At 55.6% G+C, this 69,987-nt stretch overlaps 4 protein-coding genes across 6 annotated transcripts in view; 1 reads left to right on the top strand and 3 right to left on the bottom strand.

The window, feature by feature from the left end:
- LOC119106975 (uncharacterized) overlaps positions 1-3,375 on the bottom strand; it is a 5,371-nt gene extending 1,996 nt beyond the window's left edge. The window contains exons 1-2 of the mRNA XM_037230354.1: positions 3,036-3,375; positions 1,161-1,279 (exon numbers count right to left, since the gene is read on the bottom strand). Of these exons, the coding sequence (XP_037086249.1) occupies positions 1,161-1,279; positions 3,036-3,335 (419 nt within the window). The 5' untranslated portion in view covers positions 3,336-3,375. The remainder of the gene's footprint in view (positions 1-1,160; positions 1,280-3,035) is intronic.
- A 6,222-nt stretch (positions 3,376-9,597) lies between these two features.
- On the bottom strand, positions 9,598-20,763 carry LOC119091957 (zinc finger protein 853). 2 transcript variants are annotated; one of them, XM_037214901.1, is made up of 12 exons: positions 20,731-20,763; positions 18,062-18,224; positions 17,471-17,675; positions 16,572-16,710; positions 15,629-15,854; positions 14,486-14,606; positions 12,892-12,985; positions 12,493-12,619; positions 12,073-12,219; positions 11,257-11,341; positions 10,647-10,762; positions 9,598-9,797 (listed from the first exon to the last, which is right to left on the bottom strand). In XM_037214901.1, the coding sequence occupies exons 2-12, from the start codon at positions 18,164-18,166 to the stop codon at positions 9,624-9,626; spliced, it is 1,539 nt and encodes a 512-aa protein (XP_037070796.1). In that variant the 5' UTR covers positions 18,167-18,224; positions 20,731-20,763; the 3' UTR covers positions 9,598-9,623. The 2 variants fall into 2 exon arrangements, with proteins under 2 accessions (XP_037070796.1, XP_037070788.1); XM_037214893.1 differs by lacking the exon at positions 20,731-20,763 and adding an exon at positions 20,689-20,713.
- Positions 20,764-22,576: 1,813 nt separating this feature from the next.
- On the bottom strand, positions 22,577-34,575 carry LOC119106880 (bone morphogenetic protein receptor type-1B). Its single transcript, XM_037230253.1, has 11 exons — positions 34,571-34,575; positions 33,927-34,104; positions 33,179-33,315; positions 31,031-31,123; positions 30,197-30,323; positions 29,714-29,906; positions 28,710-28,871; positions 26,913-27,063; positions 26,407-26,565; positions 24,712-24,865; positions 22,577-24,160 (listed from the first exon to the last, which is right to left on the bottom strand). The coding sequence occupies exons 1-11, from the start codon at positions 34,573-34,575 to the stop codon at positions 24,017-24,019; spliced, it is 1,503 nt and encodes a 500-aa protein (XP_037086148.1). The 3' UTR covers positions 22,577-24,016.
- A 1,765-nt stretch (positions 34,576-36,340) lies between these two features.
- LOC119094287 (persulfide dioxygenase ETHE1 homolog, mitochondrial) lies at positions 36,341-44,659 on the top strand. 2 transcript variants are annotated; one of them, XM_037217363.1, is made up of 8 exons: positions 36,341-36,388; positions 38,157-38,232; positions 39,517-39,661; positions 40,557-40,742; positions 41,834-41,922; positions 42,159-42,252; positions 43,177-43,373; positions 44,629-44,659. In XM_037217363.1, exons 2-7 carry the CDS (start codon positions 38,206-38,208, stop codon positions 43,371-43,373), a joined length of 738 nt encoding a protein of 245 aa, XP_037073258.1. In that variant the 5' UTR covers positions 36,341-36,388; positions 38,157-38,205; the 3' UTR covers positions 44,629-44,659. The 2 variants fall into 2 exon arrangements, with proteins under 2 accessions (XP_037073258.1, XP_037073265.1); XM_037217370.1 differs by lacking the exon at positions 44,629-44,659 and adding an exon at positions 44,609-44,626.
- The last annotated feature ends 25,328 nt before the right edge of the window (positions 44,660-69,987 follow it).

Below are 69,987 nucleotides of genomic sequence, written 5' to 3'. Positions count from 1 at the left end.
GATGATGCATTCATTGGTCATGTTTTGAAAAAAAAAATTTGCTTCAGGTCGTATCAGGTCACTTGGCCACAGCGCCGATTTTTTAGCGCTTGCAGAACATTTTTGCGCCGCATACCAGTTGTTCGCATTCCAAAGCCAGTAAAGGACATCTTTGAGCACGAAATGGGTAAATAATGGCGGCCTGTCGCCATGCAGGTTACTTTTGACGTGGTAGTGGCCCTTGCAATTTTAACCGATATTAATCACACGTGAATAATGTATTTGACCCTTGCTTAGGTTCACGCCTTCTTGCTCTGATTCCGATTTTCAACACGTTTTATGCCTATTTGGTTGGAAAAGTGTTATGCTATATAACTGAAAGTTTTGGTTGTTACTCAATGTGCCAGCACATTAGGGATGGCCTTACTTGCCGGGTCAGCAGTTGAGGTTACCGAAGTTAACGGGCATAGTTGAATCCTTAGACACCAGGCCATTCATCGGTGATTGCTTCCCGGCTCAAACTTAATTTGAGATTAAATGGTGAGAACGGTGTATGCACCTCCATTCCCCCTCCAGTGTTGCGAATCAAAATAACCCCCCTCCCCGGCTCTCGAAATACGGTTTAATAAGCAGCAATCGCAGTTATTGTCCTTGCGAACAGCGGCAATATCGGGCTTGTAAACTCCGGTGAAATGACACATTTGATCTACACGTATAACATGTGTGACGTATAACGCATGTGATGGACAATGTACGTGGTGTTTGACGTGCGTGGCATATGACGTATGTGACGTATGACATATGTGACATTTGGCTGTATAACGTATGCCGGTGTGATGCATGACTGTGTGACGTATGATGACGTATGACATATATCACGCAGGGCTTATGTGACATATGGCGTGGGTGGCGTCTGCCATGTGGAACGTATGGCGTGTGTGACGCATGTCATATGGCATATGTGGCATGGCGTGTGGCATGTGTGACATATGACATGTATGACGTATGGCATGTGTGACATATGACATGTATGGCGTATGACGTATATGATGTATGACGTATGACGTGTATGCCGTATGGCACGTATAACTTATGACGTACGGCGTGCGTGACGAATGATGGGTGTGACGTATGGCACATGACGCGTGCCAGCCTGAGCTGGGATCGGGGCGGTGGCGTACCACTGTTTGGAGACCCAGACGTCGGGCGCGGCCGCCAGTCCTCCCGTCTTCCTGACATTGATCGGCGGCTGGAACAACGCCAGGAGCGTGTCCTGGTCCTGCGTCAGGGCCCTCGCCTCCTGCCGATATCAGAGCCATGCGTGACGTCAGAGCCAGCCGTGACGTCAGACGTGATCATGCGTGACGTCAGAGACGCGGGTGTGACGGGGAGGCCAGTCACAAGCGACGGCGGCTAGATGTGACGTCACTCAGAGGTGATGTCAGATACAGGCGATGGGCGAACGAGTGGAGCAAGGTCGGCCATTGGTGGGAAGTGACGTCATGACCACCGATGACCCCGGGAAAGGCGAGTGTGGCACGGGTCAGTCATTTGGCGAGAGGTGACGTCATGGCCACCGTTGACACAGCAGAGGCACCTTAAACGCTCGTGGGACGGGGGGGTCATCAAAGCACGTCATCAGGTTGTCAGAGGCTGCTTTTAAATCACTGAGAGCATGGTGGTAGACTTGCTCTGCCTGAGTGGCCAACATGCCTACACATTATGTGAGACAAGGAAGAGTTTTCCTATCACGGGTGACGGCTGCTGTACGTTTTTTCGAGCTCACGTCGCGGTCAGGTCGACCACATTTCGCGTCCAGAGGCCTGATAACGCAGCTGGTGATAGAGACGCTCGGCAACGTGCCAGATCAGCCAAGGTTTCCTAGGCGCCAGGGGTGCTTTCTCCGTGAGCAAGCACCGCGCCGCTTTTTAGCGTTTTGTCGGGAGCCACCAATGGTGAAAAAGGAAAAATGCGGGACTTAATGGAAATCATCCCCCCCCCCCTAGTCGGCTGCGCCCGTGGTAGAGCCGGCAGAAGCTGTCGTGGGAAAGAGCCGTTGTCGATGCCCAGCATTAGCTCATATGTCATAGTCGGATATGCGTCACGGGACCCCAGATACCAGATCGCGTCTTGCCCAAGCAACGGCAATGCAAACTAGACAAAAAGCCTATAGATAGGCCGATGAGGCTAGATAACGCCATCAAACGGTTTACCAAAAGAGAGACGTGCGAGACATCAGGCACTGACGTGTTACTTACGTCTTGGGGCCACCGACGGCTTGAATTTCGACTACGTTGCCTGCTATTGACCTGCTCCGTTGTGCAGCTTGAGCAAAAACACCGCGACTACGTCTCGTTACACAAGCCTTCGCTCTTTGTCGCACTGGACATTAAGCAACACATTGAGCCACACCTGCATAATGAATGGGTTACGGTTGGAGTTATAGTCACGTATATGTGGATGCACAACTTCACAGATGGAGAAGGGTGAAAAAGTCGCCGTGGTAAAGCGGACGGGGCCAGTACATTGCGAAGATAAAACTAACATGTCAAAAATATGTCAGCTTTGATGAAGGCTGTTGTGACTGCTACCGCGCCTGTCCTTTTAACCGCGATAGTCCGGTTATGTGTAGGTGAATTGTGGGAAAAAACCGGAGTGGTAGCAAACACAGACCAATGGCCATCGGGAGGCAGAAGAATAAAGTGAGCCTATGGGTTCGCTATCATAACCCAAAGTGCATCTTGTTGTTTTCCAGGCCAGTTACGTTAACGCCAGTGCCGCGCCAGCAAAGCACTCACTGGGGCGCCGATAGCATAGTGGTTAAGTTGCGCGTCTGGGAAACCAGGGGTATTGCGTTCGGTTCTCCGCGGTGCATGCCTGCACTGCCAGGGTGAGTGACAGGCGACGCCACACAACCTCAGCAGCTGAGTGCGTCACAAAGCCCAAATATGAAGACGCCGACGAAGCCCTCACTGCCACCACCACTCCAGACCTAACCAGCACCCTGGATGCGGCCAAAGGCTCGCTCCAGCTCGAGGCACAGCGCCCCCACTCGCCTTGTCAGAGAATATCTCGCGCTCCTTGTAGATGTAGGAGCCGGCGCCCATCGGAGCCAGCACGTTGCGCCCGCGCTGCTGGTGCAGCTGACCGCGCAGCTTCTCCACGTGCACGTCGCCGCTCTTGGTGATGAAGCCGAAGCACGAGGCCTTCGTGTTGAGGTACTTGTACTTCATGAAGGTGTTGTCCTCGCAGAACTGACCCTTCAGGTCGGAGTACGGGCAGAAGCACTCGCAGCTCACCGGGTCCTCCGGTCGGTTGTTCAGGTCGATCAGCGGGCTTGACGCGATGAAGCCCATGTTCTTGCAGACGCCGTCCTTCTTGAAGCACTTGGCATTGGAGCCGCAAGGTGAAGAAGAGCCGCATGCGGTAGAGGTCGTTGCCCGTCAGCTGCAGGCGGAAGTCGCTGCCGTACTTGGAGCGGTCCAGCCGCACCTGCTCGTAGATCTCCTTGGTGACAGTCACCGGACGCGGATCGAGCGGGTTCGAGTACTGGAACGTCTCCGGCACCAGCACCGAGCCGTAGTCGAAGATGCCCGTGCTGAAGGTGGCCGTCTTCATCTGGTACACCTCCTCCGAGGTCTTGCGGCAGTGGTCGAGGTCCTCGAGCAGCACGGGGTACTCGTCGCGCCACTGGTCGCTCTCGAAGTAGCGCTCCGAGAGGCCGATCTCGACGTTTTCGAAGTTGACGGTGACGTGCTCGTTGCGGTCCGGCTCCTGGATCGGGCTGCGCGCGCCCAGCGACCGCGCCACGAACGCGTGGATTTTGCCCGGACCGCAGCTCCGGAGGTCGTCCATCGAGATGACGTTCATCTTGTACTCCTCGTTGTAGATCATCGCGCAACCAAACTGGTCGGTGATGCATGTTGATCCCTTGAAGTTTATGCCGTTGGTTCCTTTGGTCAGACTTGGGTCGTCGGGAGGACATTTGATGGGCTTGTCCAGTGCCAGATCCTTCATGTTGTAACATGGAACGTGCAAAAACCACTCATCGATTACTTGCTGAAATAAATACTTCTTGTAAACTGCAAGATTTACATCAACATAGTATCTATACACAAATGATTTCACACCATCATCGTACATTGGACAAATGTCTGGAATAGTAAGATCCATGTAAGGTTTTATATCGGCATATGGTATTTGGGAACCATACGTCTTGCCCTTTTTCACCGCCGCCCACATTTCATTGAAGTCCTTTAAGCTGTTTGGTAGATCCTCGGGTGCCCCATCGGTTGGATAAAACACGCACAAAATGAAAACCGCGGCCACCAACGTAGTTTCTACACGGGGGCTTTTCTTCCTCATGATCTCTACGTCAATTTACTTCCTTTACATAATGCAACACACTAAAATAAAAAGTTTCGCCTGACTTATGAACTGAACGAAGTGCACAGGAATGAAGGTACACAAATTTTACAATGCCTGCTCGTTTTCTTTCGTTGGCACTTGATAATGATATGGTAGGCACTTTCACCACGGCGTTAAAAAGTCAGTGCCAAAAGCCTCATTCCTCGTAGCAAAATCAGGAGAATGGAAAGATAGATGTGTTGATTTTTCGGTAGCATGCCTGACCGAAACAATTACCAGTAATTATATTATACCAGTTTTGGGAAAGGCGTGTTGCCGAAGCATCCACGCATCCATCTCTTCATTCTCCTGGTTTTTCTACGAGGAATCAGGCTATTACTACTGTCGCATCCTTGCACAATGTTCCTCGCAAATGCACTCAAGAGCTTATGTGTTGAAAAATCGGTAATTGCGCTTTGCAGAGATGGGGAACGAGGCATGAATGGCATACATATAAGCGAATATTATCAAGTTGAGTACGTAGCGTAGACCATGCGAACCAATATTTTGCGGCATGTTCGTCGCGAATTCTTGGAAAATAATTGCCTTCAAGTGAATGGTCCACATTTTATGATATTCAGGCAAGCATCAGATATGATGAAATAAGCTTACCTGTGACTATTGCTATACTTTAAGTGGAAAAGATTGCTCTAGACAACATTTTTCTTTTCAGTAACTATCCTCCTCAACACATTATTGTTTTATTGCTTCGTGGAACGTATGTATGACTTTTAAGGTGTTACCGAACTGGCCGTGCGAAATTGCCACCCTAGCAGGCATTCACTTGAAGTACTTCAATCTCCCGAAAGGTGGCCGTAGCGGTACTGGGTGTGTTTGCTGAACCAAATATCGTAATGCGCTCGTGTTTGGCCCTTTTTGGTGGTATTCTTGTATATTCATCCGTGAGCTTAAGGTGTTACTTGTGTTCACACACTCGGTTATGGCGCTATTCTCAAGTTATTCGATTACAAGTCTATCCTTGTATTAACTTGCACCTGTGTTCAACCTCTGGCATTTTGTAGCACAAAACGTGAAGAAATCTGCACAACCCGCATAACACTGGTTGAGAGTTAATTGACATCCGCTATATCTGCATATCGTACTCACAAACGCCAGATATGAACGACTCGACGATGGTCTTGCATTGATCTTGGTCGTGACATGGTTAATGGGGTGGCAAGATCTGAATAGCGTTATTATCGCGACGCAGATGCCTGGGTGATCTCGAAATAGTCTCCCCGAGATATTCTGCAAGAAAATAGTATGTGGGCGTGAAGTTCAGAAGTAAGAGGGTTTTAGGTCTTAAGACAGACAGGGCTATGAACTGCTCCAAATGATCTTCAAGATGGCTGCTTCAATTCAAAACCCCACACGAATGCAGAACTCTCCTTTTAAGATGTTTGTGATTAGGGCAACGAAAATACGAATATGTGAAACATCACATAAGAAGACATTACTTTAAAACAACAAATATATGTAGACGACAAACTACGCAACAGCTGCATGCTGCACTGCGTTCTTCGATAGTTAAATTTACATAAATTCAGCTTCGTAAAACTGACGTTATTCGCAACCCTTGACGCAGCTATGTGTTGCTTGCAAACGTAGCGGGCAGACAGTAAACATTCGATGACACAAAAGGGGTACGAAGGTAGCGCCGTCTCCCTCTTTCTTCCTTACCCTTTGAGGAGTCGGGGGGGGGGGGGGGGCGCTCGAGGCGCTTAAAGAACGTCCAAACTTACGGACAGTTTTTTTTCTCTCGAGAATTTGGAATGCAGCAATACTGAACAAGTAAGATCTAAGGCTTCTGGATCCATACCCCCAGATCTGGCCCCCAGGACCCCTGGACCCCTGGATAGGCTAGGAAATAATTGCTGATCTGGAATTTGGCGCCTGAGCAAAAACCGAGTGGGCTGAAAACGCCGAAAACCGGTCCTGGAGTCCATGACAAACCCGGGGCTCCCCGCTAGGATCGTGGAATCCGTCTGACAAAATTATCATTGCCACTTACTCCATTGTGCGAAAATCTGGCTATGTGCCAGGTGCCTGGCATGGCTTATGACATGACATGACATGACATGACTCTTTTTGGCATGTTGAGAGGCTCTGGAACGATTGTAAAAGGCATGTATTAGACTCAAAGCTGCGCGTTTTTCATGTGTACGGCTAGCACAGTTTTAGATCGACCAATGCGTGTTTAAAATACCCTTTGTGCATGCGTGTTTACATGCGTGTTTAAAATACACATAGCCATATACTTTGCGTACGCGCTTCCGTCTTTCGTCATACAGGCTCAAACAAGATTTTGTGCCAAAAGTTTTGGTTACTTATGACGTCAATAACACCAGCGTTGTGTTCTAAAGCATGTCAACGAGGCTCAAAAAAGTACCCTCTGCCTCATGAAAACGGAGCTTCAGCTCTCTACGGCTTTGTTCTCAGTCTCATTCTTGGTTTGTACAGAGCTGTTTCTGAAGCGGCTCGCTCCGCTTTTCAGACGGGCTTGTCAATGTCGGAGCAGATATAACCCGAAATTATGGGCTGACATTCTAAGCCGTTTGTTTCAAACGACGACCGGTGCTTTAAAACGCTGAGCGCACTCGTGCCGTTAAAAAGCTCCGTATTTCTTCTGTGAAAATCGAGTTACAGTGTGGCACATGCACAACATATCGTGTGTAACATAACATAGTATATATAACATACTATAGCATGTAACATAACATAAGTATAGAATCGCAACAACAACAAAAAAAACGCAGACGAAAATGACTGAGTGGTCGCAATGTTTCACAATTGGATCGACTGTCAGCAGGAATCATCACTGAAATCAGCCTTTCCGTCATGCACGTTTTTATAGAAATGAGCATCTTCACCGCATGGTGCGGTGATAAATCCCTGTCAGATAACCACATGCGGTGTCTGCTCTCTCGCTAAAACGCATATAATAATCGATAAATCGGGGGGTCAGGCTAACGGGGGTCAGGCCAAGGGGTTCAGGTCACAGGATTCAGGTCACGGGGATCAGGTCACGGGGTTCAGGTCACGGGGCCAGATTACTGGGGCCAGGTCGTGGGGGTCAGGTCATGGGGTTCAAGTCACAGGGTTCAGGTCACGGGGGTCAGGTCACGAGGTTCAGGTCACAGGGATCAGGTCACAGGGATCAGGTCACGGGGTTCAGGTCACGGGGCCAGATCACTGGGGCCAGGTCACGGGGGTCAGGTCACGGGGATCAGGTCATGGGGTCAGGTCATGGAGTCCAGTTCACGCGGCCAGGTCACCGGGGTCAGGTCATTGGGTCAGGTTATGGGGGTCAGTTCATTGGGTCAGGTCACGGTAGCCAGGTCGCGGAGGTCAAGTTATGGGGTCATGTCAAGGATATCGGGTCACGGTGGTCAGGTCACGGGGTCAGGCCACGGGGTCATGTCATGGGTGTCAAGTCACAAGGGCCAGATAAGTTCAATACGGTCAGTGTTGCCAGCGTCTAGTTATTTTGCTTTGTGACACTTCACTGGATGCTGCTACCATTTGCGCTCGCTGTCCTCCAGAAGCGTGCATGAGTACAACTTCACACAGCGCCGTAGCATGCTTCCCAATGGCGTGCATCCAAGCGAAACCCAGACAACTTCAGCCGGCCGTGCCCGCGACCATCGTCACCGCGTGGCCACCGGCCCGCTGCAGCTGCCCACGTCGACGCTCAGCGGACTCGCTCACCGGCGGCAGCGCCTCATACCCCGCTGCGTGACATCAGCATGTCAGCACGCGATGTGGTGGGCGGGAGGGCGGGAGCGGCGGGAGTGGCGGAACGGCCCTGCCGCCCGGCGTTATGTGCTGAGTACAGACGACTTCTAGTCCCCGCTTCCCTCCCTGCGTTTGCGGTTGAGGGGCTTTGCATAGCTGTGGTGGACGTAGCCTCTGTGTGTTCTTGCAGCAGGCTAAAACGTTTCCACGTACGAGAAATATCGATTGCCGGTGCACCCGTCGCAAGGGGTCCACCTAGTCCGGTCCACCCCAACCGCCTTGTCGGGGGGGGGGGGGGGGGGGTCAATGTCCGGTCCTACACACCCATCTTGTCCCGGGTTGTCATTGCCTGGTCCTTCCCGGCCACCCTGTCCGGGGTGGTCATTGTCTGGCCCTCCCCACTCACCTTGTCGGGGCGGTCATTGTCTGGTCATTCCCCGCCTTGCCGGCAGCGCTTGCGTTCGGCCAGCACATTCATCTGCCACTGTGCCACGAGATTCCGCAGCCCTGTCCGCGCGTCCTCCGCGCTGGAGCGCTCCTCACGCAGCGGACCTCCGTGAAGCGCGAGGCACAGCTCTGGCTGGGCAGGACTGGCCGGCCTCACACCACACCAGCAGCGGACCTCCGTGAAGAGCGAGGCACGGCTCTGGCTGGGCAGGACTGGCCGGCCTCATATCACCACACCAGTCAGGGTAGCAGCGCTTTATTTCCGGACAACGGGTGCAAAACAGAGATCAAGTCACGGACGAGTGGGGCAAAAACGTCACGCCTCGGTGACTCCCCTCACTGGGCGCTGCCGGCGCGTTCCGACCGTGTCCCGTGCGTCAGCGTCACGCCTGGCCAGCCCCGTCCCCGGCGCCGGCCACGCCCCGCGCCCTCCAGTCGTGCCCAGCCGGAGCCGGAGCCAGAGCCAAAGCCGGAGCCGGAGCCGGAACCGGAACTGGCCGTCAGCCGGAGCTGGCCGCCGGCCGGAGCCAGAGCCGGAGCCGGAGCCGGAGCTGGCCGCCAGCCGATGCCCCTCTGGAGGCCGGGGACCCGCAGGGCGCAAGACTGCGGCACTCAGCCCCCGCGGCTCCCCGCACCCACGTGGCATCCTGCGTAGAGTCTCACCTAGCCAGCGTGAGGGCAGTGATGACGCTAATGACATCGATATTCATGATCATGATAATGATGTAACAGATGAAAATTTCACGTGACCAGGGCGATGGCGATGATGGACGTGGTAATCATAATAGCGAAGGAGCTGACGACCCTTCCCAAGCGGGGCGAGGGCGATGATAATAATCGTCATCACAATAATAAAGCAGGACATCCCAACTCAATAGCACGGCACCTCAACCACGCCGCTACACAACGCCCACACACAGAACACCCCGCCGACGGCGGCGAAGCCAAGCCTCCTCCTCCACAGACGGCTCCAGCCGGCCGTCACCAACCACCGCCCGCCGCCGCCCACCACTCCTGGAGCGCCGGGCCCGCTGGCCGCCCCGCCGCGCGCCCCGTCACTTGGCTCTGGCGGCCGGCGCCAGGCCGTGCACAGTCCTGTTGTGCACCTTCAGCGCGCTGGTGGTGAGGAAGCCGCGGTCGCACGGCCCGCACCGGTGCGGCCGCTTGTCCGTGTGCACCCACTCGTGCGTGCGCAGGTTACTCTTGTCCCGGAACTGCTTGCCGCACACCTGGGGTCAGGTCACGGGGGTCAGGTCAAGGGGGTCAGGTCACGGGGGTCAGGTCACGGGGGTCAGGTCACGGGGGTCAGGTCACGGGGGTCAGGTCACGGGGTCAGGCCATGGGGGTCAGGTCACGGGGGTCAGGTCAACTGGGTAGGGTCACGGGGTTCGGACGCGGGGATCAGGTCACGGGATCAGGTCACGAGGTCAGGTCACGGAGTCAGGTCACGGGGTCAAGTCACGGTGGTCAGGCCACAGGGGTAAGGAAATGAGGCTCAGGGAACGGGGATCCGGTCGAGGGGATTAGCACGGGGGCGCGAACCACACCTTGCGTCGCCCGGGAGTGCCAAGGCGGCCAGGTCATCACAGGTCGCGGGGCGCTGCCAGGAGACAGTCGGGGCCGTTGGGTTGTCAGTGACGTCATATGAGGTCATCCAGTGACGGCCCCCACAATCAGGTAGTCAGGTGAGGTCATGTAAGGTCAGATGGGTCCGGCGGGGTCAGGCGGGGTGAGATGGGAGTCAGATGAGGTTAGGTGGGGTCACATGAGGTCAGGTGGTCAGGTGTGGCCTTAAACATGGCAAACACAGCACATGTTGACACAGACTCTCCTGACCAGTTCAGACGAATCAGAGGCTGTTGGCAGTACAGGCGCCAGAACCTGCGCACCTCACCACAACAACAGATCTGGACATACCCGACACCCCCTTTTGTCAGTGACGCCTGTACGACACCTTGCATGTGGCATCTGTACGCAAGTCGAACGATGGCACTGGCCGGGAAGCCGTGCCGATCGAGCCAGCCCCAGCTCAGCACCAGCACCAGCACCAGCACCAGCCGCTCGGGGGGCACTCTCACCCCGCACATGAAGGGCTTCTCGTCCGTGTGTGTGCGCATGTGGCCCTTGAACACGGAGCTCGACACGAACCTCTTGCCGCACACGTTACACACGAACGGCTTGTCGTCGTTGTGGCCTGCGGGCGAACGGCGTCAGTGACGGCCGGGGCGGAGCGCTGCAGCACGGAACGGCAGGCCCGGGTTCGATTCCCACCCGCGGCACGTTTCGTCGCTCAACGCACGGGGGGATGGGGGGGGGAGGGGCTTGACGTTGGTGTCTGCGTGCTGAGACCCTTTTGACACTTTTCGTCCTGATTGTTTGCCAATCCTTCCCCTTGCCCTCTCCCATACAGACGTCTCTGCTTTCGGACATCCTTTGTATCTCTCCTCCTTCCCACCAGAACGCTCACCGCCTCAGCCCGCCACCCTCCCCTGCTACCATGATCCCAACCCACTCCCCTGCCTCCGCTCTCCTTCCCCGTCCTCTCGCCTCCGTTCTCCTTCCCCACTCTCTCGCCTCCGTTCTCCCCCCTCCGTTCTTCCCCCATTCCCCCGCCCCATTGCCCTCCCCCCACTCCCCCGCCTCCGTTCCCCCCCCCCCGCCCCCGCCTCCGCTGCCGCGGCTACTCACGCCGCAGGTGGCTGGTCAGGTGGGAGGACCAGCGAAACGTCTGGCCGCAGATGTGACAGTTCAGCGGCCGCTCGCCCGTGTGAGTCTGCCGGACACATCCTGGGTCAGACCTCGGGTCAGACCTCGGGTTAGACCTCGGGTCAGACCTCAGACCTCGGATCCCGCCTGCCCGCGCATCGACGGCCGCGCCGTCCGCGGCCATCTGTCAGTCAGTCGTCAGCCGCGGCCCGATGGCAGCCAGCAGCGGGCATCAAAGTCAATGTGCGGGCAAACAGAACCGTGACGTCATTCCTGACCCTCGCCGAGGCACCGCTCAACGGGCGCGGGGCCTAATCTCAGCGTCCAAGCGGTTCTTCCTGTCACACAACCGTCACAAGCCTACTAACCGCGCATTATGAATAGTGCCGGGGAAACCCCGAGGACGCCACGCAACGGTCGCCCAGCGGAGCGCAGAGATGCCTTCTTCGCCGCGGAGGATCTCAGGCGCCGCGCTCAAGAACCGCGCGGGGAGCCCCAGTGAGAACTCGGGGAGAACCCGAGGAGAAACCGCGCAGCACCCCGATAAAACCTAGGGAGAATCCTGGGAGAACACCGATGAAAACCAGAGGAGAACCCGCGGAGAACCCGAAAACTAGCGAAGAACTCCGCGGAGAACCCGATGACGGGCCCGTCGAAAAACCGCGGACAACCCCGATGAGGACCCGGGAGACTCCGAGGAGAACCCGACGAGAACCCAAGGAGAATCGAAGCAAAATCCCGCGGAGAACCCGCTAAGAGCCCCGAAGACCTCGATCGCCCAGTGCGACCCTAACGCACCTGCAGATGCTTGGTCAGGTGTCCCTGCCAGGCGAACGTCTTGCCGCAGATGTGGCACGCGTGGCTGTGGTCGTACACGTACTTGACCTTGCTGCGCGCCGGGTCCCGGGGGTCCGGCACTACCACCTTGACGCGGGCCTTGGAGCCCTGGGGGCGGCGGCCGGCGCGCGGCGTCAGGGGCGGGGGAGGCGGCGCAGGAGAGCGCTGGCTGGTGTGCACATGATGGCGATGATAACACGTGATGATACGAGGCTGGGATATCCGAGGATACCCGATCTATGCACCCAGGCTGGCGCGAGACACAGACTAGCGGACAAGCGACAACATTTTTAGTGTTTTCCATTTCCCACCCAGTCTGGCCCTTTTCACACGTCACCGACCACCATCACTGGCGTGCTTTTTTCCCCCGTCACCACTGACCGTTTTCTTTTTGCGGGCGGCCGACTCGGCTTTTGACGTGGCCAACGCCACGTAGAGGTCATCGGTCGGGTCATCAGGGTCAGCCAGGTCACCGGTGATGACGCTGGGCGACGGCGACGACGCCCGACTGCCAACAACGACCAAGGTCATGTCAGGTCACGGGGGTCGCGCCGGCCAGTTCGGGTCGCGCCCGTCCGCGAGCCCACACACGGACGGTTGGTGACACAAGGCCAGGGCATAAGGTCATCTGACAGCGCACAAGGACATCTGACAGCGTCCAAGGTCATATGACAGCGCGCAAGGTCAGGCGTTTCGCATCAGACCAGATTGGTACCAATCCTCGACCCCACCGCCACGGGGCCTCAGCCGGTTCGCCCAACCCCGTCCCGCCCCGCTCACCTGCCGCCGCGTTCCTCCGGCCACTCCTCCGTGACGTCACAGTCAGCTGACGGCGGCTCGGGCGGAGCGGCGGTCGACTTGGCCTCCTCCTCTTCTGCAACAGGGCGGCAGTGAGCGGCGACCATGTGGCCGCGGTCAGTCCGAGCCATGTACACATGCGTTCGTGAGCGGGTCCACGGCAGGTCCACAGCAGGTCCACAGCCGCTGTGGTGGAGAGGCGACCCCGCACAGGTCCGTCTCAGAAGGTCGCATGGTCCACAGCGGGTCCACAGCAGGTCCACAGCGGGTCCACAGCGGGTCCACAGCGGGTCCACAGCCGCTGTGGTGGAGCGGCGACCCCACACAGGTCCGTCTCAGAAGGTCGCGTGGTCCACAGCAGGTCCACAGCAGATCCACAGCGGGTCCACAGCCGCTGTGGTGGAGCGGCGACCCCACACAGGTCCGTCTCAGGTCACATGCTCCAGCGCCAGTGCGGGGATCAGACCACGAGGATCTACGCGATGAGACGGGCTTTCTTCAGCACGAAGGTAAAAAGTCCAACCAAACGTTACAATTTTACCAAAAAGTGATGGGGCATGCGGATGAGGCCTGCAATAATTGCGAAGGCCTGCGTGCGCAAGGAAAATGGTCGTTTGACCCGACACAGACACGGGTAACATGGCTGATCATTTGGGCATTTGGGCACTGCATGACAAGGCAACCAAACCCATTGAAAGTCGTCTAGAGCACCGTCTAGAGCGGAAAACAACACCGTCCCGGTGTCCCAGCGACGCAAGGCTTACGTCATCGCCAATGGGTTTTGCGTGGGCCTACGCAAACCTCTCTCCGGCTCTCCACATGGGCTGGGCTGGATGAAGGGGAGCCGCCTGTGCGACAAAGGTGGCCTTCGGAGGCGGCATCTCAAGGAACGCAGGACAGGATGGATGCGGGCTCATCTGAAACCAGGATGGATGACGGTACTGACGGCCTCCAGGAGTTGTGCCTTTGTTCTCATATGGCAAGCTGGACACAGCCAAACAGTGCATTTCCCATCGTTTGCTGCTCCGGCTCTCCGGGTCGGTGGCCGCTAGTGTGGCCTGAGCGCTGCGCCGACCGCCATGGCCAGCGGACGTGCCGTGCCGTGCTGTACTGTGCCGTGCTGTACCGTGCCGTGCTGTACCGTGCCGTGCCGTGCCGTGTCAGGTCGTGCCACGCCGTGTCATGACGTACCGTGCCGTGTCCTGACGTGCCATGCCGTGTCATGCCGTGTCATGACGTGCCACGCCGTGTTATGACCTATCGTGCCGTGCCGTGCTGTACCCTGACGTGACATGCCGTGTCATGGCGTACCGTGCCGTGCCGTGCCCTGATGTGCCATGCCGTGTCATGACGTACCGTACCGTGCCGTGCCATGCCGTGTCATGACGTACTGTACCGTGCCCTGACGTGCCATGCCGTGTCATGACGTACCGTGCCGTGTCATGACGTGCCATGTCGTGTCATGACCTACCGTGCCGTGCCGCGCCCTGACGTGACATGTCGTGTCGTGTCATGACGTGCCGTGCCGTGCCGTGCCCTGATGTGCCATGCCGTACCGTGCTGTGCCGTGACTGACCTGGAGTGTGTGGCAGCGGCACGGGCCGCCAGCCGGCGTACTCGACCTTGCGCCCCAGCACGGTCCGCGTGAAACGCTGCCGCACCTGGCGGGTCAGCTGCTCGGACCGCTCCTGAAGCTCCTGGGCAGACATCGAGAACAGGGTCAGACACTGAGGAGGAGCACGGGGTAAGCTGCCTGGACCGCTCCTGCAGCTCCTGACTAAACATCGAGAACATGGTAAGACACTGAGGAAGGGCACGGAATCAGCTGCACGGACCGCTCCTGCAGCTCCTAAACAGACATTGAGAGCAGGGTCAGACACTGAGGAGGGGCACAGGGTCAGCTGCTCGTACCGCTTCTAGCGCCAGATGCACGCTATTGAACGCTGCTCTGCCTCCAGACTCCTGCTGTTGAACGCTACTCTGCTGCTGTCCGAGAGGCAAACACGCCGAGCGTCGCGACGGGAGGGTCGAAAGGCTTCCTACGCAGCGGCGGTTGGCTGCTGGTCCGGTGTTTCAATATTCAACCACTTAGGCGACGGGGATGTCAATATTTGTACATGCTATGATCTCCCCTTCCTCCGGCTTGGGATTCACTGCCTGTTGCTCCCCTCCCCATGCTCAAAATCGGCTACTCAGCATCGAACCGGGCGGCGGGGTCAGAGGGCAACGGACTAGCACCAACAACATGCGTGCAAAAGCCACCACAGAACCTGAATTCTGGCACCATGGTTTTCTGATTACACCCCGAACACCGTGCTGGATGAATTTAGGACCCCTGTGCCGATCCGTCTCATTCCAAGCACCGCTGACCCGCTCAGAGACCGGAGCTGACACCGGCGGCTCACCAGAGACCGGAGCTCACCGGCGGCCGGGCGGCCACGACAATCTGAACACGGACGCCGGCGTCGCGCCGCCACGCCGCGCCCGCGCGCCCGCTTCGAGCCTCCCTTCCCACGACTGACGTCGGCCGCCGACCCCGGCCTTCGCCGGCCGCTGCGACCAACCGACCGACCGACCGACCGACCGACCTTCCGATCGACCTTCCGATCGACCAACCGACCTTCCGATCGACCGACCGACCAACCGACCTTCCGATCGACCGATCGACCGACCGACCGACCGACCGACCAACCGACCTTGCCATCAACGACCCACCAACCTTGAGCCGGAAGTCGACGTCGTCGGCCTCCTCCAGCAGTTTGAGGCAGGCCAGGCAGATGGCGTCGCTGTGAAGGCGCTCGGCCGGCAGCGGGCAGTCCAGCAGGCACTCCAGCTTGACGCACACCGGCGTCTTGGAGGCCGACAGGATGTTGGTCTCGCCGAATATCTCGATCATGCCGCGCGCCGCCGGCGAGTCGCACAGGAAGCACAGCACCTCGCCGCTCCTGGCGGTCAGGTGCGGTCAGGTCAGGTCAGGCCAGGTCAGGTCAGGTCAGGTGACGGTCGGGTCAGGTCAGGTGATGGTCAGGTGGCATGCGGAGTGGCAGGGTGAAGTGAGGTGAGGTGAAGCTGGGTGAGTTGGGGCCAGGAAGGTGTAGTGACACCAGGCGAGGCGAGGCGAGGCGACAGCGAAATGAGGCAAAATGGTGTCAGGTAATATGAACAGGAATAACACGAGTTTAGGCCGACTCACGCTACATCAACTGCGTTGAAGCCAACACAATTCCTTCATACCCGCAGCGACGCTAGATACAGAAAATTGATCGCATCGTAATTTTGCATAAATTCCTCTCACACCGAGTTACGCGTCTGCCCACGCTCTAGCGCAGAGGCAGCAGCTCAGAGGTTGGACAGTATGCCACATGATTCATCATTTTACTGAGCGAATACCACTAGAGACATACTATTGACAAAAAAACACACACACACATTACTAAACAGAAAGCACGCAAGTGTTTCCCAAGCACGCCTTTGGCAGATGGCACACGATAAAATGCAACACTGCGCACCAAAAAATTCAAACGCGGTGGGCCTTCATGCCCACTTTGGCACACAGAAACAACATTTGAAACCACACACACCCCACCCAAAAACCACACGGTTCCACACGGTCCCGGCCCGCGGTAGCCCGGTCTCCAAGCACGGGTGCGACGCCCCCTCACCTGTGCTTGATCTCGACCAGGCTGGCGGGCGGCTGAGCGTTGGCCATCTGCTGGACGTACTGCGCCACGGCGTCCACCAGCTCGGCGTTGGCCGACATCTGGTGGTCGTCCTGGTAACCTGCAGTTGGCCGCGGCGCCACTGCGAGCACGACGATTCGGCTATGTTAGGACGTGTGTGGCGGCCGCCGGGCGTTGCAATCTGTCACGGCGACCGCGGCTGAGTGGTGGCGGGTGGGGGGTGAGGGTTGGAGGGGGGGGGGAGGGGAGGGAGGCCAGAGCGGAGCCGACGGCCGTTACGAGCCCCCACCCACGCTCTGCGGGTCACAAAACATCCTGCGAGCGCTGGCCAATCGGCTCATGCAAGCGTCGCTGCCACCGCCGCCGCCGCCGCCGCCGCGACCCAGGGACGGTCAGCCGCGTCCCGCGACCCGGAGGTCCAGCACGTGATTCCATCCGCGGGACTCCAGCGGCGTCATGCGCGACGAGTCAGACGCAGAGCTGGCTACATGAACGTCGGCTGGTAACCAGCCCAGGGTGACCTGATTCAGCAGGGTCTAGGACCGCCACCTGGGCGTGTGGTCGTGATGAGGAGACGCGCAGCAGTTCTGCGCGATGGAAGGACCATGGACAAGACTGGCATCCCAATCACAATTAAACCGCTTCTTGGACAGCGGGCTCAGAACGCCCGCGTGTCGCGCTGAGCGTGCATGTACTTGCTCTTTCCGCAAAGTTGCGACGCTAGTCGTCCTCACGTTAATGTAACCGGCAAGGGTGCATGACAACCAGCCGGCTTTATCACATACCGTGCCACTGCAACAGTGGAACGCGCCACCCCGCACCCCAGCGCAACCGCGTGAAAAAGTTCTGCCTCCGTCCGGCCTCGAACCGGCGCCGCTCACCTGCGGCCACCTGGTCGGCGTGCGCGGCGAAGCCGTCGAGCGCGTCGACAGCCACCAGCGTGTCTTGCTTGAGCACGTCCAGCAAGCCGGCCGTGTCGGCCAGCATGGCCGGCGTCAGGGAGCCGCCGCCGTTGCCGCTGCCGTTGCCGCCGCCGCCAGAGGAGGAGCCGCCCCCGCCACCACACGTTGTGATGGTGTACACCAGCTGAGGAGTGACGTCACCGACGCAGCCGTTAGCGAGCTTGGACGGTGGGTTTGCGAGGCAAAGACAGGCTTGCTTGGCGTCCAGTGAGGTTTACGAGGCTTCCAAGGGCTTCAAAGAGGGTGCCAAGTGGACTGACAGGCGCCGGTCATAGCTTTTGGCCACAATCACTGATCTTCAATAACTAATTCTTGCCAAGCGCGGCTGCGAGACCTGTTGACCATGCTCGCGCTTCCCGTGAACAACTCACCCACCAGCGCGTGCACTCAAACGAACCAGCGCCCCAAGAGGGGCATCCCGCCGAGACCCGTCACGGCGACCCCGGCCCGCCACACCCAGCGCGCGCTTCCCCGCCGGCGCACGGCGCCGACCGGCGGCGTGCGGCCCACCTGTCTTCCGTCGGAGGAGGTGCGGTACGAGAGCGGAACCTGCAGCAGCTCCGTGCCCGGTGCCGAGCTGAACGGGAACTCGTTGGGCGTGTGGTCCGGCTCCATGGCGCGCTGCTCGCGCTGCACGCTGCCGCGGTCCCGTCAATGGCGCACGGCCAGTCAGCTGGAACACGCCGGAGTCGGTGGGCGGCGGTGCACGCACCGTTGGGGTACCATGAGGCGTTGCTTGCGCCAGGATGATAATGACAGGGTGATGGCGAAACTCGGCATTTTGCGTCATTGGCCTTGATGGGTCACCCTTGACAGCAGCATATTGATTTTCAGGGACCATGCACTGTGCTCATTTCATGCATTGATAGAGCTGTCTGATTGGGAGGCAAAAACATAACTCTCAATTAAATATGTCAAGCAAAAGAGGAGTCAAGATACACTGTAGTGACAAGGGAATAATAGGAATCAAGAACATGTTTGTATCACATGCATGAATGCAAGCATAAGATGATGTTTTTCCCATATCACAGTTCAAAATGATCATTTAAAAGAACCTTGAATCTGAGTGTTAACAAACAACACTGGTTGAAATATGCCGCAATATTGTTTTGTGATAAAATTTCTACGACATGAATAATGCACCATCAAACTGTTGTAAAACCACTTTAACTCGGACCACTCTGGTTCAGCAATGCAGTCAAGTGATCATCATTTCTCACTGCAAGTGTAAAAGTTTTTTGCTTTCTGCTCAACACATCTCAACTTCAAAATTGTACTTAAATTACGTTTTACAAGTAAGACTTCACACATCTCAATGTTGTTTTAAGATTGCATATGCATATTATGAATACACTGCCCCACACTGAATTTATCAGGATTAAGATGAATTTTACAATCTAGGTTCTTAATACAGAAGTTCTTATACCTGATGCATTTCCAAAATGAATGACATTCCTGACATGCCATGCCAAACCAGCAAATTCTGTTTACTTGAGCTACAGTCACATTTTGGTTAAGGGCCAGAGTTCCGCAATGTTTTGGATCCTTGTTTATAACATGGTACAACACAATTGAAAGCACACTACAGATGACAGGACAGGGCCACACAAGGGACAACTGCACACAACACAGCATAGGCACAACACAGAAGACAGTGCAGCAGACATATCAATGTTCTGCACAAAGGAAAACCAAATGCATGACAATGGGCAAGAATGAAAAAATGTAAGAATGTAAGAATACTGAGTGACTGAAAGTTGTATATTGCACACTGACTCCATGAGCCTCAGATTTGCTCAAATCAGCAACAAATATCCAGAATCTCTCATATATTGTTGCTGCAGGCTACTGTGATTACTTGTTGATATATCCTTTAATATAATTTGAGGCCTCATGTGAGCCCAATCAAATGCAGAGAATCTTAACACATCTTGTGTTATTCAAAAATGTTATAAGCAAGCATGCTAAATTGGATATTACCACCAAATGCCAAATCAGATGTAATGGATTGCTTGTGACTGTGAATGTCACACTATGATTTCAGGTATGGGAAATGCCTGTGTGTTAATGCTACATAACCCAGATGATAAAATGTGCATGTCAAAGGCAAACATGTCCTGTCTGGTAGCAACACTGCAGCAACAATTTCAGTACACAGTTGTTATAAACCAGGGTGGGCAGGGTATATCACATTACATCAATTTTGGCTCATAGAGTCAATGTTTCAAGGAATTATGATGTTGCAAAGGTACTTATGGTCTGAAAGTACTATGAGAATGTTTCTCATGTAAAATAAGATGCAAAATCAATCATAGCTTAGTCTGCCCTTTGTTTGGCACAATTCAGCTTCATCTGAATTTGGTGCACCAGTGCGAGATTCACCACACCTAAGCTGCAGGCATTAGATGCAATGGATGGATTTCCTAAAACTGGTATTTAACTATACTGGCCTACAATAGAGCATGGCTTATGACAGATATAATTAAACAAACAACATGAACTACATGATAGATACAATAAAATAGACAATGCAAACTAGGTGGTAGATACAATAAAACAACCAACACAAACTAGATACTGAGAATGAAGGACGCACTAAGTTAGAAAAATGACAACCTGTCTATAGAAGATGGAGCAGTTATTTGGAGCACTAAACTTTCAGGAAACCACAAATTACACTTACAGTGACTGAGCAAGTCCCCAGTCTCAGCAAGGGCAGTAAGACACTTCAGCAATTGCTGCACAGGCATGGCAGTGATGGAGAGCTGGCACAAAAATGGCACAATTGAATCATGAAGCTAGGATGTAAATGTGCTGTATCTGGGGATCAGCAAACACATCCCATGCCATCCAAAAGTGCAATAAGCACCACCGCAAGGCTTTAATAAGTGATTTACTGGTGCCTGTACGTCACTGCTGGCATCAGTTCTTTAAATGGCTTTATTTGACCAGAAAATGGGCATCCCACCATTACTTGTCACAAAATGGAGGGCAAAGATTGAGGGAACTAGAGGCAAGTGACTATAACCAAAAAACTTCACATACCGATGCTTGCAAGGCACTAAAATTACGATGTATGTAAGGAACCCGGGACGCAAAGGGCCAGCCTCCCACTTTGGACGTTCCTGCACCCGTACCTCATTATCTACTCCACACGTTGATCGTAACCGGATCAATACCTGCGTGACATTCCTGTTACAACAGCAACAATACCCAAGGATGATCAATCACAGAACAAACCAATGCAATACAGCCTCAGCAGAACAACCCGAAATGCGTGGCCACCCAACCAGGATTGGAATCCCGTCAACGCTACACCGAAGACTTGCGCATGTTTTGTCGCGCGACTAGAAAAACGAGGATGCTAATTGAAAGCTGTCTACTAGGAGCATGTGAATGAAAAGGATCGATGTTTATAGTACACAAAGTACATCTGTTGTTGAAAAATCGATGAACTACACGTGAATTGACATGGAAAGTTCGACACCAGCCTTATTAAGCAACTAAACTGCGCCCAGGAGTTGGAGCACGGATATACAGGAGAAATCCAGCGCCGAATTCCCTTTGTCCGTGTAAAGAGAGCGAGACGAATGCATAGTTGTTCAAGTTGCATCCGGAACCAACATTCGTCTTAGCAGGAAAACTAAACGTGTTATTCGGAGGGACAACACTAGTGTTAATGATGAAAAGAACACCGGTGTATCCTATGGCGTAGTCAGAATTGTGGCAAGGAGAAATTCAACTTCGCGGTGTGGGTGTGGGCGTCGGGGGGGGGGGGGGGGTTCTTATTCAATCACTTCGTCGACAGGAAGACCTGCTTTCATTCGAGGCACACCTTAGCCTCGGAACCCAATTTAAATGTCCTGACATCCCGTTTTCAAGTGTTTCAGAGGTACCACGGGCGTCTTAAATTGTCAAGAAGCATCGTAATGGGCCCCGTCATCTTCAGGGGGGGGGGGGGGGAGGGGAAGGGGAGCATTACCACAAAAGCCTTCCCTGGCCACGCCGCTGTCATTTTGCACGATTCATCAACTCATTTTCGATGAAGCTGACGCAGAAAAATTCAACAACTTCTCGTCCCAGCTGGGTTCAATAAAAATGTAACACTTCCTGTCAGTTCTGATGTCATTCGGATATTTTTGAAGATTTAGTTCGACAGGTTTTGAAAGGATGGGTTCTGGAATCAGAACTCATGTTAAGCACTGCATGTAGCGTGAGCCGTGACCCCTACCGCCCGATCTTGCATTTTAAACCCAACGCGACTTACACACGCGACACGCGACGTACATCACGGACATGCCTTTTCTTGTAAGACCCGTGACCAGGACCTTATTCAATATACCTGACATTTTTCACCTCTCGTACGTTTCCCTACATCATGTTTATGCTTTTCGCCTTGTGACTGTCGATTTACTTGGTGCCAAAGGTCTAAGAATAGCCGCCAATATTGTGGAACGACCTGATAAAGTGCAGTTGAATCTAATGCAATACGGTATAATTTCATGAGAGAAACTGAGTGTGCCGGATTGCTCGGCACGATCCGCCCTGAATTCTGACATTACCCAAACTTAAGCACGGCCGCTGCCACCTGCCGCAGTCCATATATGTCCGGCCAAGTACCCAGCACCTAAGGCGATTCGAACCCACCCTTGTGCGAGCGGAAGGCAAGCGCTCCAACCGAGCTATCGGCGCAGGACGGAAACGATCTGTCGACTTGCACTGCTGCTGAAATGAGTACCAATCAGTGATGTAGGTCGTTTCGTACTGTGCAGTACGAAGTGCTAGGCCATCGTTCATGCAGTATTATGCGGTCACTCGTGCAGTGCTATGCGGGGAAACAAAACCCGATGCATTGGTTGAGCAACTTTGGAAATTCGAAGCGGCTTGAGCGACACTCGGAGAAGCACTACGGAAATGCCGTGTGCGTCGAAGGCCACAGCGAGTTGCATTGGAAGCAAAGGGGCACCAAACCTTCCACGCATCTCCAAAACCATTCCTCAACATCCCACCGAGTTACAAGCCAGCAGCAGCAAACGCCATTTATTTCCACACAGTCTCACCGCTTTGTGTTAACAAAACACCAGATCCATGTTAACGGTATTATTACTACGGCTCAGGTTCGGTACAAAATCCGAGTACAAAATTTGTACGTACGTAATAGGTTAGCACGCGGCCGGGCGCGGGCGGGAGCACCGTCTCGCTGGATGGCACAGATACGCATCACTTCACGCACACGGGCGGGCCGCGTCCGGCCCGCCTCTTGGCACTCGTCTTCGTCGTATTGAATCCGCGCCCCGACGACGGCATCAAGATAAACCGTGCAGCGCGCGCGCGCAACAGCACGCGGCGGGCTGACCAATCGCACCGAAGGATCAGACAGGCAGGAGAAGATTGCTAGCTGCACGCGAGGGCGCGGGCTGCTCGACTTCGGCCGGCGCCGCCGCCGCCATCCGACGTTGACCAACCAGATGGCGGCGGCCCACGTCGCGACCAATCAGAAAGCCGCTTATTGCCGGCGCCCACCGGCGTCGGATAGCCCTAAAGCATCATTGGTGCAGCATCAGCGAACAGAGGGTAGCAGAAAGCCCAGGCCTAACGAATATACAGCGGGCGAATCTAGGGGTCAATTCATACAGCAATCGATTCTAGGCAATAAGTCGTGCACAGGTCAAATCTCGGGTATAATTCATGCAGCGTTCGAATCTAGGGGATAATTCCTACTGCTAGCGACTCAATGTACAACAACGCAAGATGGAACAGGCCCTGTCCGCCGCACCACGCGGGCCCGCAAACTCGACAGCGACTGGACCGGCCGCGGTATTATTGCAGCGCGGCGAGGCGCGCCGACAGATGGCGGGCCGGTCTGGCTGCCGCAGCGCCGCCATCACAGCAACCTCGGAGAGCGGCGCAGACCGCGCGCGAGCCGTATTGCTCTCGGGAGACTCGCTGGGGACGCCGGGCGCGTGACACCCGCTTGAGGACACAGTTCCGGCCGTCGCAGCGACGCGCACCGCCGTAACGACGCGGCATTCACCGCTGGTGACGTCACACAGACTACCGGGGTGACGTCACGCCACCCAGAGGTGACGTCAGACCGTCGACAACGTCACATACACACAGACCGGGGACAGAGGCGGAGCTCGCTCCCGGTCGGCTCGCCGCAGTAGGCGGCGCCGACCGCGGCCTCTTGCTGACGTCACAGGTAGCGATCACGTCACTGCCTCCGAGCGGCGCCGGGTTCCCGTATCCACAATCGCACGCGCATGTACGCACACGTACACACACACACACACACACACCGATCAACGTAGACACCAACAGGCACGCTGGAAGCGCCAGTATTTTGTCCCGATGGCGGGCATTTGCCGCCCACGCCAACACTGCGTAAGGTCCCACCGCTGCCACCAATGCAGACACGCCGCAGCCAGCGCCAACTCTGGTGTCACCGCCGCCACCGCGGCGCGGCTAGAGGTGTACGGCGGGGGTGGCGGCGCGCCGCTCGGCCTGCACGGCGACCAGCAGGTGCTTCTTGACGTTGAGGGCGCGCAGCCGGGCGCCGGGCGTGCGACGCCAGCAGTCCTGCATCAGGCGGCTCAGGGTGGCAAGCGACTGTCGGGCAGACGGGTCACCGGTCAGGTCGGAGGGCGCCACTCGCCGGATGGCTCGGGGTCGGGCACCGGCCCGTATGTCAGGGATCGGCACCAGACATGACACTACATGGCGGAGAATCACTGTCATCCACAGGCGGAGAAGAGTGGCCGAAAACTGATAAGTATGCAAGAACAACGACTGAGGGTTCGGTACACCCCCTTTTATTACGCCTCCCACTACTTCACGGGTTTTCCAACATCATGTTTCTCTTTCACTCTCACAGAACGTGGCGTAGACCCGATACAAAACGTTCTGTTTAACGTTCCTCGAAAGCAGAGTCGTTTACCAAGCAACAACCCAGGATGATGGCACATATTCTCATGCTCAGGTACTACAGTGTATACGTGCACAAGAAGAGCATGACGGCGCAGCATGCCGGCAAGCCTCCTGTCCAGGCGTTAACCCTACTGCGACGCGCGCAGACTGCCGACGCTGGAATGCCATGACCGCGGCACGCGTTCAGGCCGCGGCTAGCCCGGCGGCGCCCCGCTCGGGCCACACTGGCTGACCTTGTGCCGGCCCCAGCGGTCGGGCAGCGGCGGCCGCACGTTCTCGACGCACACCAGCCGGTGCATGTCGTCGAAGCTCGGGTCGGCCGGCACCATGCCCGCGTACGGCACCGCGTACTCCTCGTAGTCGCGCATCTTGTCGCCGGTGGCGCACCTGGCGGCCGACGGCAGAGTTAGGGCGTGACGTCACACGCAGCGTCCGCTCCGACATCGGCCGGACCTGGCCTCGCGGAGGACGCTGGGTCGCTGGTTGTGCGGACTGCAGAGTCGCGTCACGCCGTCCTGTGAAAACTGCGACGTTGTCAGCGGGACTGCGCCACAATCCGTCACGCAGCGTGGCCGGTGACGTTCCGTAGCATCTCATCCATGTTTGGTCTGCAGGTGGTACAAATTCGGGCCAGATTTGGCAGATTATCTGAGACGGATCACGTCGTGGTTCAGTGCCACGTAACGTTAACGCTCGGGTTCATCAATGTGATGTGGCCACTGCATGCTGTTAAACGTCGGTTGACGTTGGCAATGTACACACTTTGTGAGCACCTAATGGGAGTGGAAACAGCAATGAAAAGCACTTCGGGTGCCCAACATAATATCCAAAAAGAGGAGTTTCAGGTCGCGTCGACGGCCAATGTTCATGCAGTGAAAGAACTATTGAAAAGACTGTTAAACATCTGCATGGGGTTTTGAAGCGAGCTTGCCAATTTCAAGGCCTTTCTCTGCAATTTACAGCTATGTCCTTTTTAAGACTTTATATCCACTGGTTTCTGAGCTATGCGCATGGACCTAGCATGCAGACATTCCACATGATGCAGACATTCCACATCTGGCACGGGTCTCCAGATCTACGAAACTCTCTCCTCTGCGGTCACCGCAATCACCCACAACGTTCTCAGCGATAACCGCACCCTGTTCTCCCAATGCTCTTACAAAAAACCTCTGACAGTTCAGCTCATCTTCTAGAAAAACCGCGGTATTCCAGCCGTCCTGCAGCGTCCAGAGCGGACAGGTTCTCACTCGGCCACGATCTCCGGCGGTTCTCACCTGAGCGCCACCTCCCAGAAGACGAGCCCCGTGGAGTACATGTCCGACCCTGCTGCGGCGTCCAAAGCGGACGGGTTCTCACTCGGCCACGATCTCGGGCCGTTCTCACCTGAGCGCCGCCTCCCAGAAGACGAGCCCGGTGGAGTACATGTCCGACCCTGCTGCGGCGTCCAAAGCGGACGGGTTCTCACTCGGCCACGATCTCGGGCCGTTCTCACCTGAGCGCCGCCTCCCAGAAGACGAGCCCGGTGGAGTACATGTCCGACCCTGCTGCGGCGTCCAAAGCGGACGGGTTCTCACTCGGCCACGATCTCGGGCCGTTCTCACCTGAGCGACACCTCCCAGAAGACGAGGCCGGTGGCGTACATGTCCGACCCTGCTGCGGCGTCCAAAGCGGACGGGTTCTCACTCGGCCGCGATCTCGGGCGGTTCTCACCTGAGCGCCGCCTCCCAGAAGACGCGGCCGGTGGCGTACATGTCCGACCCTGCTGCGGCGTCCAAAGCGGACGGGTTCTCACTCGGCCGCGATCTCGGGCGGTTCTCACCTGAGCGCCGCCTCCCAGAAGACGAGGCCGGTGGCGTACATGTCCGACCCTGCTGCGGCGTCCAAAGCGGACGGGTTCTCACTCGGCCACGATCTCGGGCCGTTCTCACCTGAGCGCCGCCTCCCAGAAGACGAGGCCGGTGGAGTACATGTCCGACTGCTTGAAGGCCTCGAAGCTGCGCACGTCCAGGGTCTGGTCCAGCACCTCGGGCGCCATGTAGCGGCGCGTGCCCTGGCGCGTGCACGCCACGTCCAGCTGCTGCTTCTCACTGGGGGCGGCGAGGGCGGGCGGGGTTGCTGTCAGCGGCGGCGACACCGGCCGCCGGCTCGGACCGGCGCTGTCCAGAGCCGTCATCATAAAGCAGCGCACAGGTCCCGAGGTGGAAGGTCAACACAGACGCCGTGACCCAGCGAGCCGCCCTCCAAAGACTATCCTCAGAGGACTTCGCCCTCCAAGGACTTAATCCCACGAGGACGCCATCCACCGAGCACGCCATACTCAAAACGTCATCCGTCATCCAAAACGCCTGCTGGCGCCGGAGCCACCGGCGGCCGGCAGATCTCAGCGTCTCTCATCTCATCTCAGCCTCTCTCATCTCCTCTCGGCAGATCTCACCCGCAGCTGGTGTACATGACGGCCAGGCCGAAGTCGGCCAGGCAGCACTCGCCGTCCGCCTTCACCAGGATGTTCTTGGACTTGATGTCGCGGTGCGCGATGGCCGGCCGCACGCTGGTGGCCACCACCTCCTTGTGCAGGTAGTCCAGGCCTGGCCGGTCGCAACAGGTCAGCTATAGCGGTCACCGGGGTCACGCCGCGCCAGCCCGGCCCCGGCAGGGCTACACCAGGTGACACACGAGGTCACCAGGTCAACAGGTCGGCACTGTGGTACACGACGTCACCAGGTCATGACAGCTCAGTCCAACCCGCCGATATGAGGGGTCACAACAGGTCATCACTGGTGGTCATGCCACGGTCCCACGTCACTCCAGGCAGGGGGGAGAGGGCGGGGAGGTCACGCAGGGTCAGCAGCCCCGCTGCTCCCCTACAAGTCACATGCCGATACGACTGATCAACAAGGCAGTGACCGGACTTCAGGAGCAGCGAGCCACGTGACCTGCGGCGGCGCTCATCTCCGTTATCGTTTCCCCAATTCGTGGGCGGCCAACCAGGAAAAGCCGACCGGCTACGTGGGGGAGGGGGGAGGGGGTGACACCGACACGCCATGGCCGCTCTCTCACTCGAGAGGCACCCCCGCGGCTCTCTCGAGATCGTACGGGGTTTCCCCCGAGTGTGCCGGGCGTCGAGGCAGGCGGCCGCGCCGTCCGGCGGCAGGAGGTGCCCGTGCATCGCGTGCACACGCGATGCCGCGCGCGCGCTGATAACACATCAGCACCGCCCTCTGAGAGAGGCGGCCACCCCAACACCGTGCCACGAATGGAGCTGCCTGAGATGGCCGCCACGGGTGCTTCCACGCTCCAAGCCCTCAGCCGCGGCGGCATGAGATGCCAGGCTCGAGACCGCGCTAGGAGCGGCAGAGATGCTGTCTTGCATGCCCCGCAGTGTCATCTTGTGCAGTGTCTTGTGCGGTGTCTTGTGCGGTGTCTTGCATGCCACTGAACAAACAGTACAGCGCCCAGCACCGTCCTACGCCAACAAGGCGTTCACGACAGCCAACGACATCGACTCCACTGGAGTTGATCCCGGATTTCGTCCACATCTTGTGACAGCGCCACGGCCCTCTCCAGGTTGTGCCGTGCAACTTGGGATTGCATCAGTCACGGCTTCGGCAGCGGGACGAGGGCGCGGGAGAGGACAGTGAGAGTGACGAGGGTAGACGAGGCGAGGCGAGGAGGGAGAGCAGGGAGATGGGCGAGAGACAGGTAGGAGAGGCACGTGCTAGGAATGGCCGCAGACGCAGCAGAGACGATATACCACGGGGCGGGGGCATTGCATGACAATAGACATCACGACATGACAGAAGATAACGACATGGCAGAGAAGAGGGTGTAGGGCAGGCGCCGACGGCAGCCGAGAGCATGGACAGACAAATCAGCATGATAGAGGAAGGGAGGTAAAGAAAGAAAGAAAGAAAGAAAGAAACAGGAAGAGACAGAGACAGACACAGAGACAGGAAAGAGAGAGAGAGGGGAGAACGAGCCGGAGAGCGAGAGAGCAGGAAAGCCAGAGAGCGGGGAGAGAGAGAGCGAGAGAGCGAGAGAGCCAGAAAGCGGGAGAGGCGGGAGAGCGAGAAAGCAATAAGGCAAGACAGCGCGAGAGCAAAGAGCGAGCGTGAGAGAGCGAAACAGTGACAGGGCGAGAACACCAGCATGGCCAGAAGGCGCCGTCACCAGAGCGGCGGGCGCCTGCCAGCGGCGGCAGCGGTGGGCGCGCGCCGACCGACGGGTGCCCTACCCTGTATGATGGAGAGGCACATGACGAGCGTGTCGATCGGCTGCAGCACGTGCTCGCGCAGGTAGTCGTACAGCGATCCGCCGCTGTGGTACTCGCTGATGAGCCACATCTCCGTGCAGCCGCGGGCGCCGCCGCTCGACGTGATGTCGGCCGCCACGAACCCTGCAACGCGCACGTGCGGTCTCTCACATGGCGCATGCGGTCTCGGACATCACGCGTACGGTCTCTTGACACATGTGTACTGTCTCTGACACATGTACGGTCTCTGACATCGCGAGTACGGTCCCTGAACGCGTGCACGGTCTGACACGTGTACGGTCTCTGAAATTGCGCGTACGGTCCCTGAACGCGTGTACGGCTTCTGACATCGCGCACACGGTATGACATCGACACACTGCTACGGGCGACCGGCGGACGGGTACCGCCGGCCTGGACACGTCAGCATGCGGTGGAAGCCTGTGCCGCCGAGTCCAATGCAAGGGACGTGACGGAAATGACCTGTACACTGCACGAGATAGCAGAATGACGTATTAACACTGGCGACTCTTGTAGATACAACAGCGGAACTGAATGAACACCGTGTTCGGGGTTCGGCCAACGATCTCCTCAACAGCCCACCGCGAACAACATTCACAGGCAGCACACACAAGGTCACAGGTCACAGGTCATGGGTCACACCTAACCGTCCTGTCAGACGTCGCACTGCTTTAAAATTGCATACAAAACGTCATAAACTTAAGCAGTCTCCTACAGTCGTTGGTACGAGTCGATTCGCACGGAACCGAATTCACCCTCAGTGTCACACGGAACCGAATTCACCCTCAGTCCCCGCCCTGTTCGGGGCGGGGGGACTGAGCCGGTCAGGGCTGCATGTGCGCGGTCCTGGGCACACTACCTCTCCGCCTCGTGGCCGTGTTCCTCCCCCGCCTTTCCTCCCCTCCCCTCCCCCTCCCCCGGCTCCGCAGCCGGCGCATCTCCGGCGCACCCCGCCGACGGCCACCCACCGAGCACGTTGGGGTGCTGCAGGCGGCACGTCTCGTAGACCTCCTTCTCGCGCTGCCAGGAGGCCTCCTCAAGCGTGAAGAACACCTTGACGGCCACCGGCTGGCCGTGGTAGAGTCCGCGCTTCACCAGGCCGTAGCGGCCCTGGCCGACCGTCTCGCCCACGACGATCTCGCGCGCGATGGTCCGTTGCGTCTGCGCAGCGGGCGGGACGACACGTCAGCCCCATACTGACGGGCCGATGGGCCGACGGGGACGGTGGCAGGGGACGGGGCGGCTGCTCGAGGACGCTCCACCCGCTGTGGCCGTCTTCCGAGGAAGTGCTGGCCAGATTATCCTCCAACAACTGGCTTGATCCATTGGTTATCTAGCACCGAGTGTGATCCGGCATCGACGCTGCTGGAGTTACTAGCAACGAGCCAGATACAGATATAAGAGCACTGATACCTGTTCCCCGCCCCGCAGCAAGCGTCACAGCGACTGACCAGGAAGGGTTTGCCGGAGCCGCTGCCGCTGCTGGTCTCTGCCAGGCCGTGGCTGGCGGCGATCAGCGCCTCGTAATCGGGGATGACGTCATCTGGGTCGCGGCGCTCCTCCAGACGCTTGCGGTACCTGCCGCCAGGGGGCAGGGCCGGCGGTGAGGTCCCGGTCACGGCACGGCCGGATCACGCGGCCGGTGACGGGGATCGAACCCGCGCCCCTGGTTTCTCAGACGCACAGCTTCTCCGCCACACTACACCACCCTTGTGACGTCATAATCGAACGAATGACGTCATAATCGAGCTCATGGTGGCGACAAATCCAGTCACAGCGCCGTCGTTATCAGGTGCGGTCGGTGAACAGCGGCTGGCGTTTTGAGGCTGCAGGACGGCGCAATCCTCCAGTATCAGTCCATCCCTCCGTTGAAGGCGTGCGCAGCCAGCATAGCTGCAGCCGCCCGCTGCCGTACGTGGTTATGAGTCGAAAAAGTCAGGTGCTCACGGGAGGTGGCAGGGAAGGGTGGAGGGAAGGAGGGCGAACACAAGGCAACACAACACTGAGCAGCAATAGCAGGCCCATCGTCGGAGCTCTTCAATTCCTCAAAAACGAACGTCGATCGAGTTTTTGTCATACATCGACTGGCACACTGGATGAGCGCTAATGAAAACGTTTAAGGAACTCCAATTGCAGCACAATACCACGCGGTTCCCGGCTTTATGGCATGCCCTAGAGATGTTTTGTTCACCTGGGCGACCATCCGTTCGCACCTTACATACGGTTTCGCCCGCCACGGCCGCCAAGTGTCTCGCCTGCGGATACGGCGTGTCTTGCGGCCTCACCTCAGGTAGACGATGGCCACCACAATGACGAAGATGACGAGGCAGAGCGTGACTGATATCAGCAGCGCCATCTGGTGGACAGTGTCGTCGTACCTGGCGGAGCACGCCGAGGTCACACAGAGCGCAGAGGTCACACTGAGCATCGCAAGGTCACAGAAAACACAGAGGTCAACAAGAGCACGCAAAGGTCACACAGAGCAAATAAAGGTCGCACGGAGGATACAAAGATCACACAGAGCACATCAGGGTCACAAAGAGCACACAGATGTCACAAGGGCACATAAAGGTCATGTAGACCACGCAAGGGTCACACAGAGCACCAGACTACACGGATAACACAAGTCCTACGGAGAACGCCGAGGTCACAAATACCACGCAGAGGCAAAACTGACCGAACTGTACTCTGTGATCACACAGGGGGTATCAATGTTAAGCAAAGCAGCTAGAGGTCACGCACATGGCTGAAGAGAGGCCGAAAGAGAGACGTACACATCACACAAGACCGCACTTGTCGTGAAACTGCAAAGACCACGTCACCATATAAGAGTTGGGAAAATAACGGGGCCCCACCCAATGCATCCAATGGCGAGTAAACGACCGTGGGGAATAACCAGACTTGTCTTTCGAAGCTCATTGAAATAATCCCTTCTCCATCGCCAACGAGAGTCCAAGATTATTCGCGGGTACATAATATATTTGCAAATCATGACGGGCGCCAGCGCACTTCGACCAGCATTACACATCCGCGTGCACATATCTTAACCCTACCACCCAGCCATGTGACGGCACTGATCCGAGGTACCCCGCCCTGTGGCGGTACTGACCAGAGGCAATCAGCCCAGCGGCGATACTGACCAAGGACACCCCGCCGTGTGGCGACACTGATCCGAGGTACTCAGCCCAGTGGCGGCACTGACCAGGGACACCACGCCGTGTGGCGACACTGATCCGAGGTACTCAGCCCAGTGGCGGCACTGACCAGGGACACCACGCCGTGTGGCGGTACTGATCCGAGGTACTCAGCCCAGCGGCGATACTGACCAGGGACACCACGCCGTGTGGCGACAATGATCCGAGGTACTCAGCCCAGCGGCGATACTGACCAGGGACACCACGCCGTGTGGCGACACTGACCCGAGGTACTCAGCCCAGCGGCGATACTGACCAGGGACAACCACGCCGTGTGGCGACACTGATCCGAGGTACTCAGCCCACGGCGATATGACCAGGACACCACTCCGTGTGGCGGTACTGATCCGAGGTCTCAGCCCAGCGGCGATACTGACCAGGGACACCACGCCGTGTGGCGGTACTGATCCGAGGTACTCAGCCCAGCGGCGATACTGACCAGGGACACCACGCCGTGTGGCGGTACTGATCCGAGGTACTCAGCCCAGCGGCGATACTGACCAGGGACACCCCGCCGTGTGGCGACACTGATCCGAGGTACTCACCACGGCGATACTGACCAGGGACACCCCGCCGTGTGGCGACACTGATCCGAGGTACTCAGCCCAGCGGCGATACTGACCAGGGACACCCCGCCGTGTGGCGACACTGATCCGAGGTACTCAGCCCAGCGGCGATACTGACCAGGGACACCACGCCGTGTGGCGACACTGATCCGAGGTACTCAGCCCAGCGGCGATACTGACCAGGGACACCACGCCGTGTGGCGGTACTGATCCGAGGTACCCCGCCGTGTGGCGACACTGATCCGAGGTACTCAGCCCAGTGGCGGCACTGACCAGGGACACCACGCCGTGTGGCGGCACTGACCAGAGGTACCCTGCCGTGTGGCAGTACTGATCCGAGGTACTCAGCCCAGTGGCGGCACTGACCAGAGGTACTAAGCCCAGCGGCGGCACTGACCGGAGGTACCCCCCGTGTAGCAGCACTGACCAGACACCCGGCCGTGCGGCGGCACTGACCAGGGACACCCCACCGTGTGGCGGTACTGATCCGAGGTACCCCGCCGTGTGGCGGTACTGACCAGAGGTACCCTGCCGTGTGGCAGTACTGACCCGAGGTACTCAGCCCAGCGGCGGTACTGACCGGAGGCACCGCGCCGTGTAGCAGCGCTGACCAGAAGCACCGCGCCGTGCAGCAGCAATGACCAGAGACACCCGGCCGTGCGGCGGCACTCACCCGAGGTACTCGCTGGTCAGGTCGCCGTCGCCCGGCCGACGCACGTACATAGGCCGCAGCTCCCGGTTGCAGTGGTTCCGATTGCGACAGCACTCGATGGTCGTCGGCACCGCGAATGGGCTGTTGGCGCTCTTGCACTGGAAAGCGCGCGCCGCCGCGTCAGAGCGCCGACCGTGCCGACCGCGCCGCCGGGCGCAGGCGGCCCGGCGCCGCCACAGCGACTGCGGCGCTCGCTGGTGGACACGCTGTGCGCGCGCGCGCGCCATTTCTGACGGAACATGTGAGTTGCGCGCGTTCGCGCACGTGGCTTGAGACGGGACGGGACAGCGATGCTTCGTGAGGGATTCCGGGACGGGTGTAGTAGACATGGGTAGCAAGACACTGGTGCAAGGTTGGAAGCAAGATACAATGAAGTGGATCCTGCTGATGCATGCGCCTTGTGCTGAGCCGAAAAAATCGGGTACAGGGGTGCGGTCCGATGTCTATCTCACGTAGACGTAGACATAGACGTGTTATTAGACTATCCACGATGAGCTCCTAGCTTTTCAAGTCCACTGTCACAGCATCCATCTAACCCACATGAACCCAGTTTCATGCAGTCTAATGCCCACCTCACCTGCACGTAGCCGGTCTCATCCGGTCTGGTGACCCCAGCGTCCATCTCACCCGCATGTAACCAGTGTCACCTGGTCTGGTGCCCATCTCACCTGCATGTAGCCCATCTCACCTGGTCCGGTGCCTGTCTCACCTGCATGTAGCCCGTCTCGTCGGGCTGGAGGCAGCCATAGGTGCGCTCTGGACCGAACTGGCCGCTGCGCTCGTCCCACGCCTCGCTGACGGCCGCGAAGCACCAGGCGGTGGGCGGCGCCACGCACGTGTTGTTGACGGCGCCGTCCGGACACGCGCCGGCGCAGTAGCACAGCATCCTGCGGATGGCGCAGGGTCAGCTGATACTCTACTGCATCAGCAGAGCTCATTGCAGCAGTATTCCAAAATTCATGGAGTAGGGTGTGCAGGTTGTAGACATAAATTCATGCTACCAGAACCTTGGCTCTCTGGCAGCAAGCACACAATTTGTTGGTGCTAATCCACTGGCCTTTGATGCTGAACCCAGCTATCTGACCTGCCAAGCCCGATTGTCGTGCCCGGGGTGCTTAGATACTGGATTCACAGCTGCCCTGTTCGATGCTGCTTGGCTGATTTTGAATAAGGGGAGGGCCAATAGGCAGTGCGTCCCAAGCTGGGGTGAATTAGCATGAAAAATATCTATATCCATGCCACCCAACTGGCCAAATATTGGAACACCAGGTTACAGCATGCCAATATGTCACATGTAACAGCTTCCTGATGCACATTGTCTAAACATGTTATATTTATGTCAAGACATCTCACAGCATCTCTTCTCATATTTTTCCATCAAAAGCTAAAAGAGTAATAAGACTCAGTTAGGTGAGACAGAACAGAGCACTTTGCCCTGGTTGCCCCCAAATAGTCAACATCATCATCATTTCTCAGTGAATTTCAGCTGTTTATAAAGCAAGATAACTAATAAAATGTTATGCAGGTTTGATTTATGCAAATTATATTTTGTATTGCCTTATTCATATTTAAAAATCCATTCATTTTGCTGTGTATGCATCATCATTGACAATATCAGAGGATTATGGTATTTTAAGGATAGATAGCCCAGATACTGCTGTGCTTTAGCAGCCTATGAATACACAATCTCAGATACCTCTATACTTAAGCAGCCTCTAAATAACTAGTCTACTGCTGCACTGAGCATCCAAATAAGATCAAATCTAACTTAACATTTAAGCTTGACTGCTGAACACATTAAGCTAAGCATGGACACTTATCCAAGTATATCAAAATTACCCATTCTGTCATCCTCAATAATCATGTATCATGTAAACCTAAATTAGGATGAAATCAAGTAAGGCACTTAGGGGCAGAATTATATCAGTATCTGATCACAACTTTTTACATCTCATACAATTATATCAGAAATCTTAGTTTAGATCTTTTGACACAATACTGGGATAGACAATGTAAATACATGTGTCCAGCATGTGGCTATCCATGGGCCAGAAAATATCCCATCTGGCATACAAAGTATACTTGATATGACCAAGAAGGGCCCAAGATTCTGATGAAGCACAAGACCAAAACTGAAGCTAAGTGACCAGTTGAGCTGCTGTAACCAAAGTCTGATATAAAATTAATAATGCACACACACCTTAGTATATGAACAGCTCAGACACCACCCAGGCACCTACCAGTCCCCTGATCTAGAGAACATAAGTTTTACAAGGAGTGAAATATGTGCACACAGCAACTTTTATGCCTGTGGAGCACTAATGATTTCTTTTCTTAGAACTGTTCTGCTCCAGATCTTAACAGCCTACAAGATAGCCACATGTTTGCATGTTGGTCCCTACCTACCAACCTACCTATGTTGTTTACCAAGCCCCAATTTAACATTTGCTGGCAAAACCATATGTCTGAACAGTGTACGTTTCATGCAGTGCCATGAAATAATGACATTAAGCTAACTGTGCAAATCTTGTGCAACAAGACCTGAAAAAGGCTGATTGTTTTCGTTGCAAGCATGATGGACCACAAATGTCGCGGAATATGTGCATGACCACTCACAATCTTCACGAACAAGCTTGATTGCATCGAACCAAACGTAAATGGCGAGGACAAAACATTTCGAAGTCGAGCACTTACCTTTTTCAAGAACACCAAACTGAATGCTCACTTTTCGCCTTGTTTATAAAAGATGCGCAACACAGTCAATACATCCCCACAACACACCATCTCGCTCCCCCTCTGGATGCGTTCAACAGTAAAAACTCACGCAGAAGAATGCTCACAAAATTAGGGGCACTCCAAAGAGAAAATTGTTCAGCTGATACCGAGCTGAAAGTATGCTGAGACCATCAGACTGTTCAAAATCTTGCGGAGCCATTGCAAGTTGAATATTTACTTTTATGGTTATTGAGAAAATATATTTTTATTCATTTAATCGTCTAAAATTGTTTTATATTGTGGTGGTTCGATGCCTTTTACATGATAAAGCTTCTAGGTAAAGGAGCATCAGCTGTCTAAATTTGCGTTACAAGAGGTGAAGGCTGGGTATGTTTTCCTCCGGGAGCTGACGACATAAGTAATCGGGAAATTGAAACGGTTGTGTCGGTACCCTGCGTGAGTGAGGTCGGGCAGCGTTGGGTTTATAAGGTTGGATATTCGATGTACATTTTCTGCCTATTAGAGGCTTTGTCGGTTTTCAGGCGTGTTAGGATTCCGGGCGAAGCTTGGACATAAGTGCGGGATGCAGTATCGTAATTTTGGTCTTGTGTTGGCTGAGCTGATTTCGTGTTGCGTTGGGCAGAATGACGAAATCGTCGCACCCATACCAAGCATATGCATACCCGCCTTCCATGGCAATGCTGATAACCGGATTGTGTAGCATTGTATTCCAGAGACAGATTTGGCAAGGTTTTTCACCAAATCATCCACTTGTTAATTAAACTTGGAATGTAAATGGTGGCACCCCTTATCTGTGAAACTAAGTTGGCCTTATTTTTATCCTATTAGTATTCTGATTTGTGTGATATAGACTATGTTATTTTTATATAATGTAGAAAGTGAGTGATAAATCAATCCCAAATATGAGGTTCGACCAAAACAGGGTTGGCGAGTATGGTCTCAGTCATAGTTTTGTTGGATTTGTCAGAACATTTTGGGTTTATTAATATCTTGCAGAAGAGCCTCTATTCAGCAGTATGTGCCTTGTCAGCCCTGACCCTGATGATGTGCTAAAGTCCTGATCCAGTTGCCCTCATCTCTTGAAAAATTAGCATTTCTTTACCATGCCACTGTGCATAGAATGAACATGAGTGACAGTCATGTCTTGGTCACCTTAATGCATGTTCTTGCTTTTCATCCCTTACCTTATTGTACCAGACCATGAAAGAACCTGCATGCTTAGCATTACTTACTGGAGTTTCGTCAATCACCATGCCATACTATGGCATGGTGATTGATTGCAGTGCTAAATCACGTATAATAATGGTTTCTGGGGGGCCAGGACCTATGATAGCTTAGACTGGCCTTTGCTAGTGAAACAGCATGATGGAACCATGTGCAGGTATCAGACTGTTTCTGCCCAGAAAATAAAAGTGATCAGTCTCCATTGTTGTGCTGCAGCTCTTTGATAAACCCAATTGAGTACATAGCAAGAGTGAGGTACTTGATTATGAGATGGAGGTGGTACTGAGGTGAAAACATTGGATAATTGACAGGCCTCACACAGCACAATGGACGATTTGGTTTTTGCTGTGTACTGTTTTGCTCCATTCATAGGAGAAATGTGTACAGTAGGGTTGAAAATATCTGTGCTCTGCAATCATGAAAAAACAATCAGAGTCTGATTCCACCATATTTAGATATTGTGGTGTAATTAATCACCTGGATATCTGTTTAATCTGGCATCAGTTCTTGTGGCTCCCTTAATAATTATGTGCTGTGTGTTTGTCTCATAGCTGTATGCTTGTCATTTAAGAATGTGAAAATCACCTAAAATGGGTAAAATATCAACTAACCCTCATGAGGGTATTGGCACTACCAGAATATGATTTTGTAACAAGCATAAGTTCTCAGAATATCCACCTTATTTCTATGGTATCCACCTTTCTCTAGGAGCTTCCCATACTGTGTATCAGTTCAGCGAAGTTTTGGTCTTACCATGCCTATTGGGAGGCAAGCATCACTTGGTAGTGCTTTCACTGTGGCAATATTTTAGTACATGTAATTTACCATACAAATTTAATTTAGCCCCTGACTTGAACTTTCCATATAGGAATAGCAATGGGGTGATAGGCACTATTACCAATGTCTGTTTATCAAATGGCTGTCATGTTTTGCAATGTGAGTGTGGATGGATGTATCACACTGTATGCCTTCGTTACAGGAAATCACCCAGTTACATTATAAATCTGAAAGATCCAAACTGAAACAAAATGACCAAGAACTTCTTTTTCCGCCAGGTTTGTGGCCTTTTTGTGAGATCATGGTCATTTGTCTTTGGTGAATGATATGTTAGAAAGCATATTCCTGCTATACCTCCCACATACTGTCTTAATTAGTTTTGTGGAAGTCTTCCTATGAACTGCCAAAGCTGACTGATTCAGTTGGTGCCAAAGGCTCACCTCTCTGTCATTCCATATTTTGGTCATGAACAGTCATGCATGTTTTTTCTTTAGCATTCAAACACCAGTGTTGCAGCTGGTGCAAGCTGCTTTTCCTTGGCTGTCCACATGTTACACTGGTGTGGTGTAACTGGAGTGTCTCCCCTCCCCCCCCCCCCCCCATTCTTGTCATTCTATGGCAGATTGGACCCAATGAGCCATAGAATATTCTGAGAAGTTGTGATGAAATCAAGGTGAGAAATAGAGACAGCAACTTTTGTTTGTAGTATCCCTCAATGGTTATTCCAGTTAACATATTCTTCAAGCAGCAGTGTTTGCGAAAGCGGGAAATGACCGCTACGTCTTGCAGAGTGGGGTAGATGGAGATGCCTAAGAGAGTTGTCTTCCAAATCAACCTTTGTATCACAAGGTGCTTGATGCTGGCATTTTCAGTCGATGCCGGCATTTTCAGTTGCTGACCCTTCCACATGTTGTCATTTTCTATGCATGGTTGAGATCTCACCATTTGTTGGTCCCGTGTTATAGCACCTCGGCTGTGGTGAGGCCCCATATTTTGTCTTGTTTATGTGCCTGATATCCCATGTTTACCGTAACCTGTAACATACCTTCCCATCGTGATGTGCTGTGTTTTACTACACTGCATAATTGTGTGATTGTGCAAACTCTGTGCACTTCATACTCATTTCCATCTCTGGGCTGACCTGTACCACTGACTGAGGCTGTACAGCGAGAGCCCCAGCTGACCTGTGCCACTGACTGAGGCTGTACAGCGAGAACCCCAGCTGACCCATACCACTGACTGAGGCTGTACAGTGAGAGCCCCAGCTGATCTGTACCACTGACTGAGGCTGCACAGCTAGAGTCCCAGCTGACCTGTACCACTGACTGAGGCTGTACAGTGAGAGCCCCAGCTGACCTGTACCATTGACTGGGGCTGCACAGCTAGAGTCCCAGCTGACCTGTACCACTGACTGAGGCTGTACAGCGAGAACCCCAGCTGACCCATACCACTGACTGAGGCTGTACAGCGAGAACCCCAGCTGACCCATACCACTGACTGAGGCTGTACAGCATGAGCCCCAGCTGACCTGTACCACTGACTGTGCGGCCCGACACGGTCAGCTGTTCGACAGGGAGAGCTGCACTTACACCTACCTGCTGGCGGATGTGGCCAGCAAGGAGGCCGTCATCATCGACCCCGTAATCGAGCTCTCCGACCGGGACGCCCAGCTGGTCAGCGACCTCGGCTTCAAACTCGTCTATGCCAGTCAGTAGACCTGTTCACGTTGTGTGGCCTTCTGGTCGCTTTTCTGTGTCAGTGCTGGTTTTTACAGCTGGTAGCATTGAAACTGGTATGCTTTCGAGTCCGCACTGCACTGCCAGCGTTGGTGTAGGTCATGCTGTGGCTGGTGTGGTGTCGGGTTACACATTTGGTGCCTCATGGTGATATTCCCAACGACCCGCGCTCTTTACCACAGTAACTGAATACGCACTGCTGACCGGGCTTCACCACCGGTGTGCTCGGTGCCTGTCTGGACACGCCGTCTGATTGCTCTTTAGCGAACTCGCACCCTCCGTGGTGGCTGCTTGTCGTGACCGGACATCCTGACCTGTGACCTGACCTGTGACTGGAAGGACAGCACCCTCTCCAGGTCCCGGGGTCGTAGCAGACCCACGTGACCCACGCGCCCGCTTAGGTCATCCTAAGTGACCTTGCACCCAGCCATGCCCTAGCCAGTGACCTATCCCAGAGGGGCGTGTTCGCCGAGTGGTTCGCATTTTCGGCTCCTACACGTGGGGCCCGGCATCTAACCCCGGTTGCGCCTTGGCCCCCTGATTGCTTATGTGGCCTCTGCAGTTGCTGGCCCTCCTTGACTGGCTGCGCGGTGACGTGCGTCGTGTTTCCTTTCTCAAGAAAAGGAGATCTGTTAGGCGGTGCTCACTCCTTACCGGGCCGTGTCCACTCCACACCGGACCCGTGTCCACTCCTCACCAGGCCGTGTCCACTCCTCACTGGGCCGTGTCCACTCCACACCGGGCCCGTGTCCACTCCACACCGAACTCGTGTCCACTCCTAACCGGGTCGTGTCCACTTCTTACTGGACATTTGTCCACTCCTCACCGGACCCGTGTCCTGACCTCGCCCCCGGCCCTGCCGCCAGTCAACACGCACATGCACGCGGACCACATCACGGGCACGGGCCGGCTGAAGCGGCTGGTGCCGGGAGCCCGGTCGGCCATCTCGGCGGCGGCCGGCGCCGACGCGGACGTCAAGCTGGAGGATGGCGGCGCGGTGCGGTTCGGCGGACTGGAGCTGGAGGTGCGCACCACGCCCGGCCACACCGAAGGTGGGTCACCTGCCCCGAGGCGGAGGTGCGCGCCACACCCGGCCACACCGAAGGTGGGTCACCTGCCCCGAGGCGGAGGTGCGCGCCACACCCGGCCACACCGAAGGTGGGTCACCTGCCCCGAGGCGGAGGTGCGTGCCACGCCCGGCCACACCGAAGGTGGGTCACCTGCCCGGAGGCGGACACAGGGTGAAGAAGCGGGGTAGAGGTGGCGGATGGTGGGTAAAAGTGAAAGGGAGGCCTGAAATAAAGTGACGAAATAGTGCAGTGAGTGTAATATAATGTAAACATAAATAGGTGAGCTGGAATGACGGTTGATGTGGGTAAATGAATGGCGGTTGATGCTGGGTAAATGTGAGTGCAGTTGTTTGGGCGTCATGTTTGATGCAGATCTTGTGTGCCGTAATCCATGTGCTGTGCATGTTCCTCTAACAGCATCAGATCTGTCAGCTGGCTGCGCTGTTCACAATGTTTCTTGATGTGCAAAGTGCTTCACTGTCAGCCTCAAGTGGAACCAATCGTAGCCTAGCAGTATCACATCTGTCACCGCCCCTTGCCGTGCTCCAGGCCACATGACTCGTCTCCCCTCGCAGTATCACATCTGTCACCTCCCCTGCCGTGCTCCAGACCACGTGACGTGTCCACCCTCACAGTGTCACGTCTGTGACCGTGCTCCGCCGCGCCGCATGCTGCGTGACGTTTCCACCCTCGCAGTATCACATCTGTCACCGCCCCCTGCCGTGCTCCAGACCACGTGGCGTGTCCACCCTCACAGTATCACGTCTGTGACTGTGCTCCGCCGCGCCGCAGGCTGCGTGGCGTGTCCACCCTCGCAGTATCACGTCTGTGACTGTGCGCCGCAGGCTGCGTGACGTGTCCACCCTCGCAGTATCACGTCTGTGACTGTGCGCCGCAGGCTGCGTGACGTATCCACCCTCACAGTATCACGTCTGTGACTGTGCGCCGCAGGCTGCGTGACGTATCCACCCTCGCAGTATCACATCTGTCACCGCCCCCTGCCGTGCTCCAGACCACGTGACGTGTCCACCCTCGCAGTATCACGTCTGTGACCGTGCTCCGCCGCGCCGCAGGCTGCGTGACGTACGTGCTGCACTCGCAGCGGATGTGCTTCACCGGCGACGCCCTGCTGATCCGGGGCTGCGGGCGGACCGACTTCCAGGTGAGCGGCGCCGTCCGGCCCACCGGGTCGACCCTCCTGAGACGTGAACTGGCATCAAAATGAGTTGCCATTGTACGTGTTTGGTGGCCCGGACTCATTGTTAAGCGCTATGTACAGCAGTGACTGGTTGTGCCGCTCACGCTTTCGCTGCAGTGTCTGCGAAGCGGTCTCCTTAGTTGGGCCTCTGTTGTGTCTCCTCCACAGCTGGGGCCTGAGGCCGCGTGTCTCCGTTGCAGGGCGGCTCCAGCGACACGCTGTTCGACTCGGTGCACCAGAGGATCTTCACGCTGCCCGAGGACTACGCCGTGTACCCGGCGCACGACTACAAGGGTGAGCTGGCGCTGTCACGCGCCGTCGCGTCACGCCGTCACGTCTCGTCACGCGCCGGCTGACGCGAGACCTTGCGCGTGTCGCTGCCTGTCCCGTTATCTCCCACCGCCAGCTGTGCTCAACTACTGACGCCATGCGTTGATGGGAAGGTGTTGAATTAGCGGGCGGGCACCACAGAGGGTTGCGTGAGTGTAGGTGCTGACGTTTTGCATTGTGAATGCCTTGGCTTCGCAGTGCGGCGTTATTGAAGAACTCCCTCGCTTTTTCGAGGTACGCTCTCGTGTTATTGAAGCACAGCCTCGTGTTATTGAGGCACGCCTTCGCGTTGTTGAAGTAAGCCCTCGCGTTTTTTTTTTAAATTACAGCCTCGTGTTATTGCAGCACGCCCTCCCATGTGTACAGTCAGTGACGTCCTGTACTGTTCACCCCACGCTCACTTAGCAGCAGGCGTATCGTATTCGTGCGCTCTTATTAGCTCAGGCAGGACACCCGAACGGCGACGTTAAACAATGGTTCACGTTCTCTTGCGACCGGGCGGTCGTTGATCTGTAGTGTGGCCGGACGCCTGTCCCGCGGCTCTGGCCGGTCTGTAGTGTGACCGGACGCCTGTCCCGCGGCTCAGGCCGGTCTGTAGTGTGACCGGACGCCTGTCCCGCGGCTCAGGCCGGTCTGTAGTGTGACCAGACGCCTGTGCCGTGGCTCAGGCTGGTCTGTAGTGTGACCGGGCGCCTGTCCCGCGGGTCAGGCCGGTCTGTAGTGTGACCGGGCGCCTGTCCCGCGGCTCAGGCCGGTCTGTATTGTGACCGGATCGGTTCAGTCCCGTAGTGTGACCGCGGTCCCGCGGCTCAGGCTGGTCTGTAGTGTGACCGGACGCCTGTCCCGCGGTTGAGCCTGAGCCTCACCGTGTGCCCCGGCCGCCGCCAGGTCAGACGGCCAGCTCGGTGGGCGAGGAGAAGCGCCTGAACCCGCGACTCACCCGCTCGCGCCAGGAATTCTGCGCCATCATGGCCGGCCTCAACCTGGCCTACCCCAAGAAGATCGACGTGGCGCTGCCGGCGAACCGGGTGTGCGGCCTGCACAACATCCCCGACGAGATCGCCGCGCTGTTCGCTGAGAAGTAGGTGAGCTGGCCGGCCCTGCCAGCGCTGGCGCCAGGTGCCGGCCCGCGCCGGAGAACGCTGGGTGGACGCCGCGGAGGATGGGGAGACTGCCGGCGAGATGGGGCGAGGTGGGAGGAGTGAGGTGCGCTGGGTGGACGTCGTAGCGGATGGGTGAGCTCTGCCGGCGGGAGGAGCGAGCCGCGCTGGGTAGAGATGTGAGAGGTGTAGCGAGGGGGGGGGGGGTTGCTGCTGCTGCTGCTGCTGCTGAAGTGGGAACTTACTCAGTTGGACTGCTGGCTGCTGTCTGTGATCGGGGTATAGAGCTGCGTTGGCCATGTAGCGCTGCGATGAGCACGGGTTCTCTGGCGGGAGCACCGCTCCAGCTGTGACCCCTCGTAGGGAGACGCCGCCTTTGGCGGAGGTAACTGATTGGCTCGCCTCGAGGCCCCGACACTCTGACCGCGGAGAAAGGCCGGTAGCGGACAGCGATAGTGGGACAGGAAGATAGCGGTCATCCGGGATATGTAGGGAGGCGTAGCGAAGGTCCATTCCGTGCCACTGACCACGTGCCTGGTGTTGGCAGAGTGGCGGGAGAGTATCGAACTACCGCCCCACATATTTTCAGTAGCGGAGGGACTGTACGGTGCAGCGGGCTTAGCTGTAGAAGGCGTTACGGGTAAAGACCGTTAAGTGCCCAGCTTCTACGGCGGCGTGAGAGGCTCTGGCGTGTGGCGATGTGAGTGGTTGATCAAACGCAATTGACGAGACTGATGTACACGGCCTCTCTACCGCGAGTAGCTCTGGATCTTGTGGACTTCCTCCTGGAAGGGGTTTGGCTATAATTAGGATATTACACTACGTATGTTGTGAACTATAGATAATACTCTCCCCATGATGCGTCACTAGTCCATGAACCGGGCGATAAGTGCTCCGGGCCATTCAGTGTCGCGCCGACGATGGCCGTTTCAGTACTGTGTTCACCTGGATCGAGGTACCGTTGATATTGGCATAACAATAACGGTGGTGGTACGTCTTGCGGACATGTAGGTGATGGTGTCACGTGTTGGTGTCGTGCTCGTGTTTGAGCCCTGTTTCGTAAGGTCACGAGGCCGGTGGCCACGCCGCCTTTCACGAGGTTCCCACATTACACGACACTGGTGTCACTGTCCAGCCATGTCCCGTGCGGCGCCCCAGTGCCCGTTGTTCCGGTACAAACAGCGACGAAGTCGTGCACCATGCGATGGCTGTGCCTGCAGCCGCGCTACCTTACCGACAGACCGTGCCCGCGGGCATCCGCCCCCGCTCCTGCCGCCGCCGCCTCTCCCGCCCCCGCCGACCCGCCCGCCTCCGCTCCTGGTCCGGTCCAGCCCCGCAGCCGCAGCCGCCGCCGCCGCAGCGGCGGTCACCCTGCCAACTGTGCCTGCCGCCGCGGTCGGCGCTCGGCGCCCGAGTCGAGCCGCTGCTATCGAGCCAATCAGCGACGAGGCGGCCGCCCGCAATAGCCAATCAGATCACGCCGCCGGTTGCCTGCAGCCAATACGCGGCAAGCGGGTGGGCCGCAGCGCCAATCAGGTTTAGTGGGCAGATACGGAGCCAATGAGACTGATCGGCGGGCTGTGCGCAGCCAATTGGAGCCTCACCACCTGATATGAACCGCGAATCGTGTGTGCTGATGCGGTGTGATAACCAATCTCATTGCAAGTGCGTCTTTACATTCATGATTTGTCGTACAGAATTGGCGGCATTGCCATTTTGTAGCATTGACAAGTGGTATTCTGGGAATTTAACACTGTTTTATATTAACCTAAGCTGTAAATTGGCCGTTAGTGATCGACATATTCTATACAATGTGCTTAATGTTGGGTTGTTTCTATTTTTATATCACAGCGTAACATGTGCACATTGTTGGATTTATAAATCGTTAGTAGCATTAGGCGTGCACAATCGATGAGTCTGTGGCTGTGCGTGTTACGTAATGGTTTGTATGGGAAACGAAATACATTTACCACATTATATGCATTTTTGCTTCATTCTTCGCATGTGGGAGGAAGGAACGGTGGACAGCGTCAGCCCCTGTGGAGCTGACACCACGGTAAATGATCGGTTACAACAAGCGTCGTCTGTGGGCAATTATTTTGCCTGCAAAAGAAGAACAAGAACAGCAGACGAAGTTATATGACACACGATCTGTAGTGCACACGTGCATTGAGCACAAAGTAAGCGCTGAACACAAGCAGTGGGGACCAGGTGTTGTTAGATTTTGCATTTCAACGTGCGCGCGTCGAGTTTTGCTGCTTTCGTCGTCAGGCTAACATTTGAAATATTCCCAAGTTTGGATCCAAAGCTGTGATACATTGGGCTCCAGCGGAAACGTAGTGCTGGTATATCTCCCGTTGAAAGACCGGAAACACAAGAGGCATGTCGCCTCGAGCGAGAGTTAATTCCGTGACTTGTGTTTAGTGTGGCATGCAGACGCTTTGGTATGTTGCGATTCCGTTCGGAGGCAGTGTGAGTATGGTGGCGTTGATGGCGGACGCCTTGTTGCCTGTGTGTGCTCGTGTCAGGTATGACGGCAGTAAGGTAGTGTCGGTAGTGATGCAGGTAGTGCAGGTAGTGTTGGTTGTTGATGTTGTGGACAGTGCCAGTGTTTGCATGTGTCTCTTCGTGTCTTGGTTGTGCTCCATCCTAAATTGGTCAATAGTGAGCGAGTGTGTACTGCAGAGTGTGCCAGTGACTAGTCTAGCTGCACTGTGTTGTCTTTTGAGTCTGAGGGTGTCGCTGGTTGTCAAGATACCGTCATAAACTGCTTCACGATAGTCAAAGAACGGAAGAATGTACACCGTTGCATATTGTTGGTAATGCAACGCGGCGAGAACTATGATGATGGGTGGGGAGTGCCAAGGGCTCTGTTGATTTGGAAAATCAATACAAGTGTTACCAACGTGCTGATGGCAGTGCATGTCAGTGGATATCTCCAGGCCCAGGTTTTCTTGCGCTGTGAAGGAAGGAAAGGTTGGTCATCAAAACCCATGTCCGGTGAGCTGCGTGTGTTTCTACCGGTGAGTGTTTGTTGATTCGTCTTCGTGCTGTCAGATATGATGAGTGAGCATTTCGTGACGTCGGACGCGATTAGCCTGCCTGTCCCGAGTTCCGGTTTGTTCTGTGAGTCGTTTGTGAGTGATGCTGTGACAGCTGTGAGTGAGTGACGACGTGAATTTGTTCTGTGAGTGACGACGTGAGTTTGTCCTGTGAGTGACGACGTGAGTTTGTCCTGTGAGTGACGACGTGAGTTTGTTCTGTGAGTGACGACGTGGATTTGTCCTGTGAGTGACGACGTGAGTTTGTTCTCTGAGTGACGACGTGAGTTTGTTCTGTGAGTGACGACGTGAGTTTGTCCTGTGAGTGACGTGAGTGAGAGACGTGAGGTTGCCCTGTGGGTGACGACGTGAGTTTGTCCTGTGAGTGACGACGTGAGTTTGTTCTGTGAGTGACGACGTGGATTTGTCCTGTGAGTGACGACGTGAGTTTGTTCTCTGAGTGACGACGTGAGTTTGTTCTGTGAGTGACGACGTGAGTTTGTTCCACGAGTGACGGCTGTGCGAATGTGGGGTACCGCGAGTGTTAAGTGCAAATAGTGCGATCCTGCCAATAGGTTAGGTACCGCTGACCGATCGCCATGTTACGTTATTAACCGATAGATCTCCCACAGTGCAATCAAATGCAAACGGTGGCATCCTGTCCGGACAGTTTTTTAAGAAACGCTTGTTAAAGCCATGTATTTGTAAAGGACTGACTATCTTAGCCAACCCACACTACGATGTGCCGCCCGCACTACGTAACGCGCTTTTTAATAAGTTGTGTAAGTATTCAATTGTTACAAAAACATGTTAAGTATGTTTGGTTTTCAGCAAGTGTAATGCCAACAAAATGGACGTCTTCTGTTGAGGGCCACGCCCCCGGTGCCAGCCGAAAGCGCTCGCATAGTATTATCGAATGCTCACGGTCGCACTCTCTGGGTACGATTGTACGTATCTGTAAAGAGCTGCCGGCACTTAAGTCCCGGCGAGACCGGTCGCTCACATTCGGTGATGCGATGTCATCGGGTCATGTTAATACAGTGCGTCCATTCTTCCCAGCAAGGGGTAACGGTGTCGTTTGTTAACCCCTTGCTCACTGCTACCAAATGTACACGTACAAACCTCCCACCTGCAACTGTAGGCATCTTTAAATTGCTACCGCAACTTCGTCACCACGCAAGGTTAGGCCGTCCGCGCTCAGTTATGCGGGTCTCTGCTGTAGCAGGGGGTCATAGCAACAAAATGGAATAGTTCGACTGGGAGCGGTGTTACGGAACCAGTACACAGCCCTTTTAATTAATATTTTTCTAATATTAATATAATGTTGTATAATGTTAGTTTCTAAGATGATATAATATTATTTTCTAAGATAAAATAATATTGTTTTCTACGATAATATAATATTATTTTCCAATATTAACATTTTTTTAACTTCGCTAGCACGGTCCGGGCTGCATATTAGGTAATGCGCTGCCGGAGGTAATGCCAATAAAATGGTTCTTCTAAGCGAGGTGTTAAGGTCCTAGCTGATAGTGCTTCCACACTAATGAAACGCATGAGGTTACACTCTCGGAGCACGACTTCAACTTGTGTCGCGGGTGTCGCGTTGTTAAATGGCTCCGTATTGTAAACTGGCTGCTGTTTTGTCAAGCGGCTGTTGTATTGTTATGCGTCTTTATAAAAAATTGCCGCAACTCAGCCAATCCTCACTCCAGGTACACGCTAGCTTTTTCTAATCCTCTGTCAAGGGGGGGGGGGGGCACCGGTAACATGTGATCCTCCGGCCGATCGCGATGTTATGGTCCCAGTTAATACCCCTCCCACAGAACTATCAAACGCACGGGGTCATGAAATGAAATGGTTCCTTAAGCCAATAACAGTGTTGTGGCACCAATGGACAGCCTTTTTGCGGTTCAATGGAATGAACACAGTTGCAATGTCCGTGCACGATTAATGGTGTGTTTTTTAAGGTGCTGTGGCGTGGCAAAGCCGCACTACGACCGGCCGACAGCATTCGGTAATGCGCTTTCCTAGCGGCATGCCAATGAAAAGCATGTCTTCTGCTGAGCGCGGTGCCAGCTGTAAGCCCTCGCACAGTGCTATCAACAGCAACGCTGTAACCAACGCTTTTACCTTCTGCACATGACTAAATGTTTGGAAACAGCTGTCGTACTTTTGCCGCAACGCTCCGACCGACCACACGCATTTGGTGATGTGATGTCTAAAATAATTTCAATAGCTGCGTTATCCCGAGCAATGCATTGAGGTGCCAGCACCATTAATAACTCCCAGTTGAGGGCCCCCAATCGAGCCGATGGCTCTTGGTCTCAAAGGCCTCAAAGGACCGCTCAAGGCTTGAATGGGCCTGCGCTCTCCCCACCTCCCTCAGTCAGTCTCGAAAGAGGTGCCCCTGGCCGTCATGCCGGCGTGCATGACAAGGTTGTGGTCTGTGCCATCTGTCGGCCATTGTCGGCACTCAGAGTTCCACAGCGGCCGGCACACGCGCTCCGCCCGTTTTGGCCTGGGCGCTCGCGTACCTGGCGGCGCGGCCGGGCAGTTTGTTCTGGCCAAACTGCTGCTGCCGGCCGTCCGCGCTGACCGTGTTCACACGAGCCACGGACACCTGCTGTAACGCGGGCCGTCATTGGCCGAGCGCCAGAGAGCCGCCCGCTGATTGGCCGAGATTGGGGTTTCCAGGCGGGCCGTCCCAGAGAAAGTCGTCGCCATACCTTGTGGAGCGCCGAGGAGGGTGGTGCGGCGCGGACCTCCGTCTGGAATTGCAGTGCTGTTTCTCGCGTGCTGGCATCGTGTGACGGAGTGCGTACGTAGTGCGCCGCGGCGTCGTCTCTCGCGCCCGAGTCACGCAGGAGTCGGCTCGGACTCTCCGGAGTCGGTGCTGGAATTCGGCCGAGCCGCGCTCGGGCCGCAGTGACCGCGCCAGAGCGGCGGCCAGTGATGACGTAGGCCGGCGGGGTGGAGAGCGCCGCCATGTGGAGATCGCTGCCGCTGCTGCTGCTGCCGCTGCTGCTGGCATGGACGGGAGTGCAGCAAGGTGAGTTACGTTTCGTGACGTCACGTTACGTTACGTTACGGAGCCACCTCGAGGAGCTGGTCACGGACATGTCCGTTTGTGAGGTAGTGTGGCCTCGTGGCCAACCGTACAAACAAAATTCCCTGCAAATTGTAACTGTACCAGTGGAACGCGTTCGAAACACCGTGCAACTCGCTGCTGTGGGAAGGCGTGCGTCCCAAAGGAAAGCACGCGTTCTTGCAGCCGGGTGTGGTGTCACCGCGTTTTCCACTCGAGTTCAGCCGACACGATTCTAAAGCGGGTTGAGCAATCCGCTGCTGTTACGCCCACTTGACGCTCAGTACAGTTGGTTTATGAACTTAAGCGATGACTGGCGGGCAGCGGCGGTGATTTTTTTTGGCTGGCGGGGAGTGAAACGGACGTGGTAGGTATCCGCGTCATCGACAAAAAGCTGACGTTATCCCTCTTAGTCTGGGCGCTTTATGACTGCGGTGTCGAAGCGCCCGGAAGCCTCAATTACTTCAACCCTCTTACTCGGCATGGACACTCGCCTTGCAGGCTTGAGGAGCCCCGCCGCGCCTGGTTCCGGGCATCCGTGTCTGGGCCGTGAAGGCCCATATATCCCCGCCAGCCCGTGTAAGCCTATGTATTCCCGCCGGCCCCTGTAAGCCTACGTATCCCCACCTGCCGGTGTAAGCCGATGCATCCCCACCAGCCTGTGTAAGCCGATGCATCCGTGTCTCGGCTCGGGTGAGCAGCTGTGTGAGGAACGGCTCACCAGGCTCGTACCGAGAAGTCGTGCTGCGTCACGTGGCGCGGTCCGGCGGGAGGGAGACGCTGTTTGTCAGATCGCCGACGGGGCCGCGCCAGCCTGAGGCGGGCGTGGCGGCCCCGGCGGTCGCGAGCTGCCCCGGTCCCTCCCAGTAAGAGCGGCCGGGGTCGCTCTGGGGGGGCCGGGGCCGTTCTGAGGAGCCGAGGCCGCTCTGCCTAAGATGGGTCGGGACTGGAATGACCTGACGTTTGAAGACAAGTATTGTCTAAAACGCCTAGCGGTTGGCAGATTTAGACGCCCGTAAGTTGATGGTGCGCAAGTCAGCAAAAGCGCACCTCGTGGTGCCCAAATAGAGAGATATGTGCACATGTCCTTCTCGCAAGGCTTTTGCAATTGAAGGGCAACAAATTTCTTGCACACGAGCTTCGGTACAACACGATCAACGCCCTTTTGGCCCATTCAGTCTGCATATCGCCGAAGATATCCCAGTTTTGGCCACATCTGATGACGGTGATTGGTGGATGTATGGGTGCACAAGCCGCTCTACGCACATGTTTGGATATGTGTGCTCAACCAGTCAGTGCTTCGTTTCGGCCTGCGAACGATGCCATGAGTGCAGGCCTGTTTTGAAGCGCCTGAGGTTCTGGAAATCGCTACAGCATGACAAGCGGAGTCCCCTCTGGGAAACGTGATGTTATGGTGCCTCGTCCTCCATACCTCTGCCCACGGGAGGACGTGTATGGGCCCTCAGCTTCGTGGTGTCTCAAACGAACAGAGCTGCCTTCAGATAAGCCCTGCTGTGTGCCGAACGAGCGGAACTGCCCTAAAACCCATCACACACACAGCTGAGGGTACTCCAAGTTTACCAGGGTCTCCGCACTATGTTTTGGAGCCTCCGGCCATTATAAAACCGGTTTTCAAGTGAGGAAAGCACGGCGAGAGGTAGCCCTCGATTGCACCCAATTCAGCTACAGTTAACAGTTAGCTTAAATCACGAACTAGACCAAGTCAAGACCGGAGTCATGGTATCGCACCTCAGGCTTTCCTCCACGGAGGGTAAATCTCAGCACGCCGCGTGACTGCAGCGGGGCGTTGACCCCCTCATTATCCATGCAGGGAGGCTGCGTGCGTAGCCGGGAATTTTTTACGCCGCCCACCCCGGCCCTCCGAGCAGCTGATGCTATCTTTGAACTCTGCTCTCATTCCATAGACATGTCGCGCCCGCGTGCTCTGAAGCACCTCTGGGCCATGCCACGTACGCGCCGCCAGACGCAGCGGAGCGCGGACGTGAAGTCTCGCGGCATTTCCATCCCTCCTAATCGTCTTACGTTTACCGCGCCGGAAACCCCCCCGGAAAGCATCGTCGTGAAATAGACCGTCTCGTCTCCATGTGACCCCGATCCGCCGCTCTCTCCCTCTGTCTGTTTGTTTCGGCTGTCGGCACGCCGCGCGCGCCAGCCTCCAGCGGGTCACAGTAGCATCGCCGTCGTCACGATGCGCCCCCTGCACGCTACTCATCTGAGCGCTCGTGGGCTCGGCTGCAAAGAGGAACACCTGGCGGTACGTGCTGCTGATGATTGATAAGCTCATTTCCACCCGCGACCTGTTTCTGCCTCGGCTAGTAGAAGTAACGGATGGGCGAAGCCAGGAGAATTGCGCCGAGATTTAGAATAAGAAGATCGTGAATCAGGGCTGAAACGCGCAATATAGGTGACAATAGGTTCACCCGCACGGGGCAATCACAAACCCATGCGCTGTACTTTCCGCGGGTCTGTTTGGGGCATGGAATTGGTGTGGCGCGTTCTCTTATAGATGCCACTATTATTCATCGCTGATAACTCGGAGACTGCATCAACATTGGAGGACAGAAAGGGGTCACGCGAGCGTAATGGTTAACGAAACACCGGGACGCCATGCCCAAAGCGTTGAGTTAATTCACTCCGTGTCTCACCTTTCTTCTAAAAGATTGATGACATCCCACATCCGTCCCGAAAGGAAACTCGCTAAAACAACTGTGAGCTGTTCCATGAAATAAAAGTGCAAAACCTCGCAATTCCAAATCGTGCCATTTCAACACGCAGCGAAAAAAACATATGCTTCAACTCGCAAGTCATGACTTAAAGAAGGTGCTTTAGAACTTGTTCATGACGCGATGCCCATGGGGCGTGATTAAAGCATGTAAGCGGCCTTATTTCAGTTTATGAAACTCCGGTCGTAGTTTCAAAACGCATAGCTACAAACCCACTCACATATATATATATATATATATATATATATATATATATATATATATATATATATATGTGTGTGTGTGTGTGTGTGTGTGTGTGTGTGTGTGTGTGTGTGTGTGTGTGTGTGTGTGTGTATGTGTGTGTGTGTGTGTGTGTGTGTATAAATATTTATATATGTATATAAAGATAAACATAATTTTGTGCGCACGTGGCCTGATAATTCATCAGCTCCAACCAAGCTTTGAATAATTAGTCATCCACGAATGGCATGTGCCGATGGAACTGAGGCCTTTATATTTAGTGCCTTTGCTCACACGCCACGGTCAGGAATGTCCAGACTCGTAGGCTTGCTCTGTGAAACTGGTTCGTGTCCATGACCACGTGGCAACAGGATCGATGGTGAGAACGGAAAAACCGAACACGGAATGCATGCCTTGAGAGTAATGCAGATAAATCGATTGCACGTACCGATTTTCCCGTTTGGTTGGAATTCTTCCCCTGGCTCCTCACTTATCACCGCTTTCCACAACAGAAGATCGTCGGCTTAAGCAACGTTTTATACACATTCGGTGCACTTTCACCGTAACATTTCGACGTGTAAGTACCCAATGCATGCTAAATGCAGTATGCAAACATACATATATGCATGATTTTACATGCTATGCATGCTAAATCTATTCAGCAGTAAATCCGTAGAAATCCGGTGTGATCAGTCGATCCCCGAGAGAAAATCGCTTTGAAGCGATCCACTCCCGCTCCAAGGATCAAACCCTCGTGAAACATCCTACTAATACCTTGATCCCACACACCTGCAAGCCAGCCACTGTTGCGCCACTGCCCAGCCATCCCAGTCCCAGACGCGGCTGCGCCACTGCCCAGCCAGCTCTGTCCCAGCCTCGGCTGTGCCATTGCCCAGCCAGCTCTGTCGTCGCAAGCGGCCCGTGACTCTGGGCGCGAGGCGACCTCTTTCATGCAGAGCTGGCCGACCGCGGCGCAGACCGCCGTCACGGCTGCCCGAGCGTCACGGAGCCCCAACCGCGCCCGGAGGCATCCGTGTCACGCCGGTCCGGGTGGCGCCGAAATCCGCGGGCGCTGCGGAGCGAGCTGAGTACGGGAAAATCTGACCTCGCTCGGTGTGGGAGAGGCTGTCCGTGGGAACGGTGGATGGGTGCCGGCTCGTACGGGCGGAGACTGGAGTGCTGCGTTAGCAGGTAAATTGCAGGAGACTGCACGCCTGGCTAAGACGGTAGCACCGAGCGTTGCCGCGGAGACGACCACCGTAGCGTATGATTACCTTTCAATGGCGTCAGTCGTGTGCAAAGATGCTGGATAAACAGTCATGGCCTTGACGAGTTTCAGAAAAATGTATATCAGATAGGGGTTTACAGAACATGTATCAATTTAGACGCCACTGACTATTTAAGAGAGGTTCAATCCACATGCTTCGACCATCCACCTCCTGCCGCCACCTGCGCATGATAACAATCTAACGACAGCGTTTTCTCATGAACAAACTCTTGCGCTGTCATCAGAATGTTATCTGAGTGTAATTTTTCTGTTCTCAGGCACCATGGTATGCATTCTCTTGAGTCCGAGATTCTGAGCCTGAACCTTAGCGCCATTTTCTGCTTTCAGGCACCAAAGTGCATTGCAAGTGCAAATGCATTCTCTGAATCTTGTAGAAACCGTTGTAACCGGACAACCCTACCAGAAACGGTAGTGCGTGTCATCTACTCTCACCATTAGAGCTATTTGCTATGCAGAAGCAAGTTTTCGTGGAAAATATAAGCGTTATCTATCACTGCTGGTTGAGTAAAATCATCCTGTTATGCATTGCGCCGGCGAACAGTTTCTAATCGCTCATAAATCGCGTATCCCCTCCAAACAAAGATGCGGTCAAAGGCCATGGCCTGCGCCGGGACCCCTGTTGGCATAAACGCTGGAACGCGGCAGAACCGAAGCCGGTGATGGACGACGTTGGTTTGATTTTATGGCACGGCTAAGGTCAGAGGCAGCCCGTCCGTTTCATGCATGGCGCCCATTCGGCGTTCGCGGTTAGGGATAGCTGAGAGGGCCTAGCCGCGCCAAGCACCGATGTGGTTTTGTATACACACACTGGTTGAAATAGAACCTTGCGGGTCGTTGAAGATACCAAGGTGTATCGCACTTGCACTTCGTAGCTTTTTCTACCCACGGCTGAAATGGAAAAGGTATGCCATTTAAGGGTGTGGCAAGGGTGCGTATGATGCGTCATTCGCATCTGAATGTTCTCCACACTGGCTGGAGGGGTTGATCTGGCACGGCATTGCTATAGCGGCGGCGCGCTGTTGCATCATTGCCCATACGCGCGTGCCCTGCTTCTGGGTCATGTGGGGGACCACGTGCCGCTCGCGTGCCCAGACGGTAGGCTTCCGCAGCCGCCTCTGTACCGCCCATCCCGTGCCCAGCCCGCAGGGGCCAGCTGCTGGCTCTGGGACCCCGTCATCGTCTGGGATCCCGTCAGAGACCCCGCCTGCGACCCCGTCCCGTCACCCGCGGGCGTCAGGGCCCCGCTCCAGCGGCTCGGTGCTGGGGTGCATCGGGTCGCGTCGCCCCGCTGCTGACCCCGCCGGTCCTCCCACGCCCTGCCCCCGCTGTGAACAATGGGAGCGGGCGAGGTCAGCCCCCTCTCCCATTCAGGGAAGGGGAGGGGCACGGACTCTGCAGCGCGTGGGGAGAGGGCGGCGGCGGGCCAAGGAACCGGCTTTGGTGGGTGGTATGCTATTGAGTGGTGGGCGTTAGAGATGCGGGCTCATGTAGTTGGGAAGAAATGACTCAGTGAGCTAAGGCGGCGGAAGGCTGAGCTGACACCATTATGTGTTGTTAGGTAAGCAATAACTCAAAGTTAAAGACAGCTTGATGAGTAACGCTGCAGCGGGCACAGTCATCATCGTCTTGGCCTTCAATTGTGGAAATGTCTAACCACAAGTCGCACGGTATCATATAACCTCTTCCTGGTATCAAATGAAGTGTGTCTTGAAAACCGCAGCCTTCTCTGTGAAGGGAACCGCCATGAAGTGTACCAAGAAACCTGTCTGGCCGTCGACGGCCGCGCGCAAGCCTTCGTGCCGTTGCATCGTTACCTTGTTTGGTTCCGTCGCCATGGCGACACGGGCTTTGCACACGGCCATTCCACCACGAAGGCTGCGGTATTCAGACGCGCTGAGAATGAACACACCTCGAATGGTCGTTTACTCTCTGAGTTGACTCACTCCCGGCCTGCTCGGTGCGAACCGCCAGGGCCGCGGTCGCCATCGCCAGACGCTGTGCACAAACTGCCGTCCATGACGTCACAGGCGGGTGTGTCACAGCAGCACCTACAGCTTGAAATACGGTCGCTTATGTGTGTGGGGTAGGTAATTGTCATGACAGATGCGACAACCCCAGGTAGGTATTTTGCCAGTGAAAAAAATGGGCCCGGAAAGCAAAGGACGCGGGGAGCTATCTCGCCAGATGTAACTGGTGGGCGGCGTGTAGCCTCGCAGCCCCGTAGCCTGTAGCCTCGCAGCTGAACATGCGCGCCCAGATTGCGGCTAGGCCGACTGCCGGTCTCAACGACCGCCGATCTCACTAGCTGGCTACCGATCTCAACTACTAGCTGCCAGTCCCCTCAGCGGCTACCAGCCTACCCGTGACGACCGGCTATCAGCCTGGCCTGGTGCGCCGTCCCTCGGCCGCGCCTGTCGACAACTGGTGCCGCGGGGCACGCGCACCTGTGTGACGTCAGCAGAGGGGCACGCGCACCTGTGTGACGTCAGCAGAGGGGCACGCGCACCTGTGTGACGTCAGCAGAGGGGCACGGGCACCTGTGTGACGTCAGCAGAGGGGCACGCGCGCCTGTGTGACGTCAGCAGCGGGGCACGCACACCCGTGTGACAACAGCAGAGGGGCACGTGCACCCGTGTGACGTCAGCAGTCAGGCACCGTCCGTGAACAGGCTGACAGATTGGCCATCACGGTGCTTAGGCGATGAGAAAGATGGAAGGAAAATAGCAGAAGCAAAATCCTCAGCTGACAACGGGAGGTAAAGGGGCCTTTCATATGGGTGTCAGTTAAACCGCGTGTTCGTAGAAATGGCGACGATCGCAGCAACGCACAGCACCGCTGCACTAGTGAACGGGACCACGTCTATCGATGAATAACCAGCGCCAATCGCGATCACGTTCGCGTGAAATTAGCCCCGCCCAGCCGTAAAGGCGGCCAGCTCTCTCACGATATCCTAACGGCGGCATTTCCGGCGCGCGTCGGCAGGCGGCGCGCCCGGCGGCCAAAGATGGCTCGTGACGACACGTGACCGGTCGCCTGTTTCCTGTTGTACGGCGTTGATGTTCGTCACGAGCGGCCTCCGCCCGGTATGCCACGGCCTTCACGGCCGCCGGGACCGCTCCGGTGGGGGGAGGGGGAGGGGAGAGTCGTGACCTCAGCAGGCGGCAGCGAGCCGGCCCGGGCCGGCCGCCTGCTTAGTCTGGGGTGAGGGGAGGCTGGGAAAGGCCGAGAAGTCGGATCCGGGCAAGGGGTCTTCAGGTCAAGACTTGGCCTTCTGTTGCGGGGTGTGGCCGTGGCTGTGTTGGTCACGCCAAGGCGGCCTCTTGCTTGTTCCCTCTCGTCCCCTTTCTCTTCCCCCCACTCTCTACCCCGCGGGAGAGGAAAACAAGTCAAGGCGGCGGAAGGAAAAGGAAGGAAAGTAACATAATATTATAGTAACATGATAGTGATCTCTTCGTCTTTTCCTCCGCAGTGCGCATTCTCTTCTCTTACCTGTTCTTGTGTCTCTCTTCATTTTCTCTCTATATATGTTCGTCTGCTTCTTGATAACGGCTGCTCTTTTCGTTAAACTTTATTTGTCCCTGTGTTGTCCAGAGCCGCATGTCTCGTAATATTTCCTAAAAAAATAACATGGATGCCAAACTAGCTTGCACGTTTCTTTCTGGCGAAGTGCTTTGTAAACGTGTTAATGATATTTGTCGGCTGCTTCGCGACGCTCACTTCCGAGCCTTGTTTGCATGATTCTCCCCTGCGATCACCGTGTTATGCTTGTGTCTCGCTGCGTTGTTTGTTCGTGCTCACCTGTACCCGTACCGGCCAGCCGGCAGGCATCGCTTGACCTTGACGTAGCACGCATACTTCTCGAAGATGATCTCGGTCGTTTTGGATAATGACTGAGGGCATAATGCACATCACGTACGGATGCACACAAAGCTGAAGTAGGGGGCGGGGGAGCATGGGTGAAGATGGAACGAATAGCGCAGGGTACTAATGTCCACTGAAGTCCACAGGGTACTAATATCCACTAATGTCCACTGAAGCTTTGTAGGAGTTTCAGAAACAAAAATTGAGCTTGGCTGTGCTGGTCTGCCCCCCCCCCCCTCCTTCCATGTCTCCGTTCGGTGGGCACATCCGGATGTGTCTATGATTGCTGCGGATGTGCCCAGAGTTGATGATGATATGGCCGAACGCCGCTCTCTCCTATTCGCGCAGAATGTCTGTGCCTCCCAGTCTCTTCTCTGAAGCGTGGCCTCAGTTCTCTCGCACTTCTTACGACGCAATTTATTTAAAATCCCCAACGCACGACCTCGATATTCGTGATGAGAGTGATTATTGCCGCGATACATAATCTTTGGCACGCGCCCGCTTGACAGCACAAGATAAAATGCCTGCGCCTCAAACTCGCAGAAACGCTGTTCTTCTGAGCTGTTAGCTAGCAAAGCAGAGCGCAACATTAGCACGAGTTTATATAACATGGTGCAAAGATTTTATAATAAGGCCCTACTTGGGCTTGTTAGTCTTGAGATAAAAGCTGTGGCCTGATGTCAATTCTCGTCTTGCAAAACCGCTCGCTTCTCTGCAGCGCACGCGCAGAGAGCGCACAGTTTCTACGATGGCAATGTCCGCAAATGTATTCGCGCTCCATTATGGCAATGGGTGCCGGCACGCCGGTACGCTTTTGGAAGCGCTGCCATTGACGGTCTGCATTTGGAAGCACCGCCATTGACGGTCCGCATTTGGAAGCGCTGCGACTGACGGTCCGCCTTGGGAAGCGCTGTCATTGACGGTCCGCTTTTGGAAGCGTTGTCATTGACGGTTCACCATTGGAAACGCTGCCATTGACGGTCCGCATTTGAAAGCGTCGCTATTGACGACGCCATTGTCTTACTCCTTCCGTGAAGCGCGCAGTGACGACACCTCGTTGAACCTACCGAACCGGTCTTCAGCAAACCTGAACCTACTGAGCCGGCCCTCAGTGAACCTGGACCTACCGAACCGGCCCTGTGAGAACGACTGGGAGGAACGCCAGCATCAGCACCTCATCTTTGGAGAAGAAAAAACAGCACAGCCGTGCGCCATCGCGTATTGGAAGTCAGGCGAGAACGCTCGCCTCCCCACTGTGCATGCCTCCGCCCAGTGCTGCTCGGGCGCCCCGTGAGCAGTACGCACTGGGTGCGGCGCCGCTCTGCCTCGCGGCGTCGGCGGCGGGCGGCGCGGTGCCGTTCGAAGGCCACACCACCCATGGCGCAGGCCGCGGAGTTCCTGTTCCTGGCTTGGAGCCGCCCGGCGCCCGCCGGTGCCCCCCCCCCCCCCTCCCCCCCCCCCCTCCACCCCGCCGGCCGGCCGGTGCCCGGTACCGGTGGCGCGGCAGACCGGGCGCGGCGGCGGGCGGCGTCACCGCCAGGGCGTCATTGCCTGGTGTCACTCACAGGCGTCTTTGCAGATGGGCCAGCGCTGGTGGAAGTCTGGCAGTAGACAGTAGGCTTGTGGCGGACTGCGCTCCAGAACGGAGCTCACGCTGGGTTGTGCCGCTTGGCTCGTGACGTCTCTGGCACTGGCGCTGGGTGATGTCCAAATAGAAACAGCACGCGGCGTGATAAGCAGACACGCGATTGGTGGCCTTCATAACTCACATTTGACATAATTTTGTATACAAACTACAGATCTTTGGGCTGGGCGCTGCATGTCCATTTGCAGTCGATGCCGAACCTTTTGAATGGACGGATTTCTGGGATCAGAGTTTGCGCTAAGCGGTGCTTATTATGTTAGCCCTGACCCCTACCATCCGATCGCGCAATTCCAGGTCAACGGCAGAATTTTGGTGGCGAAAGTTTAACGTACCTTGACTCGTAAGCTTGACAATTAATCGGAAAGCATCCTGAAGCAAAACCGCATCAGGTGCCGAAATTTCTGGGTGCTGCCGGTTCACTTGTGACATACCCGTCGCACAGCAGTGTGACGACCAGCAAGTGGGGCAATCAGGCTCCAAGTGCTTCATTAGCCAATGCGCTTACAAACCCCCTCATACCATCGATGCACTTGACAGCATTTCGCATGGAGGTGACCTGCGGCTGCATGTGTTTGTGCATCGCTTGTTCTTTTGGCTTCATACGCTGAGGCATTCGGGTTTGCGCTGGGCCTTGGGCAATGGAGCGATCGGTCACGTGATCGATCATGTGATCGGTCACGTGATCGTGAGCTGTGATTGATCATCCCAAAGCGGGAACAAAGGTCACGAGCAGATACAGCGTTGGCAGACGAAAATGCATAGCGGGGGAAGAACTCGCAGAAACAGCTGTTTCTTGCTAGATGGTAACGAGGCAAATGATACTGCCGCGTGTTGGTGCAAATTGCAAAAAGTTGCGGTGTAAGTGCCTTTTGAAAGGTGTGATGATGCTGCATCATCAGCGGTTCTCAACCAGTTGGAGATGAATGAATGTTAGGCTTATGAGAAGTACACCAGCCATATTGTGCGAAAAACATTTGGAACCCCACTTCTGCAGTGGTGAGAGATCTCTGCTACTGTACCAGATCCCGTATTATTTAGCATTTTCTGTGCATTGATGATTACATTAGTTAATCAGTTTATTGTGCTAGATACCTGCGATAAATTGACTCCGCATTTTGAGGAAAACGAACTCTACCGTAACACGGGTCGTCACAACCAGGCTGGGATCAGTGCTCTCCGTGTGGCTGCCGGCCGGTGGGTTTTTCCGGTGGCGGTCTGAAACCGTGCCGAGACCACAGAAGCAGAGCCACTCGACAGGCGCAGTCGGGCCAGCGCTGGGTACAGTCTGCACCAGCACTGGGCACAGTCTGCACCAGCGCTGGGCACAGTCTGCACCAGCGCTGGGCACAGTCTGCACCAGCGCTGGGTACAGTCTGCGCCAACGCTGGGTACAGTCTGCACCAGCACTGGATAGTCTGCACCAGCGCTGGGTATCGTCTGCACCAGCGCTGGGTACAGTCTGCTCCAACGCGATGACTTGCTGATGATGTTGGCGTCTCGTACGCTTAGGCATGGCGAGCCTGCAACCTGACTCATGGCACCGGACCAGACTCACCGGACTCGTCACACCGGACCAGACTCACCGGACTCGTCACACCAGACCGGACTCACCGGACTCATCACACTGGGCCGGACTCACCGGATTCGTCACACCGGACCGAACTCACCGGACTCGTCACACCAGACTGGACTCATCGGATTCGTCACACCAGACCGGACTCACCGGACTCGTCACACCAGACCGGACCCACCGGACCCGTCACACCGGACTCACCCCACCGGACCGGACTCAGCGGACTCGTCACACGGGACGAGTGACTTACCGGACTTACTGGACCGACCACTCTCCTTCAGACCAGTCGCTTTCTGCACAGATGTGCTGACTTGCGGGTCAAGACGTCCGCTGGTGGCGAACGCTCGTTTACGGTCAGGTGTCCTGACCATTCTCTGGCCATGCATTGACACCTGCCGGGCCGGACTCCTAAACTCAGCTGACCGCTGAAAAGCCGGCAGCGAGCGCGCTGGAGACGCAGCGGTTCCATCACTGTTGTGGGTGAGCTGCCGCTGGACCGCGTGCTCCGCGCTCGCTCCAGCCTCGGCTCGGGGCTTCCTCGGCTATCACCGCCTCCGACGCGGACTGTCGTCCCTTCGGTCCGCTTTGGCCGACTTGTGCGAATGACCTCGCGTTCGGCTGGCCGTTTCGATCCGGTCCGCTGGCTTCTCCGACTCCGAGCCGGTCCGCTCCAGCGGGCAGCTGTGCTGTGCACGAGGCGCTGGATGGCGCTCGTAACGGGCAGGAGGGCAGCACGGCCACGTTTTCCGGTGCGGTCTGCGGACGCGGGCAGTGGTGCTGATACCCGCTCCGCTCAGGACCTGAATTAGTCGGTGCACCTTGACAAAAGTTATGCAACTTGTGATTTTTACATGTCTAGATTTCTTCTCTTGACTCATTTCGTTTTCCGCGAGAGTGGAGCTAGTCAAGTTCTTTGGGTTTTGGCGCTCTTCCGCGTCATACTATCGATCCTGCTTCCGCGTCCTCCCCTCTTGTCACGTCCAAAGATCACCCCTTTCCCCTCCCGCTTGGGCCGCTTTCGCTTACCTCTGGATGCGGGGCTTCGCCGCAGCACAGTGGCTGCCCCGGCCGGCATGTATACCGTGTATAAACTATCGCAGCAAAAGGTGCAACAGAGAACGTATTGTCGTCAAAGCCCCGAAGAAGAGCAAAGGCAGCGAAACAAATATTCCTGCCACGAAAGGGACGCTAAAACTACGCTGAAGACTTAACTGAGAGCCTAAAATCGTCCGTAAGTGACGTAATTTTGCGCCTAAACTGCTGAATCTCCGCACGCTGGCTCGGCCTGCCGCCGTCTGGGCGAAGCCACCGTGACGTAGGCGTGACGTCACCGTTCTCCGGCTGTGGGCCGGCTGGCCCCGTCGTGCCAGGCGAAAGGCCGTCGCCGGAGAGGCCGAAGGGGGCCGACCGAGCGTGGCGCCGGCGGTGGCGGCGGACGCCGACGCGAGGAGGCGGGGTGAGCGGGGTGGGGGGGGGGGGGGGGGGGGGACGAGCGGGGCTTTCACGGCGGAGGAATTGGGTCTGACGGGGAGTTACCAGCGGCGGCCGGAAAGGCAAACGGCGATTTGCTCACCCACAGGGCGGCCTAACGGATGAAGCACCCCCCGGGATGATCCAAATGAGTAAGACGTCTCTCGAAGAGACCAGATGGATGAGGCACCCCTACTATCCCCCCACACCCTCATGGAAGGGCCATGTATGTAAGGCGACCCTCAGAGAAACCAGAAGGAAAAGCATCCCACCCCCAACCCAGAGTGGCCGGTCAGGTAAGGCGTCCCCTTAAGGGACCAAGTGGGGACCAAGTAGTAGGGACCAAGCACCCAAGTTGCCCTCGAAGAGACTAGATTCGTAAAGGGTCTCTACCTCGCGTTTTGGGAGACAAAGGACCACTCCCTTAATTTAATACGAATTGTTTAGTGGGTAAAGGGTACCAAGCCTCGCCTCATTTACATGTGTGAGGGACCGTTTATGAGAATTCCGTAGGTTGATCATGCCACCGTGCCCTGCCATAAGGTGCCACAATGGGATGAAATGTAGCCTGGGGCCATCCAAAGGGACAAGTGTTTGCGCGCAGTTATAGTTCAGTTTTTGTGTATCTTGAGCCCTTTACGTTGTCGGAATATGTGGACGCATCTGGGGTGGTATCAATACACAGGAATCAACCCCGACGGCCCCGACGGCCCTGGCCCCGACGGCCCCGACGGCCCTGGCCCAGACAGGTGCCCACGCACTATGTGAATAACCATTTGATGTGTGATATCACTCAAGGTGAGATCAGTGTGAATGTTCATCATTAGAGTGTATTGCTCCATTTCTTTTCGACGGGAGTGGTTGCTTACAATCGATAGCGTTGCGGGCATCGGGTATTCATGGCAGCATACTGCTTACGCGGGTGTCGCAGGCGCTGGCGTGGTTATGAGGCTGAGCTACGGGGCTCATAAATGGAACGCGCCCCATACTCCGCTTTATAGGTGAGTTAAGGCGTGGTAAATATGGCGACGTGGTCTTGCTTCTCGGGTGACGTGATCTGTTCACTGAGGGCCCAGCGCATTGTCGCCACAGAATAGAGGATCAGCTAAATAATGAAGCTCACTTTTTTGTACCGGCGCACATACAGAAAACTTTCTGCGCTAGATCAGTTTTGATGTGGATGACAAAGCTCACACAAAATGTTTGCATGCGTTTTGCTCCTGCTGCATTCTTTTGGCCTAAAGCGTCGGTTGTAAAAAAAACTGCGGCGCTGAACGTGGTCCGCGTGGGTGGCACAAATCCCCACCGTGGTCCGGATGGGTAGTAAGAATCCCCGCCGTGGTCCGCATGGGTAGTACAAATCCCCGCCGTGGTCCACATGGGTGGTACAAATCCCCGCCTCAGTCACACAAGACAGTTGTTGTCTGACCTTGGGTGTCCTTTTATGTCACTGCTATTTATGTTGTCAGCTTAATGTACCCAGTCGTCTCCAGAGATGTCGGGGTTGAGTGCCAGCATTCCGCAGCCGGCGAGCGGCAAACAAAAAGACCTCCGGATTTGTGCTTAGGTAAATGAGGGGCGAGACGCTGTCGGTTACGTTGGAATTGCAGACAGTGGTGACGTGGATAAAGCTTTCTGCATCCGTTTAGGAAGGCCCTGCGCCTCCCTCAATGCTTGCCCCCCCCCCCCTCCCTGTTACACTTGAACCACCCCGAACGCTTCCATAGCACTGAAAATTGCGAGAGTATGTGTACGCTTGCATGGAGGTAGCGTACGTTTTCTTTCTCGGAAACGCGCCATCTGCACTAAGTTCCCGTGAGTCTGTTAGTCCCCTCTCGTGAATGTGATGTGGGAAACGCCACAGCTCTGCTAAGTATTATGTGCCTAAAATCAAGCTTCAGCATACAGGTACCACTCCGAAAAAGCCAATGGTGGGGGGGGGGGGGGAGGCTCGGCTCTTGTCATGAAGAACAGGTCCGGAAACAGGTCTTGCAGCCAGACATAAACTTGTCTAACCAGGTATGGCAAAACGAGAAAAATCTCGTTATTTTATTGTTATATTCTTCGTCGTCTGGGGGATATGGATCGCTGTCCTCGTTTGATTTTCCAGTGACGTCATGCAGCAGATTGCCATTGATAAGCAGCTGCGGTGTCTATCAATACCTGCATTCCGAATATTCCTATCAATACCTAGCAAAATTAATTGAGACTACTTTTAAAAATGAATAAAAATATAAATACCTGGAAAATAAAAAAAATTCTATCAATACCTAACACATCGCTGTACTGCTCGTTCTCCGTCTCCATCCATGTATTCGCCGCTGGCGTATAGTCTACAAGACACGCCTTGCACTCAGCGAATGGTTGCAACTCAGCCGCGCTTTGCGGCACCCTCCCCGTCACATGTAACAGACTGCTGTCGCTGCCCCCGAGCTACGTCAGGTGTGACATTCCGCAACGCCCCTTCCCCCGCCCCTCTCGTCCCAGGCCTCCTCAAAGCAACGCCCTGCTAAACTACGGGTTCTGATGCAAACCAGACGTCCGCCTTTCAGGGAGCGGTAGGAGCTGACGTTCCGAATCAACCCAATGGTCATGGTGAGTCTAAATAGGATCGCCTCTGCAGATAAATTTAAGCTGGGCGGAGTCTTGGTTACGTCAGTTCTATTGCCGGACGTCGTGGATGAGTCGGCACAAATGCAGATGTGAACGTCACAAGGTTTCGTTATTCTGGCAGCCCATTAAAAACTGCTGCAATAGTAAAAATGAATGTTGCGTCCTGTCAAACAAATACGCAGAATGCATGGGTGTATGTTCCTCAAAGGGATGTGTCGCAGCCTGGACTATCCCCACGGAGATCGATTCCATCGGGATGTGTTCCGGAAAAGGCGACTTGCGCACACGCCGGAATCGGAGTCTGTTGAACATATCGCTGTGCTACTTTGAGTTAGGGTCGGAATCGGTCCCACGAGCCGTGAACTCCAGTCAGGATCGGAATCCGAGTGAAAGCCGCAGGGGGAGCCAGGCGCAGTCTGGCAGGCGCCGTCTGGTCGAAGCCGCTCCTGCCCCGGTGCGTTAGGTCAGATCAGATCAGACGTCAGGTCAGATTGTCAGGTCAGGTCAGACGCCGGAGCACGACCAGACTCCAGACTCCAAACTCCGGACTACAGACTATAGATTGCAAACTACAGACTGCAGACTCCAGACTCTGGACTCGAGACTCGGGACTTCAGACTTCAGACTTCAAACTCCAGATTCCAGATGCCAGACTCCAGACTTCAGACTCCAGATTCCAGACTCCAAACTCCAGACTCCGCACGGTTGGCCCGCTCGCATCTCGCGGAGAGCGAGGCCCGCCGTCCCGGAGTCGGCGGGGCCCGCTCAAGGATGCGATTAATTACGGAGATCCGGCTCGTGCTGACGTCACGGGAGGGCGGCCAATCAGAGGAGCGCTGGCGGGGGCACTCGCGTGGCCGCCAAACCGCGGGCTGGCCGATTGAGATGATCTTGGGCAGAGATCAGGGCTGTCCCAGCGTAGAATACAACGCGGCCATACCCAGGGCGCTGTCGGCGCTGGGGATTAAAATTCACTCGGCGTCTTTTTTACTCGGATTCTACCCGACGCAAGATCCACGACAGGCTTGGCGGCGATGTGGCAGCCACGAGCTTCGATGCGTCTTTGATGCTCGCCTTGAAGGATCACGATGGACCTGTGCAGTGTTTGGACGTTGTCAGAGTTTGTGGACCATCTGGTCTCACGTTCTTTCTCTGCGCCCTCCTAGCCGTGAGCACACGCGAGCATGCGTGGGCACCCCAACACCTGCTGTGCCCCGGCAGGTCCAGCCCCATTCCGTCATAGATGGGCATAACTGTTGCAAACTTACGAGGCTGCTCCACACACCTGTCCGAGCACGTCCGGCGGGGGTACTTCCGGCTGAACCGCCCCCCCCCCCCCCGCCCCCACCCACCCCATCCCCGCCTGAGCTGATCGAGCCCGGTCCTGCCTGAAGCAGGCGGCTGGGATTCGGAACACGTGCAGTCCACGCTGGACAAAACAATGGAGGGCCGCGGCATCATGCGGAGGCTCCAGCAGGAACGGCGCTGTTAAGCTGGCGCAAGCTCCCTGACCTCCTTTGGGGTCACGCTAGCGCGTATTGTCATGACGAAATCGGTGAATTCAAAGCCTTTATGGGTGCTTACTCATGGTTGATGTGCCGGTTGTGACCAGGTAGCTGACTGCAGCATGCGAAAACACGGTGGATCCGCCGACTGATGCTTTATGAGCTGTTTATAACGTGGCTGGTGTATTAAACCATAAATAATCAAGGGCGCAGGCAATATTTTTAAGGGGGTGGGGGACGGGGGAACTTGAATACGTAGCGTACCGGTTTTCATCTTGCTCTCGGAAACCATCTATGGCGAAAAACGCAAAAAAGTATCTGAAGGGAGGGGGACGCTGCCCTCCTCCCTTCCCTTTGACTGCACCTCTGATATAACTGCATGATTTGGTGTTACACACCTGCAGGTAATGTAGAAATCCGCGAGTAACGCTGAAGTCGTGCCTAAGGACAGCGGGTCCGTTACTTTTCATGAATAGCAAGGGGACGAACGGAGATACCACACGCTTGATCATGGAAGTCGAGGAATCACGCTACGCCGACCTCGCTGCGGGAGCTGGTGCAGTGAGAACCTCTGATCCCACTCATGGGCTTATCAGCTGGCGCCATCACGTGATGACGTCAGCGGCTCTCGGGACGTCGAAGGCCCTTGCGCCAGAGGATTTTTGGGGCGGCACCTGTTGACTGATGACATGACTTACCTCGTGCAGCGTAGCTTTTCCAGAGTTCTTCTTCGCGACTCCGCTCGCGCCCCGTCACGGTGAGCTTCATGGCAGCGTTCATTATCATACGCAAGGCTTGTCAAGTCAGTGCCGCGTGAGTCAAGGTTTTGTTGTTGTTTTTTTGTTTTTTGTTTTCGCGTGAAGTGTCGCGTGAGTGTGTCGCGTGAGTCAAAGTTTTGTTTGTTGTTTTTTTTTTGGATAAGAGCCCTTTCGACCAGCAATGATCATTTCAGGGCTAAGGGATGAAAGAAAGTGGTTAACGGTGGGGCAGACTCGTATGCGCCTGGGGGGGGGGGGGGGGGGGGCAACCGCCGGGCTCTAACCCACGCATGTGCGCTGGGCACCCGGTCGGGGTCCCCTTCCTCCGGGGCTCTCGGCCCACTCGTAGCTGACGCATGCAGTCTGCCCCGGACAAGCGGGATGTCGCGAGGATGCAGGATGAAGCGAGACAGAGGATAAGAGGGACAGATGCGTGGGTCTAGACACAAGGCGCGGTCACGTGCGCTCGCGCGCGGCGCAATGCTCCGAGGCGACGTGCCCGTATTGACCGGCTCCGGGTCGGTGGAGGATATCGACTCGCGGACATTGCTCCCCTCCCCCCCCCCCCCCACTTTCCCCGATGTCCCTGCGACCAAGCACGATCATTGCGTGTGTCCGGAGCGGACCCGGGCCGCTGGAAAGCACCAGTTCCGGGTCCGGGCGTCCCCGATCACACCATCACTTTTACTGGGTCTGCCGCCAAGCCGGGTGACCGGGGAGGGGGAGGGGGTGGTTACAGCACGTAACGTTTTTCTCCGGTGGCCGGGTCTCGTGGCGCCGGCAGAGCAGCGGATCCGGCAGCCGGAGGGGTGAAAACGTGTGGTGCGTCATGCGACTCTGACCCTTCGCGCGCGACGCGTCGCCGGGAGAAAGTGAGGGTCGGCGCGGGTTGTTTGGACGACGGTGGCGCCGCGGGCGGCAGGAGTGGGAAGCGCCGGCGGACGGACTCAGCACTGGCGGCTGCCCGCGGTTGGGGATCGGGAGGGCTGCGACGCCATGTTTTACCGGGAACCTGTTTAGACAGGTTGAAAAATTGGACTGGTGTCGCGGGCGTCTGGTGCGACGGCCCGCCAGCTTTACCCCTTGTAACTGCGGAGGAGGGGCTTAAAATGTCCCTGCGGTTTGGCTTTACCACCACCACTACCAGCGCCTTCACCCGCCCTGAGTTCGTTGAAGGCGGATGTTTGGATTCGCTCATGGCATGAACGACACTTTCGGTACCTCGTGTGAATAGTTTCCCTCGCCCCCTCCCTCCCTCCCTTTAATTCCTGAGCCGTAACATGGGCCTAATGACATGATGCGACTATATATATATATATATATATATATATATATATATATATATATATATATATATATATATGTATGTATGCTGGTATGGGAAAAGTTGGTCCATAGCCTGGTGAGCTGGCCGCAGTTTGCGGAACTTGCCATCTCTGCCTTGGCCTGTGTCGTGCTGAACAAGATGCCTCCGTTCGTGTCATGGTACGTTTACAGGCCGCCAATACCTGTTTTTGCCCAGCCCCTTCTTAGCAGGGAACACTGGTCTGAATTATCAAAATGTCTGGTTCGGCCTTGCGAAACGATAGCCATCGCGAAGGTCAGGTTTGCCCAAACAGCGCATGCGGCCTCATGCTGTTCTTTTTCTGTCACACTCACAAACACCTGCAGCGCTTACGGGGCTTAAACAAAGAACTCTTGCAAACACAATGTGACAAGCTGCCACTTGAAACATGTTGCCGGGGGACAGTTGCGGTAGCAGCTGTGTTTCGTGAATCGGTAGATTCACGCACGAGTCCCCTGATTGGCTAAACGCAGCTGCCACCGGTGCTGCCACCGGTGCTGCCACCGGTGCCGCCGCGTGCGCTGGTGCTGCCACCGATATCGGTCCTACGTGCCGTGCGGCGGATAAGACTTCATAGGTGGGAGGCTGATGATGAGATGAAACTGGTGATGGAGGAAGTAGTGAGGGGAAGGAGAGGATTTGAACTGAACTGAACTGGTGAACTGGCGAAGGGGAACAGAGGTGGAGTATTGGCCCAACGAGTTCGCAGCAGACTGGGCTATTTTCTTCCAGTGTTTGGCCCGCGCTCATAAGCGGAGACCCATGTTGGAAGTCCAGACTTTACCCCAAAACACTGTTGTTGGTCAAAGTTCATATTTTTCTCCAAACATTGGTGAAGACCGAAGTCCAGATGGCTTCTCAGATTACAGTGTGCGGTGATTCATAGTGCTCTCTTTTTTTGGAAAATTTGGACCACGTTGACCACATTTTACGAGGTTATGACAGTCATTGGAAGGAAAAAGGCCTTTCCAGGGAGAGAGCCTTTTCAGGGAGAGGCCTTTCCAGGGAGATACAAGGGATTGTCACGTTCACACCCACGAGCTGATGGTGACGACATTGGTGTTTGCCGCTGAGGCGGCAAGAGATTGGAACCATTCTTTGATTCAGGCCATGTTATGGACCGGGATACTGAAAGTTCTCTCAAATGGGGGCCGCTATGCTTTTTGTTATTTTTTGCGGTGGTTTTTGCGACCTACTATGGGGTCAACGTTAAATTTTTAGAACGTTCTGGACTCAGCTCCTGTTTTCTCTGCAGGTTTCTGCGCCGCTGGCTATATATATATATATATATATATATATATATATATATATATATATATATATATATATATATATACATATATATATATATATATACATATATTCAGCGTCAGCAGCGTTCAGGGATGCTTTGAACAACATTGGTTTTCCCAGCGTCCTCAACAGGCAGCCTGCCTTACCATGCAT

This window comes from Pollicipes pollicipes, unplaced genomic scaffold, assembly GCF_011947565.3.
Source record: "Pollicipes pollicipes isolate AB1234 unplaced genomic scaffold, Ppol_2.1 Scaffold_1600;HRSCAF=1878_pilon_pilon_pilon, whole genome shotgun sequence".
Lineage (NCBI taxonomy): Eukaryota > Metazoa > Arthropoda > Thecostraca > Pollicipedomorpha > Pollicipedidae > Pollicipes > Pollicipes pollicipes.
This window is presented reverse-complemented; position numbering and strand designations above follow the sequence as displayed.

Excerpts from the sequence above, each read along its gene's own strand:
- LOC119091957 (XM_037214901.1), bottom strand. The coding sequence starts at position 18,166 with ATGGAGCCGGACCACACGCCCAACGAGTTCCCGTTCAGCTCGGCACCG. Across the intron at positions 12,986-14,485 it reads GCCGCTGCCACACACTCCAG|AAGAGGAGGAGGCCAAGTCG; the intron begins GTCAGTCACGGC and ends GCCCTGTTGCAG. Across the intron at positions 12,220-12,492 it reads CCGCCCGCAAAAAGAAAACG|GGCTCCAAGGCCCGCGTCAA; the intron begins GTCAGTGGTGAC and ends CGCCGCCCCCAG.
- LOC119106880 (XM_037230253.1), bottom strand. Across the intron at positions 31,124-33,178 it reads CTGACCAGCGAGTACCTCGG|GTACGACGACACTGTCCACC; the intron begins GTGAGTGCCGCC and ends GTGCTCCGCCAG. Across the intron at positions 24,866-26,406 it reads TTCTGGGAGGCGGCGCTCAG|GTGCGCCACCGGCGACAAGA; the intron begins GTGAGAACGGCC and ends GTCGGCCGCCAG.
- LOC119094287 (XM_037217363.1), top strand. The coding sequence starts at position 38,206 with ATGACCAAGAACTTCTTTTTCCGCCAG. Across the intron at positions 41,923-42,158 it reads GCGGGCGGACCGACTTCCAG|GGCGGCTCCAGCGACACGCT; the intron begins GTGAGCGGCGCC and ends TCTCCGTTGCAG. Across the intron at positions 42,253-43,176 it reads CCCGGCGCACGACTACAAGG|GTCAGACGGCCAGCTCGGTG; the intron begins GTGAGCTGGCGC and ends GGCCGCCGCCAG.